Here is a 72089-nt window from a genome sequence, read left to right as displayed (position 1 = left end):
GCCTTATCTGTGTGGAGTTTGTATGTTCTCCCCGTGTTTTTGCGTGGGTTTCCTCCGGGTGCTTTGGTTTCCTCCCACACTCCAAAGACATACTAGTAGGTTAATTGGCTCCTATTAAAATTGACCCTAGTCTCTCTCTCTCTCTCTCTCTCTCTCTCTGTCTGTGTGTGCAGGTTAGCGAATTTAGACTGTAAGCTCCAATGGGACACGGACTGATGTGAATGAGTTCTCTGTACAGCGCTGCGGAATCAGTGGCGCTATATAAATAAATGGTGATGATGATGAAAGTCCTGGTTTCTTTTTGCTTCCCTACTTGGTGCTGATATCAGTGTTGCTAGCTGTAGCAAATGGAGCATGCCCAGATTTCGGTCACTCAAATTGTCCAAGGAAAATCCATCTGCCACAACTTTTTTGGGGGAAATGGTTAAGTACTACTACTAGCCTCATTTATATCTTAAAATAACAATGAGAGTGATGGGACAGCCTCTGTACATGGGGACGGCATTACATGTGTCAATTTTGTATAATGTCAGAAAATGTCTTTTATGCTGCAGTTTCACACTATTACAGTGAGTTTAATAGACCAAGCTTGGTTTAATTATGTATGTCTGTGTCTAATTGCCTTGTAATGTCTTATTGTGAGCTAGGGGTCCTGCAAGATTTGTATAATCCATTTACAAGACACAAGACACAACCAAAGTTGAGTATATTGTTTTTTAGGTGCACAATTTAGACGGTGGCAGTCATTATTACATATTACATATATTACATTACTTTTACTAACCTACAAGGCCATCAACAAAGCTGCACCAACATACATCTCCTCTCTTGTCTCAAAATATCTCCCAACTCGGCAACTCCGTTCTGCACAAGATCTGCGTCTCTCATCCACTCTCATTACATCCTCCCATTCCCGGCTACAGGAATTTTTTCGGGCTGCACCCACTCTATGGAATTCTCTCCCTCGCACAATAAGACTCTCCTCTGCTCTACAAACTTTCAAGCGTTCTCTGAAAACCCACCTCTTCAGACAAGCTTTTAATATTCCTCAACCACCCTCTTAACCACACTACAAAACCCTATTACCACCCGTTACACAATTTCACACAAGACAACAACCCTCTGACCAACATTGTTGTGTGACACGCCGAGTGTACTATCCGAATGGGCTAAAGTGCTACACTATGAAATGACGTCATTTAACATAGACAGACTGAAAATGCAGGTTTTAAAGCGGCAATACTCGGATTCCACATCTTTATGCCATTATACATAGCGTGGGGTCCGGCTATTGCCGCTTTAAAACCGACATTTTCAGTCTGTGTATGTTAAATTATGTAATTTCGTAGTGTAGTTCGTATGCCCATTTGGATATTACACTGGGTGCTCATTTAAACCTTCGTAAAAAGTGCTTTTCGATTACACAGTAAGTAGTCTCTTTATTATTATCGCCCTTCTACCAATCCTTATTGTCCCTTCATTTAAAAGTATGTTGCCTTCCCCATAGCCGTTAACCCCTACCCCACCCAATTTAGAAATACAAGTTAAAATCGCAACATGTCTTATGTAAAGTACAATCGATTTTGACTGTATTTTACAAGCAAGGTAAAGCTATGTAGAAACATGATTCAGCACTCGTCCCCCAACATGCCAGGTCCTTGTTCGAAAAAGCAAAGGAACAGAGACTGTATCACTGCATGGGAAATGTGTTTGTCACATAGTTTTACTATAAAGTACCATAGAAAGATGATGCTCACCTCAGCTACATCAGGAATCCATAGGAATTCCCCATCTGTTGTAAATGTTGTATTCTCCATATGATAATCTTTGCTGGAAGGAACCATGACAAACACATTTCTGAGATAAAAATATATCACAAAACTCTGTCATATAGTGTAATCAGTGCAGAAGATTGATCATCATCCCAATTCAAAGTCATTTTATACATTAGTACAGAGTGTGTCATAGATCTTGTGATTCCGTGGAGATTTCAAGGATGTTTGTGTAATTATTATAGAACTTAAAATAATTTGTCTCCAGAGGTTTAATATTTATAGAATCTTGTGTTCATTCTAGAAGTTATAGGGTTTATTTTACTGTAGAGTTTTACATATATCATGTATTCTTAGTGCCTAAAGTGGAATATACTGTATATAGACCTCAAGAAAAAAGGAAGTAAAATTAAGTTTGGATATTGAAATTGTAAAGACACGGGTATTAATTGAAATTGAAATCTGTGATGTCTTTGAGAAAAAAAACAGAGCTTACAAATACTTTTCACAACAACCCCATGGGGTAAATGTACCAAACAGCGAGTTTTCCGGCGGGTTTGAAAAGTGGAGATGTTGCCTATAGCAACCAATCAGAATCTAGCTATTATTTTGTAGAATGTACTAAATAAATGATAGCTAGAATCTGATTGGATTTTCAAACCCGTCGGAAAACTCTCAGCTTGATACATTTACCCAAAGACGGATTTAGACCTCATGGGGCCCTAGGCAAGATACTGATCTGGGGCCCCCTCCCTGAAAAAATCCATAGCACTATAGTTTTTAGCATAACATATACCCCTATTTAGGTGCTGGCTGGCAGACTTTAGTCCAGGGGAACAAGCACATAGCACTGGCCCATAAGTAGCGGCCCATTTTTAAAGGTTGGTCACACCCCTGGCCCTGGGAGTGCCCTCTGGGGACCGCTGGGCCCTAGGCAATTGCCTAGGTTGCCTAGTGGTAAATCCGGCACTGCATTTACCCACATGACTTATAATTGAGGTTACAGCTTTGTTTGTGGTGCAGAGGAGCTGCCTACTAAAAAGGATGTCTATGACATACACAACTGTGTAGAAAGATCTATACAGGAAAGAGGAAAATTAAAAACAAATGGTTTTAAGATTAGAGAAAAGTGCACAGTGGGACTGATGCAGAGTTAATGACAAAACGGGTGTAAATGATGCCGCATTTGTGCAAACTCACCCTTATTGTACTCAGCCAAGATTTAAATGCCCCTTTCCTCCCAGACCCCTCCTCTCCTGGAGCAAGCAGATGTAAGGTCTAGAATAGTGTAAGTCTATTAAGTTTCTGGGCATGCACAGAATGATTCACGCAAGATCAGCTACGCAAACTGGGGTATGTCCAAATGTACATCAGCCCCACAGTATAGGCCTGATCCATTAACCAACGTTAGGCCATTTGCATGTTCTACCTTGCGTAAAAACGGCCTGTGCATGCATGAAAGCGAGAATTAATCCAGTGAACACAACCTCATGCAATTGATGTTCACATGCAAATGACACTTCCCACTGCTTACTATTTGAAGGGTGAAACAGGGAGATGAAGCCGAGGACTAACGTAAGCAATGTATAGGACAGGTGTGCCATGGGAGAGCGCACACATAAGTGACCGATTCAAGCACTGGGCATCTCTCAGATATGTGTTTTTTAGTCGTATCACTTGCTCCAGCTACAGGGCAGGTGTAAGCGCGGATTGATAGTAATGATGGTCAGGGCCGTCTTTCCCATTGGGCACAATGGGCAGGTGCCTGGGGGCCCTGCAGCCCAGGGGGGCCCGTTGGAGGCAGCAAAAAAAAAAAAAACCTGGGGAAAAAAAGACAATACTTACCTTGCGGTCAGCTGGCAATCCGGCTCCCTTAATGGTTTCCTCCTCCGTCCGGCACTCGCAGTGCATGTTGGGCGTGACGTCATCACGCCCGCCTGACATCCATTGTGGAGCGCGACGGAGGAGGAGACCATGGAGGGAGCCAGATCGCCAGCTGACTGCAAGGTAAGGTCTTTTTTTTTTTCCAGGTTTTTTTTTTTTGCTGCCTCCGACGGGCTCCCCTATATATAATCTTTTTCTTTTTTTTTATATATAGGGGCCCCGTGGTGCACTGCTGTGCCCGGGGGCCCAAGATGTTCTTAAGAGGGCCCTGATGATGGTCGCATCTGCGTGCCAGAACATGTGTTTGCAATTAAGAGCAAATGCATATAAAAAACTTTTTATATACAGTAGGAATTAATGACATTCTAATAAATGGGTTTTTTTTTAAGTTTTCAATTTTTATTAAAATGAGACTTTATATTGCACTTATGCATTGTGCATATATCCTGCAGTGTGCTGTGTCTGCCTGCATACAGCATATGCCATATAGACAGAGGGTACTTATACTTATATTCAACTGGAAACAATTCTTCAGATCTGCTCATAGGGAAACAGAGGGGGGGTTTACTAGTGCCTGGAAACCCCCTCCAAGCCTGGGGCACTGTATAATTGAACTGGCTGGATCCTGCCCCCACTTCACATGGCTCTGATTGAAAAGAGAGAGCTGCATGCACCTAACAGTAGTGCACGCAGCATTGCCCATGTATATTATGGGGATAGGGAGAGTTGGAGAGCAGCCAAACACTCTCTAAAATGATAGCCCCGCTCCCATGAATGCTGGTCACGTCCACTGGTGACGTGGTGTGGAAACCCCCCTCTACAAATCTTGCGTTTGCCCCTGCTGCTTGTACATTTAAATAGGCGTACGGATGTGTGATTTCGCACGTTTAAAATAACTAACATAAATTGTGTTCACTTTGCGTTCCTTAATGATTCAGGCCTTATATGTAACCACACAAAATCATTACTAAATAGACATATAGTAAAGTCTAATTGCCTTATCTAGTCTGCCCATTGTATTATTAGTAATTAGCAAATGAAAAAAAGCACAGGTTGTGCTTAGCAATAATGAGTATGAGTATTTAATATTTCAATAAGCAATATTTTTTCATTTATTTTTCCTTATACTCATGTTCAGCACCTTCAAACTGTGTTTAAAGGTTTTTCTTACCATTATTTATTTTGGACTGAGTCACTAAGGAGCGTAGCTACAGGGAGTAATAAACTTCCCGCAAATAGGCTCTGCATACACCCGTCATCAACAAGGAACGCCCATCTCTGCTCTAATACACAGGACGCTGTAGGATATGTACCTGCCACCTCCTGCAGCAGCCTCCCCACTCCTTATATATATATATATTTTTTTAAATTTGTTTACTGAGGTTTTTTTAGGGATTTAAAAAATAAAAGAGAAGGAAGGAGGCGGTGTATGGGGTCCAGTCGGGACCAATGTTATTTTGATAATAAATTTATTTGTATATAAACATCATTTAATCATTATTCACAAATAAACATATATATAAATCATGAACAATATAGTAAAGAGGTGAAATGAGGTCCTTTGGGTGAAGGTTCTAAGAGGTGAGGAGTAAAAATAGGTGATTGAAGGAAATGAGAGGAAGGAGGACAGGAGCCTGTTAGTAGAGGATAGTGGTGGGATGGAAACAGGAAAGTGTATGAAGGAGTAAGGAGTATGGTTTATTCTATAGGTCTGTTGTGAAATAGTAGGTCCAGGCGTTCTAGTTGGAGGAGAACTAGAGGGGACGGTTATGAATAATACTGGTGATATGTCCCATTTTATGGGTTTGCCAGATTTTCGGAATGAGTGTTTGAATAGTGGGTGGGTCTGTCTTCTTCCAATTAAGGGCGAATAGGCATCTGGCCGCTACAAGATTGTGTCCAATCAACTTTTGTGTGTGTTTCGGAGTATCAGTTACTGTACGTGGGAGAAGGTAATAAGAAATATTGTCAGGGAGTCGGACTTGAATAATATTTTCAATCAGATTACGTACCTCTTTATAAAAATGTGCTATTTTGGAGAAAATCCACCATATGTTGGCCAGGGTGCCTTCCCCTTCCCATCCTCTTCAGCATGAGGTAGAAGCATTAGACTAGATGGCTCAGAGTCTTGTGGGTACCAGGTACCATCTGAATAGGAGTTTGCATGAGTTTTCTTTTAGTTGTGTGCAAATGTAGCTTTTAGCAACAGCTTCACGGACTCTGGTCCAATCCTTTGGGCCAAGAACCTCCCCCATGTCCTCCTCCATTCGAAGCTCATGTCTCTATTTAGTAGGTTGCTTACGCTTAATAAAGAGTGAATAGAACATTGAAATTAAGCCTCTGGAGGGGGACCTACCAAGACAAAATAATTCGAGCATGGAAGGGGGATGAGGAATTTTGCATTTTATTTTGTCGTGATAAAAATGGCAAACCTGTAGATATTGGTATCCCAAAGCGATCTCGGAGAGTAGAGAACTCTGGGAAAAGGGTAGAAGTCCATTCTTTAAACTTATTGGGGTCCAGTCCTGGGATGTTCCAAAGAGGGGTCATGCAAGATGGGTCAGCTATCAGGTCGAAAGTTCGAGTGCAAAGGTTCCAGATCGATAGCATGAAACGTAAAGTTGGAGGGAGTAGGTAAGACTGGGGTCGATGTTTAGGGTGGATTTAGAATAAAGAGTAGGGGGAGAGCATGTGGAGTAGATGACCCTCTATATCTACCCACAACTTGGTATGTGAGTGAGAGTGAGTTAATATCGCCTCCATCTCTTAAATGGCTGCATAGAACTTTTAGGCAGACTCTAGGTCTCTAGGATGCCCAAAGGAATTTAGTAATACTGCTTTGCAGATTTCTGAGAACCATGATGGAAAGGCTAATTGTGAGTGTTTGAAAAAGGTAGAGGAGTCTGGGGAGCAGGTTAATTTTTACTGCTGCCATTCTACCAATCAAAGAAATATTTTGGGAAGCCCATGAACATAACTCTTTTTTGAGGGTATCTATCAATGGGGGAAAGTTTGTTTGGTAAAGTCGGTCATAGTGTTTAGTATGCTAAATTCCAAGATATTTTAAGTTTTGGGTTTGAAGAAGGAGCAGAGAGATCTTGAGAGGAAAAGCCTCTATTTTTCAGTGTTAATTTTAAAATTTGAAAGTTTGTCATATTCAGTAGTCACTTCTAAAGCTAATGGAATCGTGTTTTGGGGGTTGGTCAGTGTAAGTATGATGTCATCAGCATAGAGAGACAATTTATAATCATTGGGTCCCGCCTTGATACTGCTATATTTGGATGATTGCGAAGGGTTCAGATAGTGGTTCAGATAGTGGTTCTATTGTAAATGCAAATAGGAGAGAGGATGGGGGCTCCCCTGTCTGGTGCCATTCTTTATATGAAGAGAGGGTGATATGCAACCATTTGTGAGGATAGACACCATGGGGTTATAATAAAGGGCTGTAGATACCTGTAAGGAAGGGTCCGATAAAACCCATTTCTGAATTGGTATGATGCATGAAGGGCCAGGCTATACAATCAAATGCCTTCTCGGCATCGAGTGCCATCAACAGAGTGGGGGCCAAAGTTTTCACTGCATGGAGTACATCTATTACCTTGCAGATGTTATCTCCTGTTTGGCGGTTAGGTATGAATCCAGCTTGGTCTGTGTGTACCAAGGTCAGTATGACCAATGCTAGTCTATTCGCTAGTAATTTTGCGAAGATCTTGAGGTCTACATTAAGGAGTGAGATGGATCGGTAATTGGAGCATAGAAGATGAGTGTCACTCACCGGACCGTGAGTGCCTCTTCCCGGACATTTAGGAACCGTGGCCGTCCACCATCCTGAGGGTCTGCGCATGCGCAGCCCTTTTCTATACTTCAGTGTATACCCCTTTAACTTAATTGGCAGATCAGGCAACCTCCCTATATTAAGCACCTGTGGTCACTACCACGTTGCCTGATCTTGGAGTCTCATTCCTCATGAGTCTCTGAAGGTGTTCCTGTATTACTTGTGTATTCAGTGCTGCTGATTCCTGTGGTTTCCAAACCACTTCTACTACTGTGGTTCCATACCACTTCTACCATCAACTTTATCATCATGACTGTTTGCTGATTCCTATCCGCTGCCTCCGTGCACTACAGTCTTCTACACCACTTCAACGTTATTTTATATCTATGTGACTGTTTGCTCATTGCTATCCGCTGCCTCCGTGCACTCCAGCTTTTACCTCACTCACCTGCTTCTCATCAAGTCTGTTTGCTGATTGCTATCCGCTGCCTCTGTGCACTACAGTCTCCTGCTTGCAACTCGCCTGTGTTCAACATCGTGACTGCCAGCTGACTACTATCCGCTGCCTCTGTGCACTACAGTCTCCTGCTTGCAACTCGCCTGTGTTCAACATCGTGACTGCCAGCTGACTACTATCCGCTGCCTCTGTGCACTACAGTCTCCTGCTTGCAACTCGCCTGTGTTCAACATCGTGACTGCCAGCTGATTACTATCCGCTGCCTCCGTGCACTACACTCTCATCTCATCTTTGCTGTGACTTCCTCGAGACTGCCGCTTTTCATTACCATCTGCTACACTTCGTGATCTACAGCTCCGGCCCTGCGCTGCACTCCTGTTTCCCATCGCTGTTGGTTCCTGTGGTTGCTACTGGTTACCTCCGTGTGCCGCTGAGTCCTGCCGCTGTGGTCAGCGCTATCGTCCATCTCCTGCTGATCCACTCTCCACGCCTTCACGTGTTCCACTGGCCTCTACCCTCCTGTCAGCATTGGATTTGTATCTCTTCTACTACCCTCTGCTGGATCATCTCCATTCTCCTGGGTTTCCTATGAGTCCAGTTCCACGTGTTGCTGACTCCTGTGGATTCGTGTCCCTGTCGGTCTACTCACCTGTGCGCTGCACCTGCTAGACCGCTGCTTCTCCTATCCAGGGACTTCCTATCCAGTCGGCCTCCAGCCGCTCAGGTACCGCTGCAATCCCATCTGACTGCTACTGCTGAACCACGGTATGCATACTTCTCATTGACTGTGCTGTGTATTGCATATCTTGCTGGACTGTGTTTGGTTCTCTCTGGAGTCTGCTATCCGCTGAGTCTATTGCCATCATTGACTGTGTTATCATTGTGCTGGACTACTTCAAGAGACTTTCTAGATTGCAGACCTGATCAGTCATTTACATATATATATACCTATATTGTGCATATTACTGTGGATCGTGTATAAGGTGCCTGTGTATATCCTGTGTTGCAGTCTTCCCCCGTGCACCTCCTCACATATATATGCAGTGGTACAACTTGCTGATGTCAGACCACTGATCCCTGTTTCCGGTATCACCTGTTCCATTATCCTCTCACAGAGCAGTGGTACAACTTGCTACCGCAGACCACTGACTACCTGGATACCTCCACTTGGATTCCATTCCTTCACTCAGACAGCGGTACAACTTGCTACCCGCAGACCGCTGACTCTCATCACCTCCTTGTTTCTGTTGGACATTCCACCTCACTATAGCAGTGGTACAACTTGCTATCGCAGACCACTGACTACCTTCACGTGTCCTTGTCCATACAGTTCCTTGTGTATCATTACCTCATTATTACCAGTGTTGCTAGTCATAGACTTTCCTGAGCATCTCATCGGCCATCATTTCATGTTCCGTGATCACCCAGCTACCAGAGTACCCTATTACCATCTACATTGCTCTGGTAAGCCTACCATCTGGTGATCCCTGGGTAAAGACTCCTAGTGCCCGTGACAGTAAGATCAGGCCATGACAGACCCAGATGTGGAACCTACCGCCAAAGAGATGCTGCAATATCTGGTTACCCGTATGGAACAACAAGATGTTCGTCAACAACAGTTGCTGCAATGTTATCAGACTTTAGTCGCCCAAGTAACTTCTGTGCCTAAGGTAGCAGCCACTGTTGATCCTTCCGTGTCGTCATCTTCTTCCCCTGTGCCATCCCAGGTGTCTACTGCTTCCACGCTACACCTGCCTACTCCGTCAAAATATGATGGAGACCCCAAAACCTGTAGGGGTTTTCTTACTCAATGCTCAGTTCATTTTGAGCTCCAACCTCAAAATTTTTCTACCCATCGTTCCAGAGTGGCCTATCTTATTTCATTGTTTTCAGGACAAGCCCTGGCTTGGGCTTCCCCTCTGTGGGAAAGAAACGATCCATTGTTACAGGATAGTGCCGAATTTATTTCCACGTTCCGAAGTGTATTCGATGAACCAGGTCGTGTTATTTCCGCTGCATCCAGCATTCTCCGTCTTCGCCAAGGATCTCGCACTGTGGCTCAGTACGTCATTCAATTTAGGATCTTAGCCTCTGAACTTCAGTGGAACACTGAAGCATTAATTGCCGCCTTCTGGCAGGGGCTTTCCGATAAAATTAAAAACGCACTGACTTCACAAGAACTACCCTCCTCTTTAGAAGATTTGATCTCTCTTTGCCATCGTGTAGACCTGAGGTTTCGTGAAAGAGAACCTGAGAAATCAACTTCGGTTAAAACACCTCTTCTCTCAAATCCTCAATTTCACCCAGCTTCATCTCCGGTGATACCCATGGAGATAGGTCGCTCCAAATTAACTTTAGAGGAGAGGGACCGAAGAATAAAGAATAGACTTTGTATCTATTGTGCCGATTCTACGCATATGCTCAATTCTTGTCCCAGGAGATGCCGGGCTCTAACCAATACTGGGGAGATAAGGTTAGGGTTCCTGCAGTCCTCTCCATCGTCTATGAAATCTAAAGTCTGCGCTTTGGATGTGACTATTTCCTTTGCTACCAAAACCTTTGAGTCACAGGCATTGATTGATTCCGGAGCAGCAGGAAATTTTATTTCCAAATCATTAGTAAACCAATGGTCTCTACCAGTGATTACCTTAAAAACACCCATTACTGTGACGGCTATAGATGGATCACGTCTCATCAACGGTCTCATCACCCAGAGTACGTCTCCAGTAACCCTTCAGATTGGTGCCCTGCATCATGAAGAAATATCGTTTTTGATCCTTCCTGTTACGACAAGTCCGATTGTCTTAGGCCTTCCATGGCTTCAGTGTCACTCTCCCCAGATTGACTGGCGCACTCCTCGAGTTACATCTTGGGGAACTGAATGTCATCATCGTTGTCTCTCCCAAGTGGTTTCATTCAAAAGACAGCATTCGTCTATTCCACCAGGTCCTCCTCCACAAGATCCTTCATCTACGGATCTGTGTGATAAAGTTCAGTCTGAACGCCTTCCTCCTCATCGGGCGTTCATGACGTCATCGGACGTTGAAGATGGATCTCAGGAGTCATCTTCAAAAAGTCAAGTGCTGGTGGTTCACGGTCACCATCCGTCTTTTCCGGAATTTCCTGCCCTCCCGCCCACCCAAGTTCCTGCGGTGGAAACTGTTTGTCAGACCTTTAAAAATATCTGGTCTCAGGTTAGAACCTGTTTAAAGAAGACATCTGTCAAATATAAATCTTTCGCTGATAAGAAGAGGCGGGCTATTCCACCACTAAAAATTGGAGATCGTGTCTGGTTATCCACAAAAAATATTCGTTTGAAGGTTCCATCCATGAAATTCGCCCCTCGTTTTATTGGTCCATATAGGATCATTCAAGTTATCAATCCAGTATGTGTGAAACTCCTTCTTCCTAAGAGTCTTCGGATTTCTAATGCCTTCCATGTATCTTTGCTCAAACCTCTTATTATCAACCGTTTTTCAACTCCTCCCTCAGCTCCGCAGCCAGTTCAAGTCCATCAGGAGGAGGATTTTGAGATTACCGAGGTACTAGATGCAAAAATTTCGCGAGGAGTCCTCCACTTCCTCGTTCATTGGAAGGGCTTTGGTCCTGAGGAGCGCTCTTGGATCAAAGCTGAAGATCTTAATGCTCCTGCCCTTTTGAAGAAGTTTTACTCCAAAAATCCGGACAAGCCCGGTTCCAGGCGTTCTGTGCCCACCTTTAAAAGGGGGGGTACTGTCACTCACCGGACCGTGAGTGCCTCTTCCCGGACATTTAGGAACCGTGGCCGTCCACCATCCTGAGGGTCTGCGCATGCGCAGCCCTTTTCTATACTTCAGTGTATACCCCTTTAACTTAATTGGCAGATCAGGCAACCTCCCTATATTAAGCACCTGTGGTCACTACCACGTTGCCTGATCTTGGAGTCTCATTCCTCATGAGTCTCTGAAGGTGTTCCTGTATTACTTGTGTATTCAGTGCTGCTGATTCCTGTGGTTTCCAAACCACTTCTACTACTGTGGTTCCATACCACTTCTACCATCAACTTTATCATCATGACTGTTTGCTGATTCCTATCCGCTGCCTCCGTGCACTACAGTCTTCTACACCACTTCAACGTTATTTTATATCTATGTGACTGTTTGCTCATTGCTATCCGCTGCCTCCGTGCACTCCAGCTTTTACCTCACTCACCTGCTTCTCATCAAGTCTGTTTGCTGATTGCTATCCGCTGCCTCTGTGCACTACAGTCTCCTGCTTGCAACTCGCCTGTGTTCAACATCGTGACTGCCAGCTGACTACTATCCGCTGCCTCTGTGCACTACAGTCTCCTGCTTGCAACTCGCCTGTGTTTAACATCGTGACTGCCAGCTGACTACTATCCGCTGCCTCTGTGCACTACAGTCTCCTGCTTGCAACTCGCCTGTGTTCAACATCGTGACTGCCAGCTGATTACTATCCGCTGCCTCCGTGCACTACACTCTCATCTCATCTTTGCTGTGACTTCCTCGAGACTGCCGCTTTTCATTACCATCTGCTACACTTCGTGATCTACAGCTCCGGCCCTGCGCTGCACTCCTGTTTCCCATCGCTGTTGGTTCCTGTGGTTGCTACTGGTTACCTCCGTGTGCCGCTGAGTCCTGCCGCTGTGGTCAGCGCTATCGTCCATCTCCTGCTGATCCACTCTCCACGCCTTCACGTGTTCCACTGGCCTCTACCCTCCTGTCAGCATTGGATTTGTATCTCTTCTACTACCCTCTGCTGGATCATCTCCATTCTCCTGGGTTTCCTATGAGTCCAGTTCCACGTGTTGCTGACTCCTGTGGATTCGTGTCCCTGTCGGTCTACTCACCTGTGCGCTGCACCTGCTAGACCGCTGCTTCTCCTATCCAGGGACTTCCTATCCAGTCGGCCTCCAGCCGCTCAGGTACCGCTGCAATCCCATCTGACTGCTACTGCTGAACCACGGTATGCATACTTCTCATTGACTGTGCTGTGTATTGCATATCTTGCTGGACTGTGTTTGGTTCTCTCTGGAGTCTGCTATCCGCTGAGTCTATTGCCATCATTGACTGTGTTATCATTGTGCTGGACTACTTCAAGAGACTTTCTAGATTGCAGACCTGATCAGTCATTTACATATATATATACCTATATTGTGCATATTACTGTGGATCGTGTATAAGGTGCCTGTGTATATCCTGTGTTGCAGTCTTCCCCCGTGCACCTCCTCACATATATATGCAGTGGTACAACTTGCTGATGTCAGACCACTGATCCCTGTTTCCGGTATCACCTGTTCCATTATCCTCTCACAGAGCAGTGGTACAACTTGCTACCGCAGACCACTGACTACCTGGATACCTCCACTTGGATTCCATTCCTTCACTCAGACAGCGGTACAACTTGCTACCCGCAGACCGCTGACTCTCATCACCTCCTTGTTTCTGTTGGACATTCCACCTCACTATAGCAGTGGTACAACTTGCTATCGCAGACCACTGACTACCTTCACGTGTCCTTGTCCATACAGTTCCTTGTGTATCATTACCTCATTATTACCAGTGTTGCTAGTCATAGACTTTCCTGAGCATCTCATCGGCCATCATTTCATGTTCCGTGATCACCCAGCTACCAGAGTACCCTATTACCATCTACATTGCTCTGGTAAGCCTACCATCTGGTGATCCCTGGGTAAAGACTCCTAGTGCCCGTGACAATGAGTTTGCGCACATCTTTCTGTGCATTGGAATTTGGCATCGTGGGAGGGGAACGTTCAAGGTTAGGGTCCAGGACCGCATTAAAATCTCCACCAATTATGATTCTACTTTTAGCAACTTTGGAGAGTTTTATGAAAAAAACTTGCAAAGAAGGCACTCTGTCCTGAATTGGGGGCATAAACAGAAGCTATTGTGAGTTGTTCTTGGTGGATTGTTCCAATTACTGTAATAAATCTCCCTTGATCATCAGGTGGTTTCTGGAGTAAATGGATTGTGTTGTGTAGTAAGATAGCTGTACCCTTCTTCTGACAATTGGAGGGTGAGTAGAAGGTTTGTGGGAAATGTTTGCCAGCTAGGTTGGTATGGGTATGCATGAAATGACTTTCCTGTAAAATAAACTATGTGAGCTTTGAGACGTTTAAAGATTTGTATCATTATGGTACTTTTTGGGGATAATTAACACCATTGACATTCAATGACATAATCTTAAGTGACATATTTTGAGGGCGTGGTCTGGGCAGCTGATGGTTCTTGGTCAAAAATAAGAGTATTATGTTCCAGTGGCATGAGGAGTGGGGATGAGGGACCTAAGGGGGAGAAGCATTAGCAAAGGAGCCGGGGGAGCAAGGGCAGAACAAGGATTGGCAACCGATAAACGGAGACCAGTTATATGGTACATCTTTTATGTCAAGATGTCTGCGGGTCTGGGTTAGGGAGTAAAGACATAGCTGGGGAGTTTTAGTGATTGGTGTGTATGTGAGAGGACGGGACCTGGGAGGGCTTAACGCAGTCTTAGGTAAATTTACATAGCTAGATTTAATTAAAACAAAAAAATCTCAGGGGGGACTATAGGATCAGTTGGACTACTAATAAGAGCAAACCTAGGAGATAAATTTGAGGCATACTTTGAGGATTTGTGGGGGAACCATTTGTCTATGAAACTGAGTTAGGGGCAAATCTTATAACAATATATATAAAACAGTATATAAGGTTACAGTATATATATTAGTATGTATAACAATATAACCTATGACGCTATAAGTAGCAACAAACAATATTGAAATGAAGTGTAAATCACATTTGAGTTCTATTTATAGAAAGCCTGTAATCCAACTGTCAATAGGACAGGGAGGAGGGACAGGGGTAGCTATATGAGTGGTGGGTCTTCAGCAAGTGGTTTAGGAGGTAATGGGGACATCTATCTTAATGTTGTCTCTTCGTCTCCCCAGTATCTATGAGGAGTGTGTAATCTCTCCATTTCAATTAGTGAGTTATGTAATAGAAACTGGGAGAGGGGTTGGGTCATAACAATAATACTATATTTAATTATTTTAAATACAACAATATCACATTTTATATGATATCATATTATACTTTACACATTTACTATATATAATAATAATAATAATACTATATTTATAAAGGCGAAATTTATAACAATATATATATATATATATATATATATATAATAGTATATATGATAACACTATATATATTAATATATGTAACAATATAACGTTGACATCACAAGTAGCAATAAACAACATTGTAATGAAGTGTTAATCACCTTTGAGCTATATTTATAAGGGAAGAAAACCTATAATGACTACTGCAACCTCCTTCTCTCTGGCCTACCTGATTCTCACCTTGACCCTCTTAAGTCTATCCTTAATGCTGCTGCCCGCCTCATTTTTCTCTCCCGCCGCCCTGTTTCTGCTGTCTGCCTCCAACAGTCATTACATTGGCTCGCCATGGCCTACAGAATTAAATTTAAACTCCTCACCCTCACCTTTAAAGCTTGTAATCAATCCTCCCCTCTCTGCATCTCCAATCTCATCTCTATCTACACTCCTAGCCGCCCTCTCCGCTCTGTCTTTGACCGCCGTCGTACTACTTCACTGATCACCTCTTCCTACTCCCGTTTCCCAGGACTTTGCCCGAACTGCTCCCCAGCTGTGGAACGATTTTCCACATTCCATCAGGTTAGCGTCTACTCTTTAAGGCTTCAAGACTCATTTCTTTATTCAAGTCTATCAGTCCTCCACCTAACTCCCTTATCCCGGCTTTCTCCCCCAGTTAGTACCACCCTATATGTGTCTCCCTCTCTCCTTTAGGATGTAAGCTCTCAGGAGCAGGGCCCTCTTTCTGTGTGTGCTCTTTCTACTATTCCATCACCCTCTGTACCTCTTGGCCTGCTTCCCTAGTACTGTTTTCTTAAGCTTCAGCCTACTTCTCACTGATTTCTACCATCACTTTCACTCATTGTCCCAGAAATAATTTGATTTGCATTACCATGTTACGTGTGTATGTGTGTATATATTTATATATTTTTGTTCTTCATATTTTGTTCTTTATGTATCATGTTGTGTCATGGGTTACTGTTTTCTGTATATGTCATATTCGGCGCTGCGGACCCTTTGTGGAGCCTTATAAATTAAAGATAATAATAATGATAATATAATCCAGCTGTTTAAGAGGACAGGGAGGTGGGATAGAGGAAGTTGTGGGGAGTAGAAGGTTCTTCAAGAAGTGGTTTAGGTGATTGTAGGGATATCTATCTCAATGTTATCTTATGTCTTATAGCTAGTTTTGGTATTTGTAAGAAAGAGTGAAAGAAGGGAGAGGGAGGAACTAGGAGAGAAAAATATTTAGTCACTTGAAGCAGCCAGTCGTAGAAAAGTTTTACAGAAAATTATGCTATGGACCATTCTGCTTGAGGGGGTTTCCCAGATAAGGAGGTCGTATTGATTGTCGTCTGGGGAGGATTGAGGGGGATCCATATTTTTTTAAGAGCATTCAGTCCTTCTTCTGGTGTATTGATTCTGTAGGTGATGCCTTCATCAGTCACGGATAAGTGGAATGGAAATCCCCAGCGATAGCATTTTTTATGATTTCTTAGTGCTCTCTTTTGAAGAGTGGAGGGAGCGATGTCTTGGTAGATTTGTAGGTTATTTCCTGAGTAGGGGACTACCGGGTTATTGCGAACTAAGGTTAGGAATTGTTCCTTTATCTTAAAGTATTGGAATTGTACTACTACATCTCTTGTTGGTTGACCCGGAGGGGGTTTTGTTCTTAAACGCGGTGAGCTCTGTCTAATTGAATGTTCTGCAGTGGGGAGTTAGGTAGATATTCTAGATAGGCTGGGAGAGAGTCTGTGTCTACTGTCTCAGGGATGTTTCTGAGTCGTATATTGTTGCATCTAGAACGATTTTCTACATCCTCAAGCTGTTCTTTCATCTATTCCAGTTCAGAGTGAATATCTGCAAGATATCTGTGCACAGATTCCTGGTAAGTACAGATATCATCTACTTTGTGTTCCTGATCGTCTGTACATGTACCTATTGAGGTTATTTCTGACATGAGATTCTGCATCACGGCTCTCATTTCAGATTGATTTGTGGTTTGGATCAGTTTTATAGGTTCGGGAGTGGAGCAAAGCACTCCGGTAGGGGCTGGTTTAATTGTTTCTTAGTCAGATATGTGAGCCGATTTCTTCGATGAAGGCGCATTGGTCCGTTCTCCACGTTTCACAAACATCGCAGGGATATGTGGAGTTGTAGATTTTTTGGTTTTGTAAGACATGGGTGTAATAGAATGAATTCTGTTATGTACTATTGTAAAGGAGAGAGAGTAGCGGTGAATAGGGGTTTACCCTGATACAGTGTATATTAAAAAGATTTGATGTTGCGTCTAGTCCCGAGCCTGTGCAAAGATTACATGGTGATATTTATGGTAAGGGAAACTGGACTTAAATATTAAAATTAAAAAATGTAAATTCTTTTTTTAACAATTCTACAGAGCTGCCGGGTAATGCCGCCAGACCAGGTGCAGCATTTAAACTAGACCCTTTGCTAGTGCAGGAGATACAGCTGAAATCAGCACACAGACCCTGAATGTATATATGGGTCTAGTTATATGGTGCAACATAATATATACAGCACCATAGCATAAATGACAAACAAATTTGGTAGAACAGCAACTTCAAACAAAAGATATTAAGTGAGAGGACCTCAGTCCTGACTTGGCGTACAGAGGCACACAAATACTAACAATTGAAAGTACTGATTGTAATTAAATGTGCTATTAGTTCAGTTATGAAATTTGCGACAGTCACAATAATTTGTAATGTAGGATTTTATTTTTGGTTTCAAGACAGATGATGACTGTTAGGTATTTCATAGGTATTTCATGGCAAGATAGAGGCCGGAATATGAAGAAAACATCCAGAGTAACTGATGTTCAGCTACAGAGGAAACACAGCTTGCAACTGATTAATAAGCACAAAAAGTCGCTGGTCATGGTAGTCTCAAACAGTGGAAGTAAAAAAGATCTTCACAGACACTGCCAGTTTATAGTACGTCAAACAGAATAATAACAGTTCTGATAGTAGAAAAAAGTACTCACAGGTGCATACTTGGAAAAGGAGGATATCCAATATTCCTGATCACATGAAGGCAAAAGCCTAAGTGCAATTGGAACAAGCCAAGTGTAGTATCAGCAGCCAGACTCAGGGGTGGATTGACAATAGACCTTACAAGTGGCAATGACCAACCTTAACATTATGAGACTGCTTGGGGCAGGGCGGGCTAGTCCAGCCCCAAAATGCAAAAATTTGGGCTGACATCTGGGTAGGCTGGACCGCGCATTGTCTGTTGCTTTACAGAGACAGCGCACAGCCATTTAGACAGGCAGTCCTGCCTGTTGGAGAGTCTTGTGTATCCTACATCCAGCCTCCTCCCCTTCCTCCCAGTGCTTCCTTTATTGGTTAGGACTTTGCACTGCATAGTCCCAGCTCAAGCAAGATAGCAGAATGCAGCATTCAATGTAAGTAGATTTTCCTCTCCTTCCCTGTCCCTGTGTGTGTTCCTCTGCCCCCCTCTTTGTGTGTGTGCCCGTGTTTCACCTTTGTGTGTGTGCCACTCTGCCCCATTTGCTGTGTGCACCACTGTCCCCTCCTTCGCGTATGGGCCCTTTTGTCCTCTCCTCCTTTGTGTATTTACACCTCTATCTCCAATTTTGTATATGTTTCAACTGCTCGCCATCTATCCCCTTCTTTGTGTGTGTGCCCCTCTCCCCTATTTGGTGTGTGCACCTCTGTCCCCTCCTTTGCATGTGGGCACTTTTGTCCTTTCCTCCTTTGTGTGTGTACACCTCTATCTCCAATTTTGCATATGTATCAATTGCTCACCATCTGTCTCTCCATCTCCCCATGTGTGTTTCTCTCTACCAAGTCTCCCTAATTGCTGTCTGTCTCCAAATTATGGGTGCCTGTCCCTTTATTGGTGTGTATGCCCCCCTTTGTCCCCCCATCCGTGTCCCTGCCGTTTCTCCCATCTGCCCCCATTACACATTTGTACCACAACTTTTCCCCCTTGTCTTCCACTTCTTAATTAGGGAGATAGGTGTGCAATGACTCATGCTCACCACAGCAGGAGAGGTAATGAAACATCAGCTGTCAGTGATTCATGCTCACCAAAGTTATCGAGGCTGTCCCAACACTCTAACAATGACAGAGTTTAATGCAGCATAGAAGGAATGGAGTTCCAGAGGTAAGGAGCAGTCACAGAGAAAGTTTTAAGGTGTTATATTGTAGTGAGTGTGGATGATGCAGCAATGTGGATATTTTGAGTAAAATGATGGAAACATCTCTTTAACCCTTTGCAGCTGAGGCTTCTTTCACCACTGTACTGAGCCTATTTTGGCACTTTTTGAGCTAGTCCCATTCCAACATAAATATCAAGAATTTGTTTAGGACATGCCCACACAAGTTATATCTTGTTTTATTTTTACAGAAGACTTGAAAATTCCAGAAAATACCAGTAGTCTGCTTATACATATATACCCAAAATGGACCAAAAAGTGTTTAACTAAAAATGTAAGAAAGTGATTTAAAGGCAAATGTATGTATTTTTTTCTAATCACCACCAAAAAATATTTTACGGGTCTTGATTTAGCATCAATCCACCTTTCCAAATCAGCAAAAAAAAAAGCAGGATTCTACACATAGGTTTTCATAATAAAATCTGCACTTGAAAATGATAATGCATTTTGAATAGTCTTGAATGAAATGCATAAAATATGTAGGAATAATGGGCCAGATTCATTAAGGAAAGTTAGGCAATGAATTGAGTGATTTTTATTAAGTTTTCTGGACAAAACCATTTTGCAATGCAAGGGTGCAAATTAGTTTATTATTTTACACATGAGGAAAATACTGGCTATTTTTTCATGTAGCACACAAATACTTGATAGCTTATTTGTATACTGAAATTTAAAGTTGGTCTAGGAAAAAAAACAGTATTTTCTTTATGTGTGAAATAATAAACTTATATGCACCCTTTGCATTGTAACATGGTTTTGTCCAGGAGAAAATTTAAGTAAAAAAAATGAGTACTTTCCTTAATGAATCAGGCCCAATATGGCTAGTCCATGTTTCAAAATAGACAACCTAAGCATCAAATAAGGACACCCCTGTGTTTATTAAAGCCAGGATTTAGGAGATCTGCGCATTATAACACTCCCCCCACATAGCTGGACTTATAAAAACTTTCTGTAGAGTGGCGTGTTATTGTCTGATAATCACTAGACAATAGCTATTAAGGGGCACATTACTTGAAAGAAGGGACTATCCTCCTTTAAATGACGGGTCCCCATAGTTTCTTGGAACCAGGATCAGCAGGATAAAACACCTTCCTCATCCTGGCATACTTTTTTTCTATTGTATTATAATCTGGTGATCAAATGTGATAATCAAACAATGAATAATAAGGGGTTACACCATTTGAGAGAATTTCCCCCAAGGATGGGGGAAATTCTCTACCCGGCCTGGACATCTAAATGTTTTCTGGAGTGTAGGGGTTACTGTCTATCAAGACGCATAGTTTTAAAGAGGGGATTCCCAGTCTGTTCTGAGCCTTCCACTGGATAGATTTGAACGAAAACTTCACAGACTGGTAACATTGGATCCCAGAAGACATGCTAAAGGGGTTGAGGTCCTGGTCAGTGCTCCCGTTGGTGAACAGTGGCCAGAACTTTGACCCAGGGATTCTGTTCTGGGCCTTCCAGTGGATAGATTTGATTTGTTTGTGTGTCCGGTTATGCATTCGGATACCCCTGAACCGATTGAGATGAAACCAATGCGAGCTGGTCCAGTTGAATCCTAGCCAGGTTTTAGGGGGGTTAGAGTCCCGGATGGAGCTCCCATTGGTTTACACTGGCCAGATCTTTGACCCAGGGAGCCTGTCCTTTCTTTTCCAATGGATGGATTTGGATGATATTTAATAAAAAAAAACAAAAATGACACTGGAAATCCATCTGATGGGTGTGTTGAATGGGCTGCTAAGCTGCTATTTTTTTTTTTAAAATGTTGACAGTTACATCCAACCCACTGATAACTTCATAACTTGAGATTTAAACCCAGGTAATGCCAGGTACTTCAGCTAGAGTATATATATATATATATATATATATATATATATATATATATATATATATATATACATAAAGTGAGAGTGAGAGAGGGAGAGTAATATTCAGCTTATATCTTTTACACAAGGCTCGAAAAAGTACAGGTATACATATAATGAAATATAAGTGAATAATTGCACATTCCTAGACATGTACTAGGTTTTTATTAGAATGGACTAGACTGCTATTGTTATTTGCTTTACTGTATAAGCAAAACATATTTAAAATGTAGATGCAAAATGTTTCAGTGTTACTGTTTACTTTGTACTTAGAGTACTACTGCCATCTACTGTCTAAAGTTACCATTCTATGTCTAAAGTCAGTAGTGAAACATGGTTGTATGATATTTGAGAAAGTATCTAAAGACTACAGGCTTGGGAGTTCACTGAAATATCTCTTGTGGGTGAATATATATTATGCCCCAATCTATTTGATTTGAATAGTACGTTGAAATTGTTACATATTCCAATCATGGATAGAATCTGAACTGGGATTCTTATGATGACTCAAGATGTTTCTGTGCTAACCTTATTAATGAAAAATAAGTAAATCATTTTTCTATACATTTTTCATACCAGTTAGTATTTTTTTCTTTGTGCTAGTAATTCATGAGTTGAATCTTTAAATATCAATTGGCACTGCATGCTTACCCCACTATTTTTTTCACCCACACAGAACAATAAGTATAATGTATACAGCTCCTCTTCTTTGGAATATTCTTCCCTGCTCCATTAATCTGTATTTCAGTTTCTCAACCTTTACGTTGTCGCTGAAAAAACATTCAAAGAAGCTACAATTACTCAAATCGTTTTTTTCTGTAAAAAGGCAGGTTAATATATTAAATATATTAAATGAGAACATTTGCCCTTATATTCAATGGTGATTTCTTGTCTGATAGATTAATAAGAAAACTCTATAGTGGTGATATGATCATAGTATAGAACTATGTCTTGTTGACAGTGAATACAGTAAAGTACAGAAAAGATTTTGAAGTAAACCTGCTGTCCTCTGGAACAAATATAAAAATAGATAGTAGTTTATTTAAACACAAACCAGTAATTTATGTTATGATTCAAAATGGCTCTTTTAGTTGTTCAGTACCAAAATAAATTTTAAAATGGCATTTAATAAAACAATTGAAAAGCAACTTGAATTATAGATATTAGCAGACCTTTGGTTCCATTTTGCCTGTATAATTTCTATTTATTCCATGAAGTATTTGTTGCTTCTTCTAAAAGTATATATTATTTTAAAAAGATGTTACTATATTATTGTTCATGGGAAAGAAAAACATATTTAATAAAGAAACATTTCAGCAATTGTAATACTCTAAATGAAGTGCTACTCATGAAGCAAGCATTTATTTATTGCAGATATACTACAAAATACTATAATTATTTTAAAAATGTATATTTAATTTTCATTTTGTTTGAGATAATACAGAGGAGAGGGCATTTTCTCTATAGGCCAATTATCCCAGCACACTTGAGGCTGTCTTGTCATTCTCCTGGGACTTAGTTGTAGTTCACAGCTGATTATAACAGTGTATAAAAGTTATAAAGTTGATAATATACTGCACATGTCTCAGATGTTTGCAGAAAATAATCCGGACTCTATCAACGTCATAGCTTTAAGGTACAAACATAAGCTATATAATTTTGACATTGTAATTTAATCCAATTGCAGGGAAAATCAACATGGAACCAATCATTTCGGAGCAAGGTGATCTAGTGGGTTTCTGGTGTTAATTATTTGTATATTTTATAAATGTCCTTTAATTTAAAAAAGACTAACATGTCACAAAATTCTACAATAATTTTTTTATATCTGTTTTTATATATATATATATATTTGTATTATGTAATGTAAATGAACAAAAACAGTTGTGTCCCAAAAAATATGATAATATATAAAGTAATACAATTAATTAATTTGAAAACCCATAGATGTGTAGTAATGTATGATATTATTATGCATGGTGAGCTTTATAGCTGTATCTGTTATTGTTTATTTATTTGTTTATGTTAATTTATAATAGATTGTCTGTAATGTATGGTTGATGGTTTAGGTTAACATTCTGGCTGATGTTATGATATGTAAAATATTATCATTTTGTCACACATTATTTTTATTAAAAGTGTCAGTTTGTAATATGTGTCTGATCTGGACCTTAATAATGTGAATAGTGCTGTAGTTTGTGCCTTTTTATTAAGACATATCGAAACATATACAGAATACAAACTTGCTGTACAAATGGTAATTCTAGCGTTGTTTTAAGGCATCATCATTATCATCATCATCATTTAATTATATAGCGCCAGCAAATTCCGTAGCGCTTTACAATTGGGAACAAACATTAATAAGACAATACTGGGTAATACATACAGACAGAGAGGTAAGAGAACCCTGCTCGCAAGCTTATAATCTATAGGACAATGGGAGTTTGAAACATAAGGGCATATGCTACATCATATTGCACACTGGACCAGCTAGAACGCAAAGGTAAAAGTACTGAGTGGGCTGTGTGTGTGGCATGGTGGTCAGAGGGTTGTTGTCTTGTGTTAGCTGTGTAGAGGGTGGTAATAGGGGAGATTAAGATGGTGGTTGAGGAATATCATAAGCTTGTCTGAAGAGGTGGGTTTTCAGAGAACGCTTGAAGGTTTGTAGACCAGAGGAAAGTCTTACTGTGCGAGGGAGGGAATTCCATAGAGTGGGTGCAGCCCGAAAAAAGTCCTGTAACCGGGAATGGGAGGATGTAATGAGTGTGGATGAGAGACGCAGATCTTGTGCAGAACAGAGTTGGCGAGTTGGGAGATATTTTGAGACAAGAGATCAGTTTGACCTCTGCCTAATTAAGAAAAATAAATTTATTATATTATGAAAATTATTATTGTTATATTGTTTCTGTTAAATATTAAACAGTGACATAGTGCTTCTTCTTTCTTCAGGCTATGTACCTCAGCAATGCGACCATGGTTACTCAGATACTCCTGCTGGGATTTCAAAGTCAGCATAGCATTAATCTACTCATTTTTTTTCTGCTTCTTGTGGTTTACTGTGTGACAGTCTGTGGCAACTTTCTGATTATCTTCCTGGTTTCCTACAGCAATAACCTTCACTCTCCCATGTACTTCTTCCTCACACAGCTCTCTGCATCGGACATTGTGCTGACCACTAACATTTCACCTAACATGCTGTATGTTATTATAGAAGAAGGAGCTGTTATGTCTTTTGCAGGTTGCATTACTCAGTTTTATTTTTTTGGCGTCTCAGAATGTGCAGAGTGTCTTCTTCTGACTGTCATGTCTTACGACAGATATTTAGCCATCTGCAACCCCCTGCGCTATGCCTCCATAATGGACAATTTGCTTTGCATAAAATTGATAATCATGTATTGGCTAATAAGTTTTACTGCAATATTGATCCCCACAATAACAATATGTAAGATGGACTTCTGTGGGCCAAATGTTATTAACCATTACTTCTGTGATCTTGCTCCTCTCTTAGAGCTCATTTGCTCTGATACTTCTGTAGTTACAATTGAAGTGACGTTATTGTTTATCCCAATGCTGATTATACCATTTATAATTATTATGGTTTCCTATGTATATATTGTATATACCATCCTAAAGATCCAGTCCAATACAGGGAGACAAAAAGCCTTCTCCACATGCAGCTCCCACCTATTGGTGGTGGCTATATACTATGGGACATTATTCTGTATGTACATGCTTCCAACCAAAGGGCAATCCTTGATTGTAAGTAACGTCCTTTCTCTTTTCTATACAGTAGTAACTTCCCTGCTTAACCCAATTATATACACACTAAGAAATAAAGATATTCAGCAAGCTATGGGGAAAGTCATAAGCAAATTTTAGTAATGTAATATAATATAGCAGGAAAGAATCCTGCACATGGATGTGCTTGGGGATGATTGCAACAATTGCATTTTAGTCCACTCATCATGTTACAGGTTTACCAGTATTGTTCTTTCCTCTCGATCTGTAATCGCAGAGGAATATTTACAACCACCTGATTAGTTCAATAATTCAGAGACTTTTACCAAAGCACATTTTTCATCTCTCAAAGCTTTTATTTCGTAACTTCGTTTGCTTAACCTTGTTTTCTACAATTTGTATAAATAAAAAATAAAAAGTGATATGAAGCAGAATACCCATATTGTAATTACATATTTTACTAAAATCTAATATATTTTAAAATAAAAAATATTTTAGATATGTAAGACTCATAATGGATTAAGATAACAAGCTGAAAGCTTAGCAAAAAAGCATTCACTTAATACACATGAAAATATTACATGAAGCTACTTATCATATTCGCATTATATTAGACTTTTTTAAAAACAAACAAACATTAGAACATGTGGTCATCCTAAAGTGACGTTCACCAGATAAAGTTATTCAATATTTACCATATCTCCTAAAGCATATGGCTTGCATGGAAGGAAACTCTAAGTTATTTGTCCAGTTGTGAATAATGTATTATTTATTCATTCTACTATATGTTATTGTTTCTATGGTAATGATAATGGGAGGCACCAACGAGGGTGGTTGCTGCTATCAGAACTCCCATCCCTGAACCCATAAATCTTCATTCAGCCACTTGACTTAAAGTTTGGCACCACAACCCATCTACTGGTGCCCAGGATGATCCCCCATTGATTCTGAGCTATCCTTAACCCAAAATGAGGCTTCAAGAAATGGGACCTACCAGCAGACTCCTCATTGCAGTCAATAACTCAACATAGACCTGTGGCTTTTCTCCACATTGTAGCTGATGAGTCACGTTGGCCAAAAAGTCCTTCCTCCACATCGGATGTGTGTCACACCTCTTCTCCTGAGCCATAACACCAGACCAAGAATGCAGCCTGAATTGCCTGTGCAGCATGACATGCCAGATTACTCATGACCATATCCACGCTGCTGTCTTCATCATGGTTTGCACCACAGCCCATCTTACAGAGTACCTTACGACCAGACCACTAATCCTTCATAAACTGACCTGGTGAAGCTTATGAGCTGTCTGTGAAGTGGTCATACTTCCCTTTCCCAGGTGACCCACAGCTCTCGACCACCCTCAATCTAATAATTTCTTGGCTGGATCTGCTGACTCTCTGGGCCTACTATGATTCTTGGGTCTTCTACCACCATGACTGGTTATGCAGTGACCCACAACCAGCTCAGCACTGTCCTCATTTCACACTGTGACCAAGCTCCACCTCTCTGTGCAACCTCCCTTTGAAACATCTGCCACCACACCAGCATGACTATATGTTTAGTACCTTAACAATCTGCTCGACCACTACATACCTCTACCTGACTCACAGCTCCCATTGTCACACCACACTACGCCATTACTCAGACCATACTCCAAGCTTGACTGTCTTTCACATGGTCCATACCCCAAACATAACCCCCTCTAGAATGTAAATTCTAATGGGCAGTGTCCTCTCTACCTCATGTTTGTCCACCTTCCATTCACCATTTATCCACCATCTCCATTGTCTTGCTGTTACACATATTCTAAGGTTTGATTTGAATTGTAACAGTTTGTTTTTATGAATTTATATTTTTGTGTGTTTTAATAAAATGTGTGTATTAATTAAGTAAATTCTGTCATTATTTAACTTCTGCCATCAAGGAATCTATAATGTGCCTCTAAGGTAATCAAACCTTAACAGTATTATAGGATTATCTCTTGGTGTTTCTCATTTGAAAGTTATTTTTTATATATAATTTGTGTAGTTCTACTCCATGTGGGGTATAAATAGTATACCTTTATAGAAGTTAGAGTTTTTGCACCTTAATCGTTGTGTTTTTCTTTTCTACTTGTAAATTAACCTTGCTTGGACAATCTGTCATCATAAGTGATATACTGTAGAGACACATTTATTTTCTTTCTCTCCTCCTGCACTTAAAGCCGTGTAGAAACATATTTCTGAAAACCTGAAGACCCATCTAAATCTCCAGTTGGGGCTAGTCTGTTCTTTGTCCATCAAAATAGAGGGAGGAATCCAGCCCTCTATTGATTTCCATGGCTTAATCAGATAGCTATGAAATACCAGAGCCCTTTACCTTTAATCTTAGAGATATATAATTAGTTAAAGCAAGTCATTATATAATTCAAAATTAAGCTTAGAGGGACGTGTGGCTTGGTCCGGATAAATGAGGGGGGCAAGTGGAAAATGGCATTTAACATGCATACGGAGCTGCTCAGGACTGTCCATGCAGTTTTCCAGGACCTTATTAATGATGTCTTCAAGGACTTATTAAATAAGTTCATAGTCATTTATCTGGATGACCATTTGTGTCAGGTACTCCAGCGGCTCAGATTGAATCATCTGTTCGTCAAGCTGGAGAAATTTAAGTTTGAGGATCCTGAGGTAACCTTTTTAAGTCATATTATGCCGGCTGGTTGGTTCTTACTGGATCAATCTAAACTGAAAGCCATCCAAGAATGGGTACAACCCAGCAACCTAAAAGCCTTATAGTGGTTCCTTGGGTTTGCAAACTATGATCGTAAATGTGTACAAGGATTCTTCTCAATTGTAGCTCCACTAACAACCAAAAAAAGTGGCCAGTACCAAACAACTGACTTCCGTAAGCCATGAATGCATTTATCAGATTCAAAAAGGCATTCTGCACCTCTCCAGTACTCATCCATTCAAATTTAAAAAAACCTTTCTTTGTTGAAGTTGATGCATCAGATTTCAGGGCTGGTGAAGTAGTTTCTCGGCAAAATTCTATAGATGACAAGATGCACTGTGCCTTCTTTTCATGAAAGTTTATGGTGGCAGAAAGTCATTATTACGTGGGTATCGAGAGCTATTGGAAATTAAATGGACTTTAGAGGAGTGGTGCCATTGGTTGGAAGGAGCTAATCATGTGGTCGAGATTTTTACTAATTAGAAAAACCTTTGTCAACATAGAATCTGCTAAGAGGCTCGGTAAAAGGGCGTCTATTTCAGCTCCTCAAGAGGGAGCTATTTCCCTTAGGAGTGTGCTATTGCTCTCTGTTATCATGAGGGGCTAATGACGTGGCAAATATACTAATAATGCTAATATCATAATAGCCATTTAATAAACTACCTTCATTATCACACAGGGTTGATTCCAATTTAAACCCAGTTCTTAGAAAGATAATTCTATTTCAATGTCTGCTCTATTTACTTTGATTGCCATAGTTAAATAGAGGTAAGAATGAATATTATATCATATCATATCATATCAAGAAAGAATTTCCACAATGTCTCATTAAAGATAATATGTTTTCCTATTAACCATATATATTTTCAGTAGTGGCATTTGCACATATAATAATAGTGTAGAAAGCATAATACATTTTACATGAAATATAATGCATTGCCTGCTTCAGCTATTTTATACATGTGTAAATGTGCCTCTTATCTATATTACTAAGTAAATATGATAGTACTATATGTGTATATGTGTGTATATCAGTGTGTCTGTGTGTGTGTGTGTGTGTGTGTGTTCAATCAGATTGTAAGACAATGTGTGTGTGCGTGCAATCAGGATAGTGTGTGTGCAATCAGATTATAAGACAGTGCGTATGTGCAATCAGCAGATTGTAATACTATGTGTGTGAGTTCATATGTTAATTGCATGTTAATTGAGTCCAGACCATGTGTCTCTGGCCCTAAAACAAAGCCTAACTCACATGTAGCTCACACAACAGTCATTTTTTACAGCACTCAATACAAACATTTATTTTCTTTTCACTAAATCTATCAATCACTAGTCTGCATGCTAAAAACAGTATATACATTTAATCTGTGCAATCTGCTCACTTCCTGCAATATCTTATATACTGTTTAAACTTAATTTTTCTAAAGTCACTTCCTATACAATCTTCTCAATTATTATTTAAGCACTTCCGACCAAATGCTACCTATTCACTTCTAAATCAATCATTTTAAACTAACAAGTACTTGCAATCTCCATAACAATCTGCACTCAAAGACAATTCCATTCAACAATGCAGATATAAATGAAGTCTAAACACTGTACATTTCTACTTATGTAACACAGTCAATCAATACACAGTCACATAATTTTACTCAATCTAAATTTTTCAAGCCTTTTCCATTAAATACATCATCATATTGTCTTAAAAATCTATTCTACTCTCACAAACAGTGGAATCAGAGAATGTCCCACACATTGGAGATGGGAAGCAAATGTGATCTATTCATATATATCAGCCCTCCATGCTGTCCCAATGTAATTCCTATCATCCTATAGTTTTGCCATCAAAACACTAGCAATAAACAGTGTATAATATTACTCATATTTAAGTCTATTTCCTCATGTTCAAACAATTTACCACTGCCAGTTTGGGCCTTGTGAATACCACGCAAGGTCTCCAAATAAAGGTTGAATATGTTTCCCCTTTTGATTCCTGTTTGCAAGTGTGTGAGTGAACATGTGGTTCTCCCCATTCACCCCCTGAAGGTGGGCAGAATCTCAGTATAGGTTGCCTTGGTATCCTTTTAAGATGTTAATTCAGTGTAATGTAAACAGCTCCAATTTCGAAATCGGGTTACTGAAGGGGGAAGGTGTGCAGCTTTGCTGCCCACAAGAAATATCTGTGATATATTGCACACAAGCGTTTGCTATTGCCGCAAGTACACCAATGCGCACCGCACCGTGATAGCATCATATCTGGTGACACATTCGGGAGCGATTGCTCCTTCATAAGCTCAATCCAGATAGGCCCTTTGGTCATTGTTTTTTTCCAGATTTTCATTTATTTTTATGTACCGACCTCTAGTCAAAGACTCCCCATTACAAATTCTTTGCTAAGATCTAAGTAAACTCAAGAAGTCCACGGCCACAAAAATATCAAGCCACCCGGGAATTAGCAAAATATTTCAGTTGGTACCCCAATCTCTATAGTGGCCATAACTCCACAAAGATGTTCAAAGCTTTGTCCAGTCATTTCCAGTATGTGTACAAGTGAATTATCCATGAAAAGCATGCCTGCATGTGCTGGAATCACTTCTTATCCATAAAATCCCATGTTTTCATATCATAATGGATTTCATAGTTGATCTCCCATAGTCCAAGGGTTTCAATACCATATGGGTTGTGGTAGATAAGTTCAGTAATATGGCCCATTTTAGTCTTCTAGAAGGACTTCCTTCAGCCAAAAAATGGAGCTATATATTTCTCATGTCTTCAGACTTTATGGGGCTCCACTTAATATAGTGTTGTAAAGGGGTAAAGAGTTCATAGTAATCTTTTGTAAAGTCTTCTGTAAAGCCTTAGTGTCACGGAGCCTGAATTTGGAGTATACCTCGAACCCCCGCTCTAGATAGACTTACCCCCAGAGAGGTGATGAGTCTAGCGGTAGAGAGGTATTCACTAGGGATCCCAGCAAGGGAATTTGGACTTAGCTGCTATTTAGCCACAGGTCGCAGTCCTCTAAGGGGAATTAGAGCAGGGTGAGATGAAACTGTGGAGTGAAGTACAACTGTTGGAAGATAAATGCAGAGGTTCAGATGAATGGCAATGAACCAAAGCGTAGAAGTCTTTAGAAAGCGAATAGCTGAGATCAGGACTGAATATGATGCACGTGGTTCCTGCAACAGTACCGCAGGTCTTAATCGTGAAACAGGTAACACAGGATACCAACTGAGAACTTGTGAACTGCAGAGAACTGATGCAGAGAACTGGAAAGCGAATAGCTTTAGAACGGGACTGATGATGAGGCACGAGGTTCCTGCAATAATACCACAGTTCTTGATCGTGGAACAGGTAACACAGGACACCGATGTGCAGACAGGAACAGGAGAGACCAGCAAGTGAATGCAGGGAGTGAGAACCAAGAGAAACAGGAAGAGCAGTGACCAAAATGCAGGTTAGCTGGTGCAATGTGTGACTGTTACACTGACAGACAGTACACAAACTCACAGAACTATCTGGCGGAGGTCTTCACCTTTACAAAAGTGGAAGCTGCTCAAATCAATTTATAGGCCATAACAGGTGCTTGAAAGGGTGGGGTTATCCTGCAAGGAAACTACACACAACATTTTTTCCCCCAGCACCCTGCAATAGCCAGCAACAGATCTGCCATTTCTACTGTAGATAAAAATGCAAAAGTCTTTGTTGCACACATTTGCAAATGTATGTTTAAGCCATCCGCCACGCCAAGGCGCTTTTGCTAATAGGATGGTCCTACTCTAAACAATGAGAGTCCCATATATTTGGGCCATACATATGTGTTTTTAAATTGAGAGCCAACTTACCAAAGAGGTACCCCAGAAGCCTCCAAACAGCAATTCAGTGCCAGTACCCCCTCTCAGCTACTGACACCAACATGCCTCTCAGACAAATACAAAAGTGGAAGCTGCTCAAATCAATTTATAGGCCATAACAGGTGCTTGAAAGGGTGGGGTTATCCTGCAAGGAAACTACACACAACATTTTTTCCCCCAGCACCCTGCAATAGCCAGCAACAGATCTGCCATTTCTACTGTAGATAAAAATGCAAAAGTCTTTGTTGCACACATTTGCAAATGTATGTTTAAGCCATCCGCCATGCCAAGGCGCTTTTGCTAATAGGATGGTCCTACTCTAAACAATGAGAGTCCCATATATTTGGGCCATACATATGTGTTTTTAAATTGAGAGCCAACTTACCTTCACCTTTAGCAGCTGCCTTTCCCATAGAGCTTTATACGCTCACCGGTACTTAGATGCCCTCAGGACTTATCTCCAGATGTAGTGTGAGTTTGTGATACAAAATCGTAGCGGCAGGCCAGGAGGCAGCGTAGATGGCAGCGAATGGTCAAATGAAAGCCAAGGTCAGGGGTCACTTGCAAGCAGGAATAATTGGGAAACATGCCAAAGGATGGGTCACAAGCAATATAGCGGAGTCAAAGGCACAGGCAAAATGAATCACGGTCACAGGCAAAAAGGCAAATTCAAGGTACAGGCAGGGGTCATACACGGCAAAGACAATCCAAACAGATATACACCAACAGCACAGGAGCAGGTAGCAGGCAGTAAACTGGAAGCTATAACCGGCAGGGAGGCTAAGCCCTCCCTACCTTAAATACTAAATGTGACCAATCAGAGCCTAGCTCTGAAATCATCCTCAGCCTATGCCTAATTAAATAATCTCATAATTAGCCCACAGGCTAGTTCATTAGTTGCGCATGTGCCCGGCTGTTCTCCGTTGCGGGGACGCGGCGCTATCTCCTTCAACGTCCCGACCGTTTCCAAGGCAATGGCCGGGATGAACCCCGAAAGTGACGTCGGGTGAGAGAGTCGCAGAGGTTGGGCACCGCCGCGACTCGTAACAGTGACACTTAGGAACTGAGCTTTCATTTTCATCCGCATACCATCCACAGTCAAATGGCCAGACTGAATGGATTAATCAAGTATTCAAACAGAACCTCCATTGCTACATCTCCCAATTTCATAACAAGCGGACTTATTACATCCCATGGGCAGAGCTTGTCTACAATAATTGCACCCATTCAGTATCTCAGTTGTCTCACAATTTTTGCACTACTGGCTTTCATCCTCTAGTCTTCTCATTTTCTTCTGTTTCAATATCTGTGGCAGATGATTTAGGGAAAACTGTCTCCAGGTTGAAGAAATTTAGATATGAAGTTCAAGAAACTTTATCTAAAGCCAAAAGCCAGAAGAAGACAGCAGCAGACTGTCATTGTATGGGGTTCTAATTAAAAGTGGGAGACAGAGTTTGACTAGCCACTAAAAATCTTTGACACTGACAGCTATCCAGAAAATTCAGTACTAGATAAATTGGTCTTTATATCATATATAATGACATCTATCCAGTAGCATACAAACTGGACTTACCTCTGTTCATGAGAATCCCAGAGTCTTTCATATATCATTGCTGAAACTTGAATTCCGGTCAAGAACCTTGTGTAGGAAACCTACTACTAAACCTCCTCCTGTTAGTATTGATGGGCATACTGAATTCCAATGAGAAAATATTTTAGTTTCCTGCCGGGTCAGAAACCAGCTCTAATAACTTGTCCATTGGAAAGGTTACACACACAAGAAAGGTCGTGGGTGCTGTTAAAAAATCTTAATGCCGAGAGGTTAAGGAAGTCGTTCCACAAGAAAAGTCCCCCTTAAGCCATTATGTTGAGGGTTTGGTGACCTTTCCTAAAAGGGGAGGTAAATGTTATGCTTTTGCCGCTCTGTCTTAGAATCCATTTTAGATTCTGCTGTATGTCAGAGTTGTTTTGTCTCTGTGTGCTGGAGGTTGCTATACAACCATACTTACCTTGATTTCTGAGCTGCTAACATGCATTTCACATTGCAGTTGATTTATCAGCTCTTGCAAGACTCAATACTGCTCACTAACTAGCAGCTGATCAGCCAACACTCTCTGCTCACATGATTTCTACCCAGCAGCTGATTGGACAGAACCAACATAAATGCACTCATTGCAATTATTGCTTTGCTGGTGTTGGGTTTATCTATGCTATTTCCTTTATCTTTGTTCTATATAGATTGGTATATCTTCTACACATGGACTTATTGTGTTTGACCTTGGCTACATTTAAATGACCTTGCTGTCGGACCTCTGCCTGTCCTTGAATCTGCCTATTTATTTATTTTGTGTACCTCTTCTACCTTCTGACCTAGTCTGCCAATTGAATATTCTCTTTTGTGTCCTGTCAGTTTTACTTTTTCTACGTGTGGCTTTCATGTTTGAGAGTTTCCCTGACTCTACCTAATTCATAGCTGATAACAACTATACACTATTGGGATCAAGTCCAGGGGGCATTCGAGTGAACAGTGTGGTTCTGGGATAGGTACTAAAGGTGAAAAACATCCCACGCAATAGGTTCTGTATAGGGGTTATCTGATTGTTGGGTTCATAACATTTGTTTCTTTTACGTTCAGCAATTTATAAGAGATTTTATTTTAGTTCTGTAAACTGTTAACTAAACTTTTCAGTAGGTGTATTAGTGTACATAATGTTTATTTATAGTAATAATTTAGGTATCAATTGTTAATTTAAGCACAAATAACTTTACACATCTGTTAAAAAATATAGATGCTGCAGATTGACCCTTTTTATGTTCCTGATATATTTTATATTTTAGTTTACACAAATAAAAATGTTTAATTTTGGTGAATTGACCTCTCTTTCAGGAGATATTCATTACTTTCTTCCAGGACTTGTTTGTAGTATATTCTCCTTTGAAATAAACATTATTTTAACATTTTTGTAAACATATATTAAAAATAATGTTGCACTTTTTGTTTCTCTATTAAATACAGAAGTAGAAATCTTTACTAGAGCACTTAGCAACACACATTTAGTGTTGCAATCTAATACATGTGTTTTGATTGGAATTACGACACAATTAAAGACTCTTCATCATTTGTCATGATTGATAATAATGATGATAATTATTTCATCATCGCCATAATTATCAACATTGACTAAAATTGAACTATGCCAACGTGCATGCCTCACATATCCCAAATAACTAAAAGCTTACTGGATGTTTATTGTTTAATTCATTTGTTTGCTCTTCTTTATTTCATTCAAAATATCCATCATTTGGTTAATTTCACATGAACACTTCAAAACATCAAGTCAATGTTAGAGTTTTAGCTACTTAGTTGCCAAAAATATTTCTTATTCAAAATGTTTACTTTTAATGTCTCTCTCACGATAGATATATATAGATATATATATATATATATATATATATATATATATTTATATATTAGATTAAGTACTCTGCAGTGCTCGGTTTAAATCTTCAAGTTATTAAGTTATCAATGAGTTGGATGTAACTGTCAACATTTTAGAAATCATTAGCACCTTAGAAGCTCTTTAAACACACCCATGAGGTGGCTGCCCAGTTTCGTTTTTCATTTATATTAAATGTCATCCAAATTCATCCACTGGAAAGCCCAGAAAAGGCTCCCTGGGTCAAAATTCTGGACACCGTACACCAACGGGACCTCAACCCCCTAATATGTCTTCTGGGATCCAATGTTACCAGTCTGTGAAGTTTTTGTCTAAATCCATCCAGTGGAAAGTTCAGAACAGGCTCCCTGGGTCAAAGTTCAGATGACAATCTGTTACAAAAACTAAGGGATGTCATTGCAATATGGCTTATTCCGCTTGGACTCTCCTCAGGATATGTCATTTCTGATAACGCCACCAATATTGTGAGAGCATTACAGCTGGGTGAATTCCATCACATTCCCTGTTTTGCTCACACAATAAACTTGGTGGTGCAGAGCTTTTTAAAAAAAATGACAGGGACGTGCAGGAGATGCTGTCTGAGGCCCGTAAAATATCTGGACTTTTCCGGCATTTGGCAAAAGCATGTCGGAGATTGCAACAGCTACAAGAGCAATTTAATTTTCCCTGCCACCAACTGAAGCAAGAGGTGTTGACAAGGTGAAATTCCACCCTGTATATGCTTCTGCGGATGGAGGAACAGCGAAAAGCCATCCACGCTTACTTCACAAGCCATGACATTGGAAAAGGAGGGGGGATGTATTTTACTCAAGCGCAGTGGAGAATACTTTCCGTGTTGTGCAAGGTGCTGAAACCACTCAAAGTAGTCACCTGTGAAGTGAGTTCAGATAATGCTAGCTTGAGTCAAGTGATTACCTTAATTATACTTTTGGAAACGCAGCTTGATAAACTGAAGGAGGAGATTAAATAAAGCAATTATGCTAAGTATGTCGGACTTGTAGATAAAGTACTTTATTCACTTTGCCAGGATCCAAAAGTAAAATATCTGGACTTTTCCGGCATTTGGCAAAAGCATGTCGGAGATTGCAACAGCTACAAGAGCAATTTAATTTTCCCTGCCACCAACTGAAGCAAGAGGTGTTGACAAGGTGAAATTCCACCCTGTATATGCTTCTGCGGATGGAGGAACAGCGAAAAGCCATCCACGCTTACTTCACAAGCCATGACATTGGAAAAGGAGGGGGGATGTATTTTACTCAAGTGCAGTGGAGAATACTTTCCGTGTTGTGCAAGGTGCTGAAACCACTCAAAGTAGTCACCTGTGAAGTGAAGTGAGTTCAGATAATGCTAGCTTGAGTCAAGTGATTACCTTAATTATACTTTTGGAAACGCAGCTTGATAAACTGAAGGAGGAGATTAAATAAAGCAATTATGCTAAGTATGTCGGACTTGTAGATAAAGTACTTTATTCACTTTGCCAGGATCCAAAAGTTATCAAAATCTTGAAATCGGATCACTACATTTTGGCGACTGTGCTTGATCCTCGCTTTATGAGCTATGTCTACTCTTTGTTTCCAACTGACCCAGATCTGAAGGAATGCAAGGAGCTCCTGGTGAGCAAGATGACAGCTGTTACGTCGCAGGACGGCATCTTCTCCTTCAGTTTCTCACTAAACTCCTGCTAGGAAAAAACTTAGCTTTCCCAAGAGACCCAGGAATGTTGCAGATGACTCAGTACAACATTTTGACATCTGGTCTGGTCTAAAAGAATTGACCAAAAACGTGACACCTCTGCCGTAACTACACCTGAATCTACTATCAACATCCAAAGGATGGTGGAGGATTATTTTTACAACAGCAGAGAAATAGACACATCAGATAGTCCCTTTACATACTGGGAGGGAAAAAAGGGAATTTGGAGACCCATGTACCAACTCACTTACACCACTTTTCCTGTGTGCCAATGTTACCTACATGTGCTATATACTGTTGTGTGCTTTGCAAAAATTTTAAACACCCATTGATGATGCAGATGACTCAGCACAACATTTTGACATCTGGGGGTAAATGTATCAAGGTCCGATTTTGCAAATCCAGTGATTTTCTAGGGAGAGTTGAAACTCGCAGATGTATAAAGCTGAGATTCCATGCAAAATCGTCAGAGTTGTGCTTCTGTCAAAATCGCTACTTGCAAAATCGCTAGAGATCAAACTCCCGACTGTTTGCCACTGCAGCTATACAAGTCTCAAATGTATGAAGCTGCGATTAAGCAAACTCAGGAGAGTTTGCTTTCAAACACACCAGATAAAACACACTGCTTACTAGCAGCGTGTTGTATAAACACATCACTGTTACACTGCCTGTCATACAGCTGCCGGAGCTCTGGCAGCTGTAAAAACTGTAAAGAATAGAGAAAAGTATAAAAAAAAAAAAAAAAGCGTGGGGTCCCACCTCTATTCATGCTTAATCCTAGTGCTGCCTGACTACTGCTGGTTCCGTGAAAATCTGGGAAAAAATTTGCGTGGGGTCCCCCCGATTTTCATGGAACCAGCACTAGGCAAACCAGCCAGGGTTGGAGGCGCTATATCAGGGGACACAGGTGGCAGGGGTCCCCCTGCCATAATAACTAACCAATCCCAGACTGTTCAGCGCTGGGCTGGATTCCCTAGGGAGTGGGATCTGCTGAAAAAAACGAGCAGGCCCCCCTTCCCCTAGGGACACCCAGCCCAGTGCTGATAGCACTAGGGCTCTTCCTACACCCCTGGGCGGTGGGTGTAGGGTAATAACGGCGCATAAATGATTTAAAAAAAAACAGGCGCCATTTTGTTTTGTGGAACTACAAGTCCCGGCCAGCCAGGTTGCCCAAAATATTGTAGGCATGCTGCTAGTTGTATAACTACAAGCACCAGCATACCCATGGCAGCCAGGGCATGTTGGCACTTGGAGAACCACAAGTGCCAACATGCCCTGACACCCACGGCTGGCTGGGACCTGTAGTTCCACAAAATAAAATGTTTACAAAACCACCCCACCCTCATTAAAACCACTAGGATTTATTAAAAATAATAAACCCACAATAAACACAGTAAACACCCTCATTTACACCATATATTTTTATTAAAAATAAATTCCCTCATCTCACCAATGAACTTTTCTCCTTTTGTCAGCAGCTTTCGATCCAAAAATGGCTGTAAACCAAGTCCAAAATAAAATTGTATCCAAAGTCTGGCTTGCCCCTGTCCCAAAGTAATTTGTACTTCCAAAAGTCCATGCTTGTAATTGTCCAAAATAAATTTGTATTTCCAAATGTTCTTACAAGCTAGTCAAAGCTAGTTTTGCCACAGCTAATAGCGAAACGCGCGTCGGTGGTCGCCGCGATCGCTGCTCTGGCACTTTCAATTCTCATTAAATTTAAGTCCTCTGTTTGAATAATTAAGGAAGGAAAAATCTAACTATGTGTTGTGTCGCTCTGCCGTGAACATTGCTAGGGCATATTAGCGCTGGTTAAGTTATAGGGATGCATACTGGCTCATAAAAGATTTCAAGTCAGCAAATTATCAGCCTCTCAAGTGGGTTAATCCTATCAACGGTCCCGAGGGTGGAGATTTTGAGATACAAAACAGTCTACATTCATGATATTAGAATGTGGATATGAGACTCAGCGTTACTAGATTAAGAGCACCTGAACTAAGGGGGATAATCTTTATAATAATATAATAGGGCAGAAATTTATATTCTAAGACTGCAGATTTCAGTGGACAATTTTAGGAATTTAATAAGCCCCAGCAAATTGCTATTATTAACGACCAGCAGTGTAAATGTATTTGTGTAAATGGTATCAAAGAGGATGATATATCAATTTGTTGAAAGGGTATGACAAGTACATATACCTGTTATTAAGGGCATATAGCCATGGTATATTAGATCAGTGTAATAAACAATGCAGAGCAGTGTCGCGGCCAGACAAATAATCATTGTCTTTTTTAACAGCATTTACATCTATTTCAGTGTTTGTTCTAATTGCAACTTTCAATATTTCGCTAATAGATTTTTTTAACAATATATAGAATAAACATTTATTTAACAGAATTTATTACATTTGAATACAATATACTTTTTTCCTTTCCATTTCGAGTGCCCCATATGGTCATTCTTCTCTTTCTCTTTCAGTTTTGGTTTTCCTCAGTTGTGTCTTACTGGTCCAAGTTTATAACCCACTCTATGATTCATCCAAATGCCTGGTCGAACCACCAATTTTGAAAGCGTCCTTTAACATATTTAAGATAAAAAGTAGTAGACCCTTTTGGAAGTTGAACGGGTTGCTTTTGAAAACTCCTCAGTTCCAAGATTTAATAAAAGATAAAATCCATGACTATTTTGAGATGAACTCATGTGAGAACAGCAGCATAAAGCAGGTATTATCAAATACGCCTCTCAACGGGATACACGTGTCAAAAATCTGACCACACAGCTTAAAATGATAGAACAAGAACATAAAAGCATCTTCTCAAAAAAATCCTTAAACAGCTGAACATACAGTTCTCTGTCTTATCCAGAAACTGTATGAGAAAAGTAACAAAGTCGATACCCTACTAGTGAACAGGTTGAAAGATTAAAAGGCTTCCCAAGCAGTAAATGCCATAAAGAGCAAAAAAGAAAATTTAACATACAACCCTTTCCAAGCTAATAACATTTTTAAACAATTCTATGAAAAACTATACAACAGATAAGCCCAGAGACATAAAACACAAGAATTAGATACCAAGCGTTACCTTAAATCATGTCAACTTCCTAAATAAACAAATTAAAAAATAAAATAAAAAAGTCTTCACTTTGCTCAGTTAGGGCCTGATTCATAAAGACACATAGATGTTGATACATGCCGTAAAATTGCTCTGCGCATGCTGAGAAACAAACCATATACCAAAGAGTGCAGCAACATTCAATTCATCTTCTTGCACAAAGGATCCTTACTATGATTTCTTGGGTGGAATGGGAGTATGCACGTAGTCAATGTACAGTACGGGGAGCTCATGCAGTAGCGCCCAATTCAAGCTCTGGTCAGCTCTGGTCATCTCAAATGTACTTGTTTTTCAGTCATATCACTTGCACCAGGTACAGATCTGTTCTAAGTGAAAATTTTTAGTTATACAAGCTAGAACATGTGTTTGCAACTGTACATAAAATGCATTTTATATACAGTAGACATTAATAACATCCTGATAAATTAATTTTATCGGGGGAAAAACAACATTTTGTTTATTATTTTTATGTTTTGTAATTAATGACTACTGTATATTAATAACAGGTGACATTCATAAAATAGTTTTTCTTTCTATGTGTTTTTTTGTGACTTTAAATTCCACATAACTATTGGATGTATCCTGCAGTGTATTGTCTTTTGATGAATATGGGTCTAGGCATACCCTGTTCTAACAGATGTATCTTTTATCTTTACATTGTTGAATACGGACGTGCATGTGCCAAGTTCAGCTCTTTAATTATATACTCTATCTGCAAAAATTCCATCCAGACTCCACCAGATCAAGAATAATTGTGATTTCCAAACCAGGAAAAGACCACACCCTTTGCTCCAATTTAAGACCCATATCCCTTCTGAACACAGATCTTAAGCATTTTGCCAAGGTACTGACAAACACATTTAATAGAGTGCTGACCTTTCTGATTGACCCAGATGAAATAAGGTTAATTCCAAATAAACAAGGCTACAGATAACATAAGACATATAATCAACTTGATTCATAATATTAATAACACTTAGCTTCCATCAGTTATCCCAGCACTAGATGCTGAAAATGTGTTTCAGCTCATCTCATGGCCATTCATGGTCTCAACACTTAATAGTTTTTGGGGTATATTTACTAAACTGCGGGTTTGAAAAAGTGGAGATATTGCCTATAGCAACCAACCAGATTCTAGCTTTCATTTATTTAGTGCACTCTACAAAATGACAGCTAGAACCTGATTAGTTGCTATAGGCAACATCTCCACTTTTTCAAACTCGCCGTTTAGTAAATCTAGCCCTTTGGCTTTTAAGGTAATCTTGTCAAAGCAATCCAACCCTGTTATTTTAACCCCTCTTTGGTTCTCATGACATATGACTTAGTCATATCAGTTCAGGTTGAGAAATGGGGCAAGACAGGGGTGTACGCTCTCACCAATAATTTTTGCCCTTTTCATTGAACCCATAGTGGCAAAGATTAGAGAAAACCGTGGTATTGGAAAGTGGAAAACCAACAATATAAAATATTTCTTTTCACAGATGATGTCCTTGTCACATTATCAAATCCTCTTATATCACTCCGCAATCTACAATTAGAACTTAACCATTATGGCTCACTATACGGATACAAAAAACATTATTCAAAATCAGTGGCCCAAGTACACCAGTATTTAAGAATCTCCATAACAATGCAATATTCCAGCCTTTACTAAACATATTTTAGCCACTTAAACATTAGCAGAATTTGAATATAAGAAAAACTTTATTTCTTTTTTGGATTTCTTTTTTTCTTTCAACACAGATAAAATTAATGTCCTGCTTAAACCATTAGTATTTGTATTTGTTCCAAATCCTTGTCTGTCCTGTTGTCATTATTAGCCTCATTGCAAAATTATTACTAGGGCAACCAAACGAATCATATAATCTTCTGGCATTCCAAATCTAGGTATAAGAAGTGGGTTGAATTTGTAAACTTCTTTCTCCGGGAGGTTGACATCAGCACACTCCCATGGTTGCCGAGAATCAACAGACCAGCCTTGACTTACTCAATACTTTCCATTCAATTTACACTTGTGGTAAGGGACAAGAATGATAGCAAATTTACATTAGTACTGTACCCATCAACATAATCCCCAATCTGGAGACATCAACTGTTTCCTGCAGGTTTTGACTATACCATGGTCTCCTTTTGGATAAACAAATATGATGACCATTTTGCTCACATACAGACCTCACTGGAAATAGTTAATTTCCCCCCATTTTACAGTTTCCACTACTTTCAATTTGAACGTATCCACATACTCAGTCATATATCACTTCATCTTAGCCCTTGACCCATCCCTGTGCGATCCCCATGAAGCTGCTTTGGAGAGACACATTGGTCACTCTGTGGACAACAAGGGATAGACTGACATCAGAAGAAGAAGATGCACAGCTAAAGCATCCATTAGTCTAATCAAACCTCCTACAAAGTGCATTAGCAATGGTACTCAGTGCCAGAAAAATTCCACCTCATTTAACCCCTCTCCACCAACCTATTCTGGAGACATTGTGGGGAAATTGGCATCTTTTTCCATATATGGTGGAAATACTCGGTAATAAAACAATTCAGGCACAACACTACAAATCTGATCAATCAAGTCACTGAGGTAAGAATACCAAGCGACCCGGAAATCATTTCATTACAGAGCCCAATAAAAAACTTAAGCAAAACATTGGATATGCTGATAATACATATTTGTACTCTGCTAAAACTCTTATATCAAAATACTAGAAGAAAAATATGTTCCTTCATTATTGCCTACATGGAATATATAACAAGCCTACGGCTAAATTTCATTATACTTAGAACCCATGGTACCAGTTCACAGGTATTCATTTTCCGAGACAACCTGATTCCCTCAACCTTACTCGCCATATGCAAGCAGATGAACCCTACCTCCATCATTTTTATTACCCTCCACCCAATCCCTTTTTAACCCCCCCTACCTTCCTTTTCTTTCACACAATATTAAAGCAGCACTTTTAGTTTTGGCACTTTTCTAGTCCTTTCTAATTAAATTATAGAAGGTGCTGCTCTAGGTTATCGTTAAGTTAGTATATTATATAAGAAAGAAAAATTACTGGTGCCAAAGGTAATGAAGCAAGGAAAGAAGGGCTGATGCAACCTCATTCTGTTTATTTAGATAGCAATGTCAAGACTGGCAAACATTGGTCAATATGCGTTCAAAGTAAGCTCTTTACTGGTTCTGGTTCCTCACAAAGATAAATTACAATCTTCTTTCAGAAACCGCTTTCAAAGTTGAATCAACAATGAAAATGGACAAGAAACAGACACATCTAGATGAAGCTAGTTTTCAGTAGGTACATGATAAGTATAAAAAGAATTCCCTACCCACTAACTGCATCTGAGATGAACAATTCCCCCTTATCTTGCCCCGCAAAAAAACCAAAACAAAAGGATAGTGTAATTTATCATAGGCTAAGTGATATTGATAAAGCAATACTAGACAGTGCCATGGCTGATCATTCTCCTTCACGTACAAACAAGTGTCCCTCCCTAATCTTTCCCTACTCCAATCTCTACTGCCCAGATGAGACTGATCTTTATCTCTAGCCATTCTACATCCGCTGCACCTCTTCCTATACATCGACTCCCTATAACCTCTGGAATACAACTTAAGCTGCTCAATTTCATCCCTCCCTCATACATCTCTGACCTCATGCCCTTTTAGATCTGCCTCTGATCAACCTTTCATCTCCTCTCTGATTACTACTTCTAATTTCCACCTCTATGACTTCTCCCATGCTGCTCATCTCTAATGAAACTCCCTGGTCTACTTGACCAGACTCTAGCCCAGTCTTCAGCCTGTCAAGCACTGTCTCAAAACCCACCTCTTTACTACAGCCTATTCTACCTCCAAGTGATACTACTCTTTCTGGGAACTAACAGCTACCATCCCATCCATTTAGGTCCTATTGCCTCAGCGTCAAAATCTAAATCTGGATTAAAAGCTCTCATGAACAGATCCTTCTTTACTCTCGGTCTCATGTCTGAACCTTTGCTGTCAATATCATATGTAATTCTGTTTTTATGTGTGATTTATTTTTCAGTGCTTTTGATGCTTTTGCAGGACTGACACTGTTAAAAATTATGTAAATACATAAATAAATTTTTCAAATGGGCAACATGTATCCGCTCATAAAATCCACAACCAACAGTAAGTTGACAACCATGAAGCCCACCTGCTATAGTAAAAACCATTCCCAGGCTGGTGACTGGGAAATTCCCATACCTTGACCTCAGAGAATTGGAAAGATGAAATATGATCATAACGCTGGTTATAAGTCATTTGCAGCGCAGCTCATAACTCAGCATAACATTATATTATTATTATTATTATTATCATTTATTTGTTAGGTGCCACAAGGTATCTGCAGCGCCGCACACAGTACTAACAGTAGACTATACAGGGTGAAATCAAACAGAACAATGAACAAAAAGTACCAATACTTCAGAAGCTCCGGCCAGTCATATGCAGTAAAGACGGAGCGGAAGAACAGGTATGGAGACAGGAGGGGAGGGGGCCCTGCTCATACGAGCTTACATCCTAAGGGAGGGTAAAGAGACCAGGCACAAGAGGAGCCAGTTGAGGCAAGAGGAGAGAAGGGAGGACGAGCAAAAGGGAGCAGATGGGGGTTAAGTGGATGGTTGGTAGGCTTTGAGGAAGAGGTGAGTTTTGAGTGCACGTTTGAAGGAGCACAGAGTAGGAGAGAGACGGATGGAACGAGGGAGGTCATTTCAGAGAAGGGGGGCTACACGGGAAAAGTCTTAAATTCTGGAGTGGGAAGAGGTGATAAGAGTGGAGGAGAGGCGGCGGTCGTTGGCCGAGCGCAGGGAGCGGGCAGGAGTGTGAATGGAGAGGAGGTTAGAGATATAAGGGGCAGTAGAGTTGGAGAGAGCCTTGTAAGTGGTGGTGAGGAGTTTGAAAAGGATTCTGTAGGGGAAGGGGAGCCAGTGTAAGGCAAGGCAGAGAGGGGAGATATTGGGATGTGTCCTATGTGGGTTTGTTATTTTCTGTACCCATTGGAATGTCTGCCTGAGATCCAGCACATGCCAGGGCTCCAATCTGGAACTAGGTTAGGAAATTGCCTGATTAATGAGGGATGTGCGGGTGTCTTTATTTAGAATACAATTTCTTTCTATGATGTCTGTGGATATTTTTTTTAGTTTCAAGGTATGCTATAGATTCCAGATGGCCCTTGGTTCCAGGGCTTGCTGAAAATTGTAGTTCTATGAGTGCCAGCAGGCACTGGCAGCCATGAGTATGCTGCCACTTGTAGTAGTACAAATGCCAACATACAATCTAACGCTGTCAGGGCATACAGGGATCAGCAGGGAAAAATCATTTATTTTCACTTTAATTGTACTTATTAACCCATACCCACAACCCAGAGGGCCTGGTACTGGTTTTTTTCTAGGTGGAGGTCATCATCATCTATTTATTTATTTATATAGCGCCACTAATTCCTTAGCACTGTACAGAGAACTCATTCACATCAGTCCCTGCCCCATTGGAGCATACAATCTAAATCCCATAACATACACACACACAGACAGAGACCAAGAGAGACTAAGGGCAATTTAATAGCAGCCAATTAACCTACCAGTATGTTTTTGGAGTGTGGGAGGAAACTGGAGCACCCGGAGGAAACCCACTCAAGGGGAGAACATACAAACTCCACACAGATAAGGCCATGATCGGGAATCAAACTCATGACCCCAGCGCTGTGAGACAGAAGTCCACAATATTTTCTGGGTGGGCCTGATCCCCTTAGGGAATTCAACCCTGCTCTGACCAGTCAGAAAGATGTGTTTATAAGACAATGTTCTGCACACAATTGGAAATAATTCAATAATGGATCCACATTTATTTACTCATATATAACAACATTTGATAACTTTAAAAGTTTTATAAATAATTATTGCTGTTATGTTAGCAAAGCAGATTGTTAGGGTCCCAAGTTCTATTAAAATGACCAAAATGTTATTATTGCACGAAATGTACTTCTTTGTTACAATATATTAAAGTTAATTAACATTATATCTTCTCAGGTGTATTGATAAATCTATTTTCCTTTGTTGAACTTACTGACTTCCCCAGTGAATTGTCCATAGAGACACTAATAATCCCTGGAGTTATCTATATCTATATATAAAGGATATCGTATCAGTAAAAACATGAACACTATATTTACATGGAATTCCACTCACTTTTACAGATGATAATATTTGGATCTAACCAGCACTATTTATTAGTGCATCTGTCTTCTATAAAAAAACATGGAAATCGTCATTCACAGTTTTGCTAATCCACAATTCCACTGAATAATATTAGAACATATTTCTATTTTCTCCTGTAACAGACAAACAGAATCTATGTGAAAAGAACATGGATTTTAATCAGAGTCTATTTGATCATGTAAGTACTATTTGTTCTGACAGGGTTAATTCATGCACACATGTATAACTGCATAAGGAGTAATAACCACAGCTTCTAGCTGCATATATACAGTAGCATCAGCCTAATTCTTGTGCATATGTTTTCAATGGTTATAATTTATATCTCACATATATTGTTGACAAATTCATTGCATTGCAAACAATTGAGTGTAGTTTCACATAATATATATATAGTGATCGCAGTGGACATCTAGAAATGGCAGTATGGAGATTTAGAAGCGGGGGTATGAAAAATGTAATGGAATGTAAGTCAATGGCATTTGATAGTGTTACAATGAAGGCATATATATATGTATATACAGAGAGAGAGGAATATGAGACAGAAAGATAGATAGATAGATAGATAGATAGATAGATAGATAGATAGATAGATAGATAGATAGATAGATAGATCAATAGATATGAGACAGAACGATAGATAGATAGATATGAGATAGATATGAGATAGATAGATAGATAGATAGATAGATAGATAGATAGATAGATATGAGACAGATAGATAGATAGATAGATATGAGACAGAAAGAAAGATAGATAGATAGATAGATAGATAGATAGATATGAGACAGAAAGATAGATAGATAGATAGATAGATATGAGACAGAAAGATAGATAGATAGATAAATAGATAGATAGATAGATAGATAGATAGATAGATAGATAGATAGATAGATAGATATGAGACAGATAGATAGATAGATAGATAGATAGATAGATAGATAGATAGATAGATATGAGACAGAAAGATAGACAGATAGATAGATAGATAGATAGATAGATATGAGACAGAAAGATAGATAGATAGATAGATAGATAGATAGATAGATAGATAGATAGATCGATAGATATGAGTCAGAAAGATAGATAGATAGATATGAGACAGATAGCTAGATAGATAGCTAGATAGATAGATAGATAGATAGATAGATCGATAGATATGAGACAGAAAGATAGATAGATAGATAGATAGATAGATAGATAGATAGATAGATAGATAGATAGATCGATAGATATGAGACAGAAAGATAGATAGATAGACAGATAGATAGATAGATAGATAGATAGATAGATAGATAGATAGGAGAAAGAAAGATAGATAGATAGATAGATAGATAGATAGATAGATAGATAGATAGATAGGAGAAAGAAAGATAGATAGATATGAGACAGAAAGATAGATATATAGATAGATAGATAGATAGATAGATAGATAGATAGATAGATATGAGACAGAAAGATAGATAGATAGATAGATAGATAGGAGAAAGAAAGATAGATAGATAGATAGATAGATAGATAGATAGATAGATAGATAGGAGAAAGAAAGATAGATAGATAGATAGATAGATAGATAGATAGATAGATAGATATTCACTACGAGTATATCAAAACATTGCTGCTGTCTGGATTAAAATGTTCCTGTTTGCGGCTCTGAGTGCCATCTGATTCTTTTGTTTTTTGTTTTTTTGTAATAGGTTAAAATAAATATTTTTTTCCTTTTGTACTTTTGCTTTATTGGGTTTAGTCTCTGACTTTCCTGACCCACAATGTATTCTCAGCCCTGTGCTCTACATCTCTACCGCCCAATCAGTAATATTAATACCACTGTTATAAATTTAGTTAAAGCATGTTAAACAGTTTTCCACTTGTTTTTATGCCTATTGTATTATAGTTATTGACCACAAGGTAACGAACCAGCTGAAATGTAGGCAGGTGTAAGGATACCCAGTAAAGTATTTATGAGATTTAATTTTGGTCTGCAGCTCGCTAAACCCCCTCCTTATGTACCTTAATGACTCAAACCCGGGTACCAGTGGTTTGGTAGGACTAAGTTTGTTTACTGTTACTAGTCCAAAGAGTTCAAAGCAAAGTAAATATATATATCAATGCACTAAGTAGCAAGTAATATTTCAACACATTCAGAACATTTGAGCTTCGCCGAAGAGAAAATTAAGAAACTCTACCATGGTCAGTTTTCATCTCTTCATCTGGAAACCCAGTGTCCTGGGATTATGTCTTTCAGCTACAGCAAGAAATGAACTGCTTCAGATCTGAAATCTCATCCCTGCTAGAGCTCCTACTTGTGTGTGCTTAATTCTCAAGAATTCTCTATCATATCATCTAACAGCCACCTCGATGATCAGATTCTGCTCCCCTCACCCTGCACTCAGACACATTCCTTTTTGGTTCTGTGAATTTTTCCCATACTCCCCTCCAGCGGGCATATACATTCAGGTCCATGACAACCATGATATTTTTGATTACCACTCTTGGCTGAGGTTTGGGTGAGATAGAGATTTGAATTGGGTCGGTTGTCACACTCAAGCTGTGCTGACTGCATGGTATCTGGCTTGGAACCTCCAGGAACTAAGGTTTTATAATCAAAGACACAATGGGCCATCTCCCTTTATTAGGGTGTTTTCTATAATTTAATGCCTGTTTTAAACAATTCCATATTTTCAAGCTGTGACTTTTCAGTTCCCTGAAAGTCACTATGATTGAGGAGACAGTGACACTAATATAGCAATTAAAAATTTAATTATATGAAGTATTCCTTAAGCAAACCCTTAGCCTTTGTGAAGACATAATGATGCTAGTTGTGCCAAACCTAGTTTTATGGATGTTCAGTAATATATTTGGTTAAAGATGGTTAGTGTGATTTGGAGGATACCACATTCTGTAGGTTACTCCACTGAACAATTCCAATATCATCATCATCATTTATTTATATAGCGTCACCAATTCCACAGCGTTGTACAGAGAACTCACTCGCATCAGTCCCTGGCTCTTTGGGGCTTACAGTCTAAATTCCCTAACACACACACAGACACACAGACTAAGGTCAATTTGTTAGCAGCCAATTAATCTACCAGTATGTTTTTGGAGTGTGGGAGGAAACCAGAGCACCCGGAGGAAACCCACGCAAACACGGGGAGAACATACAAACTCCACACAGATAAGGCCATGGTCAGGAATTGAACTCATGACCCCAGTGCTGTAAGGCAGAAGTGCTTATAACTAAGCCACCGTGCATTCTCCAAAACAGTTTTTTCATTTGCAAAAAGCAACACACTGATGAAATTTAAATGTTCTGCGGTTTTCAAAATTCTATAATTTTTGTTTCTGATAAAGAATAGAAGGAAATTTAATATCTGTAATCAATACAGGGGAATCTTGAGTTTTAAAATAAGTTTTTTGATATAAAACATGTCAAGATAGCAAAATAAGAATCACTATGCTTTGTAACTTTGTATGTCTTTTATGTCCAGATTATCCACAAGAGTAATTTCTCTACTATAATTCTATTGGGATTCCAGTATATGGACAATTTTAAAGTTCCATTCTTCACTCTGCTCCTTGTGATTTACTGTGTGACACTAGGTGGAAACTTCCTGATTATCACATTGGTGTCTTATAGCAAGAACCTCCAGTCTCCCATGTACTTCTTCCTCACACAACTCTCCATATCTGACATCATGCTGACCACAGATATTGTCCCCAACATGCTCCACGTTGTCCTAAATGATGGGGCCACCATATCTCTAACTGGCTGCATCACTCAGTTCTATTTCTTTGGTTCATCAGAAGCATCAGAAAGTTTTCTTCTGACAGTGATGTCTTATGACAGATATCTGGCCATATGTAAACCATTGCACTATACCTATGTAATGAACAGTACGTCTTGTCTTAAAATAATTGTTATATCTTGGCTGTTGAGCTTCTTTGCGTCCTTACTTTTAACATTCATCCTTAGTCAACTACCATTCTGTGGGCCAAATATTATTGACCATTTCTTCTGTGACTTTACTCCTATAGTTGAACTTTCATGTTCAGACACTTCTCTAGTCCAAATGGTATCTACATTTCTGTGTATTCCTTCGATTATCTGCCCAATATTTTTAATAATTGTCTCCTACACTTACATTGTCTTGTCGATATCAAAGATTTCATCAACAACAGGGAGATGGAGATCATTTTCTACCTGCAGCTCCCACCTGACTGTTGTGTCCATATTTTATGGGACACTAATAGCTACATATGTGCTTCCACATAAAGGGCGGTTATTGATCATGAATAAAATACTATCTATGTTGTACAGTGTGTTTACTCCTTTTTTTAACCCCTTCATATACAGCTTGAGGAACAAAGACATCAAGGAAGCTTTGTTAAAAGTGATGATTAAGTACAGTGGTTATTATTTAACTAAATCTAAAATGCAAATCAGATAATTATTTTTCTATGGTGTTTTTCAAGATTATCTCGTAAGTGTGCAGACTGAAGGGGTGCGATGATTGTTGCTCTAACTGATTCATTTTAATTCAATTAAATGCACATGATTGCATCCTGTTTTGGAGGATGATTTATGGTTATGTCTGACACTTTGCTGTTAGTTACTTTGACAAAGAGTCCAGAGGCGGAGTCGAAATGCGTCAGGATAACACGGCAGCTCCTGTCACAGTTCAGTCTCGGAACACGGAGGACATTGCCCAGCTGATTATGCCCGGGAATTAACATCTACTGCTGGTTTCAATCTGCTATCCGGTATGAGTAAATTTGACTATCTGGTGATAGGATTCGATTCAATTTTATGTTCAATGCTTTTTAATCTTATTTGTTTTAATAATGAACCATGAGATAATACACTAGATATCTTTTTCACTTTCTTTCTTGCGACTGGATTATGAGTGATACATGGACAGAGAGTCTTATTGTGGAAGTGATTTACACTCATGAATAATCATGTAAGTGTATTGGAGGATTATTATCCATACCGTTTGATATCTCCTCACACGTGTGATGGTGCATTGCTGTTAAATCAACAACACAGCTTTCTTTAATGGTGTCTCTGGGTATTTAGTAGTCTCCTATTTGTGATTTATTCACTAACTAGATATCTGTATGTCTTTTTGTCTCCAATTCGTTTTCCTTCATGCTTTCTGACATACTATTGGGATATTGTGAGAAACTATTTTGATATATACATAAGAACTACAGGAGGAATCCTCAAAAACAATTTTATGTTGGACATTGCCTAATCACTCATGACTATATGAACCATAAGGAAGTGACTCTGAAGTGGACTTTGTACATGTTTTTTCATCGAATTTTGAATATGTGATGATTACATGTTTATCTTATTGCCAGCGCCCTTCTATACATCATTTTATATATGTATTGTTGGTGGCATTGTTTTGTGTATTGAGGCAGACAGGCAATAGGGAGCGCTACTTTTGGGAGACTCATCTTTTTATATATGATTTATGGTTATGTCTGATACTTTGGTGTCATTTAACACACATATAGGGGTAGATTTATCAAGCTGCATTTTTGAAAAAGTAAAGCTGTTGTCCATAGCAACCAATTAGACTCATTTATTTAGTACATTACTTCAAATGGACAACTATCATCTGATTGGTTGCTATGGGCAATATCTCCACTTTTTCAAACCTGCAGCTTGATAAATTTATCCCATAGTGTTCAAAAGTGTATGTATCATCGAGTGGCTGACTGCATTCCACTCATAAGGATTATTTACTTTATCACAATGAACATAAGTTTTCCTCTGTTTTTGTGATATCATGTTTATTTGTATAATGTCGTTATAGGTTACATTATTTTTTGTATTTTTACATGTCACACTGGATTCAAAACGGAGGATCACAGATCCACAGAAGATAAGTACTTGCATCTACTATCAATTTTTCAATTATTGAATCGTAAGAGTTTTTTATGTTTTTTCTTTCTTTCTTTGAACTTTTAATTGCATTTTGTGGACTATAATACAAATTATCTATTCGTTTTGTTTTAAGATATTGATCAATTATTTCTTGTATGATATTAAACATACAATTATTAGTACTATTGGAGTGAGTATTTTGTACATCATAAGCTCCAATTTTTCTTCTATTGAATGCTTTTAATATACAATTAGTTTAGTGAAAGAAGCTAGTAAAAACTGTTATGAGTTCAGGGTTCCGTCCATCAACCAAACATGATGGCTTAGTGCTAACTGAAGTGTGTGTTATACTTTGCTTCTTTGTGTCTTTGTGAAGTATAGCTTCATAAAATATATTTTTCAAATTTGAATACAGTTTCAGTTTCCAGCATGCTTACCTTAATTTAATCTTTATTCCTCAAATGTGTAATAAGATTCTCTTTATGGGCATATTGAGGGTTATTTACGAAATATAAAATGTTCACACCTAGGGCCTGAGTCATTATGGCACGCATAATGAGTGATTTGAGCTTCCATTTAAAACTGCATGTAAATCGGCTCTGCATACTCCCGAAGACAACAAGAAACAGATCTATAGACACATGTCTGCAGAGGGTAAATGTATCAAGCTGAGAGTTTTCCTGCGGGTTTGAAAAGTGGAGATGTTGCCTATAGCAACCAATCAGATTCTAGCTGTCATTTTGTAGAATGTACTAAATAAATGATAGCTAGAATCTAATTGGTTTTTCAAACCCGCCGGAAAACTCTCAGCTTGATACATTTACCCTCTGGAGTTGACTAGGGGTGTAGGTTTAAACTGCTCTACTAGACCAGACACTGTAGGATAAATATAATACCTATGAGGAATTTAAAATCTCAAAAGAATGCACGGAAAGAAACAAGTATTAAACAGTTAATGTTAGATGTCAATAATATAGTAATTTGTGATTGTAAATGGAAATTAATATTTTTTTCAAAAATAAATTTCCCTTGGAAAAAACATTTCTTAGACTGTCCTTAATGTCTTCTGTACATTAAATACATTTTTACAGTTGTTCCTGATTGCAAATGCATGTTTAAGCATACATACCATCACTCTAGTATTCAGTACTAAAACCAGCCCCCCAGTTGGAGCAAGAGATACAGCAGAAAACCAGCGTACTTCTGTGTGTGCTTGAGTTTGACTTGGACGTGACTGCATTGGAATGCCCTTACTATATATTTACTATGTCAATCTGACCATTTCTCACCCAATTCATTCCCCTAATTCCTAGGCGGTAGTAAGTGTTGTTTGTGCTCGAAGCTGACTTGGACATGGTTGCATTCTGTTGCATATCGTCTGGTTCTGAGCATGTGCAGCGAGATTTTTTGCGAATGATACGCAGAAAACCAGCAGATATTAATGACTCAGGCCCCTGGAGGGCATTTCATTGTCCACAAATGCACCTAGTTATCATACATTGGGGAATGCCCACCTATTTTGAGAGGTTATTGCTCCTGGAAAATCACTCTGCATGTTATTGTGGGGTATTGTGGATTAAGATGGAAATGTGTATGGGGAAAACAGCAAGAAATCACACTATTATAACTTTAGGATAACTCCTTATATTCATTAATATTTACTCCAAAAATACTATTTGGTCATGCTGCATCTACATCTTAAATACATGCTGGGACTGACTGTCATTATTATTACAGGTGTCACTATCATGCTGTTTAATGTTTATAATGGTAGAAATGGACCAGCAAATGACTTTTCTATATTAATTGGATCAGGAAGGTACAAACAGTGACCTATTTAAGATATTCCGAAACACAATTACTGCCAGCATGAAACGTCAAGACCTTTTCACAGGAAGAAACTCATCTGCAGCCCCCCAATAATCAGATGGGAACCAATTAATGTACTTACTCTACCCCTTAAATCTCTTTTTAACTTTTATTTTATTTTAGCAAAATCATGTTTTTGCATTTGGGTGCAATAGGACTTGTATGAACAAACACCAGACATGAACAAATCTTTGAAAATTAAATTTGTGACTGATTTACTGAATTTGAGCATTATAAGACTAATGTAGAGTTGGACTATTGTATTAGAGTAAAATACCCATTTCCATACTGTGAATGTGGACAAAAAATGCGTAAGTATAAATCCCTAGGCACACTCAGGCGCATCTCACACTTCACTACTCTCTGACACAACACACTAGGAAATATTGAAGTTTACCTGCTAGCAATTGATGCAACTGGACAACAGGGCACGTAGACTAACAAGCCTACGGTGTTCAACAGGGATCCCTAAAAAGAGGTTTGTTCTTCACTGCATGAAATGTTCAGGTCGTGGCCACCAAAACCAGTCACTAGCAAGGTAGCTGAAATCTCAATAGAGAGTAGTGGAATAGCTGGGTCAGAATTAGAATGGACAATAGAAGTTCCGACGAGTAATCAGAAGAGTAATCTGGGTGGCCGAGTTCAAACCAGTAGATCCAAACTGAACTGATACATGAGGCAGAAGAATTGCCAGGAACAGGCTGTGCCAGAATCAGAAGATCTAAACGGTACCAAGAGAATAGTCAGGAACAGGATATCCAACAGAACTTAGGAGCACAGAGGGACTAGAAGCACTAGGAACCATACCAGATCACTTGAGGAGTGATCTAATATTCTGACACTGGAGCAGTGCCAGAGTCTGCCTTGTATAGGCAGCCCAAGGTATCAGCAGTCAGTGAAGCCACCACAAATACATGAACCAAAGTTGTATCCTGTTGCCTAGTAACGGGACATATATGAGTAGAAATGCGGCCGGGGAAATCGGAAGGGACGCACTCTGCCCCGGCACAGGAGGGAGTGGGTACAACGCCTGACACTCTCTATGCTTAAACCATGAAATCTGCAATCTGAGTTCTAATTGACTTAAAGATAAGTGGGGGAGGGGTTATACAGGGAAATACAAAGTGCGTAATTTTCTATTGCCTTTTAAGTATAGGGGAACAAACACCTGGAAACTTACAACTGATATCGGGGTTCTGAAAAAATATATCCTTAAGTCAGTACAAGTAGTGGCATAAACACCAGGTATATTGACCATCATTAATGGTAAAAACCAAGAGTTCTCAACCATTGGTGTGGCTTTTTTCGAGAATGTCAATTATGATATGTAGTTAACTCCTTCAAGCAGTAATCATAGAGGTGCACTTAACCTCTTCCTGGAATTGAAATGGTTGTGTCATGTGTAGGACTTAAACTGAATCCACACAAGATAACTTGGCAAGGTCAGAGGTCACATTCCGAGGAATAAAGATTGCACATGGAACAAAGTGTATAAAGGCTGACCGCATGGAAGCAATGGTAAAATTATCCAAGCCTGAAACCCTGCAGGACTTATTTAAGTTCTTGAGGGTCATAAACTTCATAAAGGTAATCATAGAAGACTTTACTACTAAAGCAAAGCCTCATCTATGAATTGTTCAGAGGTGAGGATCCCTCATCCACCTGGATGGCAAACTTTCCATTCAAGTACATGTTGGTTCAGAGACAATATCAGCGGTCTTCCTGCAAAACGTGTGAACAATTATAAGACATCTAGAATATTTTTCAACACCAACTTCACAACATGAAAGGGGTTTTGATGAATGTATAAACAGTTGGCTGCCAAACAGTAAGCTATCAAAGTGGAACATGATATTGTATGGTTTAGATTGTTCACTGTACTAGGTGTATATAGTAATTATCTCCATATTTGAAATAATTATATCCCCAAATTTTATTTTCAACTGATTTAACAAAGATTCAATCGGAAGGTTAATTGTTCTTCTACTTGTACTTTATATTTCTTAATGCTTCAATACCAGCTTCATGTGGTATAATAGTATGTAATGAAGCCATGCCCATTGTAACTAGCCAGGTATCTGTCAGTAAGCCAATAAATTCATAGATTTTTTAAAAAAAATAAATCTTTGGTATCTTTATATAGTTTGGAAAATTTACCCCTTACACTTCTTTGTGATGTCACAGGGTCCCCAGCTGTTCCATGCTTCCTGTAGAGAGGGGAGAATGAATGCAACTCCAGCCCCCTTACCTGTATCCTGGACACTACCTGATCTTTACCAATAACCCACCTGGCTTCAATTTGAGAACAATGCATAACAGCATTACTGAATTAACACCCAACATGTTTTTACAATGTAACATGGAATGAAGAAGTCTCTTATCTAGGCATGGCTATAATGTCCACTTATCCACATGTAATTGGAGAATGCAGTTGTACTCTGTTCAGCTGGGGAACAAAGCAAGGGCTATAAAAAGTACATGCTATAATCCACATTTTGTGAGAAACGAGGGACAGGATGGTTACACTGTTATCAAACTCGTTTCATCACAGGTATATTTACTAAACTGTGGGTTTGAAAAAGTGGAGATGCTGCCTATAGCAAACAATCAGATTCTAGCTGCCATTTTGTAGAATGTACTAAATAAATGAGAACTAGAATGTGATTGGCCGGTCAAACCTGCAAAAGAAAGCTAATGGAACTGGAATGTTTTACCGAACTGAAACCGGAAAGCTGGACCGGACTGGAACCAGAATTCTGGACCGGACTTGGACCGGAATGCAGAAGACTGCTGGGAGCCAGGTTGGCGTCGGGAGAATCAGCGTTGCACTGGCTACAGGTAAGGGCTCCAGGAACTCCTTTTATACTAGTTGTTGTCACCTGATTGGAGACTACAGTCAGCTGGGCTGTAGCACCCTTCTGACTGGCTGAGATGGATCAAGTGACTAGATCTAAGATGGCAGTGCCCAGGAACTTGTTTTAGAGGGAATCCTGGAGTGGAGACTGCTATGCCCAGATTGGAAGCTGCAGTCAGCTGAGCTGAAGCAGTACATTGACTGGCTGAGGGACAGCAAGTAACTGAATCCAAGGTGGCACTGGTAGTAACATCTTATGAGTTTCTCCACATGCAGGCACATAAGATATTATTATTCTATAAAAGGATCATCATAACACACTGGTGAAATAGCAACTGGAAGAAGTCTGCAAATATTTAAACTGTGGTCTTGGCTAATCCGACTCTGAAATTCGGACTACTGTGTGTGAGTACAAGAAACTGCAAGGTAACAGGCATTAATATGTGGTAAGGGACCTGAGGCATGCTAACCACCGCCTCAGCCTACCAAGTCCTACTGTCAATTTCTTCCCCGGGAACCAAAATACTTGATTCTGAGTACCAGCAGTGCATTAGTCTCTATACAAGTGGAGACATAAGACTGACTGTACTATCCTATTTATTTGACTGTGTGTCCATATCATTTGAAGGCAGCAAATGCAAATTACATAGATGGAAGCTTCTTCCAACAATTGCACTGTAGGATGAGTTAATAGACTAACAGTAAATCCATATTGGGTCCTTATTAATTGCAATTTTGCTGGACTTTTTAATCTTAATCTTATCATATCTTATCTTATTATTTTATCTTAGTTATTTTTATTTATTGCCTACAGTCATACTACCGTCGACAAACCTCCCTGTTTTGTACGATGAACTCCTCAGCCTCACTCTTTTGGGCCGCTGACACCATTACTTCAGGATTTAATGGACCTTGAGTCATTGGTGTGCCCAGTTCAGCTGCCAGGGCTAACCTATCCTTCCAGGGTTTTATTAGATTCATAGGGTAAATAAAGTTTGGCCTTTCCTTTCCCCAGCTGATACACTTTACATTTAGCCACATTCACTTTTCCCCTGATCTCAAACGGGCCCTATATTTGGTGAAAAATGTGCTGTCTACTTTGGGCACCAGAATCACACCTCTGTCCTCCGGATAAAGATACGTATACGGGCGTTCCTATTTTACACCCTCTGGTTATCGTGTTAGGCCTGTACTATGTGCTCACTGACAATGGGTACTACAATGGGTACTACTCCAGCAATCTGGTCCTGCATCTGAGACACATGTTTAATAGCAATTTTATATAGAGTGGCTGTTAGGAACTCCCTAGCCAGCACAATAAAACTCGGAGTCTACTCCGAAAGCCTGGTGTTCGCTGGAGCCCTTAGTGGTGGGGACAGACTTGGCCGCAGGCTGACAGAGGGTCGAGAATCGTATACCGGCGAAGGAGAACCCAGGAGTGGAGTGATTGGCAGACAGCAGCATGGGGTTCAGGCAGAGTAAACCAAGGTCAGAGGTCACAAGCACAGGTCCGGAATCCAGGGACAAGCGAAAGGTCAGGGGCACTGGCGGAGGAGCAGAATCCGGTTTTCAGGCAAATGGTCAGGGTCAGAAGAGTAGGTTCAAGGTCCAGGAACAAGCGAGGGTCATACACGGGAGGTCAGTCACAGGTTTTAACACCAAACAGAGAGAGAATTAAGCAGGCGGCAGAACTGTGAACAGGACGCTATAACCGGCAGGGAGGCTAAGCCCTCCCTGCCTTATATACTGGAGCCAGCCAATCAGGGACTTCCCCTGCAAGATGCATAATGACCTAATTAGCCCGCAGGCTATAGTGTGCGCGCCCGGCTGTAGTGAGTGGCCGGGGCGTGTTAGCATTAATTCCGGCGTCCAGCTGTTGCCCTGGCAATGGTCAGAGCCGTTGAACCGAATGTGACTTCCCGGTCATCATAGTGACGGCCGGGATGCCGGAAGTCAGGGGCAGAAAGTCGCGGCAGTGCCGGTGGCCACCGCGGCTCATGACAGTACCCCCCCTTTAGGAGGGGTCAAGGAACCCCGACAACCAGGCTTTGTGGGAAAATTTTTAAAGAATTCCTTCTTGAGTCTCTCAGCGTGGAGATGTTTTTGTGGTATCCAACACTGCTCCTCTGGGCCGTAGCCCTTCCAGTGCACTAAGAACTGGACCTGCCCTTGAACCTTCCTTGAGTCCAGAATTTTTTAAATGATGAACTCGCGGTCTCCATTTATAAACAGGGGCCGAGGTCTGCTAGAGGAAGAGTGGTTGTATTTGCTGGGAGCAATAGCTTTTTTCGGAAGAGAACAATGGAAAATACAGGGAATTTTTAAAGATGGTGGTAGTTTGAGTCGGAATGCCACTGGATTCACTTTCTTTTCAATCATAAACGGCCCGATGAATCGGGGACCAAATTTCTTGCAAGGTTGCCTCAATTTGATGTTCCGTGTGGACAACCACACACGATCTCCTGCTTTCAATACACATGGACCACGATGGCGATCAGCGAAGGCTTTAGACCTACGAGAAGCTTGACACAAAGCGGAATGTACCTTCTTCCAAACGGATTTTAACCTGGCAGTGAAGGCAGGTATTCCAGGATCACCAAGGAGAAGAGCAGAAGAGAAGGAGTTAGATTTTGGGTGGAACCCGAGATTACAGAAGAATGGGGAAGTGTGTGTTGCAGAATGGCAGGAATTATTGTAAGCAAATTCCGCCCAGGGAAAAAGAGAGGACCAATTATCGTGGAATTTGGAAACATATATGCGGAGGTACTGTTCCAGCGACTAATTGGTTCTTTCCGTCTGCCCATTCGACTGAGGGTGGTAAGCGGAGGGCAGACTGATACTAATTCCTATGGAATTACAAAAAGACCTCCAAAATTGCGCAATAAACTGTGAACCTCGATCTGAAACGATGTTTTCTGGGAGACCGTGGAGACGGAAGGTATGGGTAATAAATAAGGTAGCCAAACTTCTGGCATCTGGCAATTTGAGTAAGGGTATGAAGTGTGCCATCTTGCTGAACCAATCAACAACTACCCAAATGGTGTTATGACCCGAGGACAGAGAGAGGTCGACAACAAAATCCATAGAAATATGGGTCCATGGCCTGTTTGGAATTGGCAAGGGTAGAAGTTGACCCGGAGGACGGATTCTGGAAGACTTGTTCCTGGCACATTCTGGGCAAGCGCGGATATAGTTTTCTGCATCAGACGACAAGGTGGGCCACCAAAGCCAGCGGGAAAGTATTTCTATTGTTCTCCGGATACCGGGATAACCTGCTGAGCGGTTGTTATGGCATTCGCTGAGGACCGACTTTCTCAGATGAACTGGGACAAAAAAAATTTCAGCGGGTGTCTGAGCTGGAACAATTTTCTGAAAGCGGCGGAGTGTGACCCCGAGATCCTGAGTTAAACCAACATGAATGGAGGTCGAGGAAATTATAGGTTGCGGGTCCGGAGACTGAGGATGGGATGCCATAAAACTTTGAGAGAGAGAATCAGCTTTGGTATTCTTTGATCCCGGTCCATAAGTGATGAGGAAGTTGAACCGGGTAAAAAACAAAGCCCAGCGGGCCTGTCGAGGATTAAGAGTTTTGGCGGTCTGGATGTACTGAAGGTTTTTGTGGTCTGTGAGGATGGTAATAACATGAGCTGCTCCTTCTAGCAAATGCAGCCACTCTTCGAGGGCCCACTTGATGGCCAGTAACTCCCTATTCCCAACGTCGTAGTTCATTTATGCTGATGAGAACTTCCTGGATAGAAATGCACACGAGTGTAATTTTTTACTTTGAGGATCTCTTTGAGAGAGAATAGCGCCCCCTCCTACATCCGAGGCATCTACTTCTACAATAAACGAAAGCTGCGTATCTGAATGCCTGAGGACGGGTGCAGATGTGAAGGCAGCTTTAAGAGCAGAAAAGCTTGCCAACGCCTCCGAAGACCAACTAGCTGGGTCTGCGCCCTTCCGGGTGAGGGCAGTAATAGGATCCACCAAGGAAGAAAAGGAATGTATAAACCTCCGGTAATAGTTGGCGAAGCCAAGAAACCTTTGGATCGCCTTGAGGTTAGTAGGAAGGACCCAGTCTTGAATTGCTTGGACTTTATTAGGGTCCATGGGGAAGCCAGCCGAGGAAATGATGTAACCTAAGAAAGCCATCCTAGGGACTTCGAACTCGCACTTCTCCAATTTTGCGTAGAGGTGGTGTTGACGTAACCTCTCCAAGACTTCTCGGATGTGTTGGCGGTGCTGGGACAAGGACTGAGAATAAATTAAAATGTCATCTAGATAAACCACCACGGTTCTACCCAAAAACTGTTGTAAGGCGTCATTGATTAGATCTTGGAAGACTGCAGGGGCTTTACACAATCCAAATGGCATTACCAGATATTCATAATGCCCAGAGAGGGTATTGAAGGCCGTCTTCCATTCATCTCCCTGTCTGATGCGGATGAGATTGTAAGTGCCCCGTATGTCAATCTTAGAAAAGATGGTGGCAGACTTGAGCTGGTTGAACAGAACCGAAATCAAGGGCAGCGGATAAGTATTTTTAATTGTGATCTTATTCAACCCGCGATAATCGATGCAGGGTCTCAGACTGCCATCTTTCTTAGCCACAAAAAAGTACCCAGCGCCTACAGGAGATTTGGAGGGGCGGATGAACCCTTTCTTCAGTTTCTCCTCCACGTACTGTTCCATGGCTTGAGTTTCAGGAGCAGACAAAGAATACAGACGCCCCTTGGGCAGTTTTGAACCTGGCACAAGTTCGATAGCACAGTCATAGTCTCGGTGAGGTGGAAGAGAGTCAGCCTTCTGTTTAGAGAATACATCACTGAAGTCCTGGTAGGGTGCAGGCAACAATTCTGGACTAGGCTGCAGGATTCTGAGAGGCAGGGTCAAGCAAGACGTAGAGCACTCTGGACTCCAACGGATAATTTCCCCTCTTTTCCAGTCAATAAGGGGATTATGGCTGCGAAGCCAAGGATACCCCAGAATCAACGGAGCAGAGGGACAGGTAATTAGGTAAAATGAGAGTTCCTCCGTATGGATGGCTCCCACAGACAACCAAACCATTGGAGTCCTTGCGAGAATTCTACCCCCAGGCAAGGGGTTACCATCCAACCCACAGGTGGCAATGCTTGATCCTAACTTGATATCTGGAATGTCAAGCGTCTGAGCCAAGTGTATGTCCAGGAAGTTACCTGCCGCTATCAAGAAAGACTTTCATATCCATGGATTTCTCACGGAAAGCTAGACATCCAGGCACTAACAAGGAATTTTCTGAAGAGATCATTTGAAGACCTAAGCGCACCTCTTCGCCTGCACTTAGGATTTGGAGTTTCCCAGCTTATTGGGACAAGAACGTACTAAGTGACCTGGTTGGCCACAATACATACAAAGGCCTAATGAGCGTCTCCTGGAGCTTTCCTCTGGAGACAGGCGGTAAGCACCCAACTGCATGGGCTCAGAGGAATCCGGCAGAGTAGCACAGGAACTGGGTGGTGAACCAACCGGTATGGATGATTCCCATTCAGTCTTTCTCTCTCTGATCCGACGATCAATTTTAATGACGAGTTGCATCAAATCCTCCAGCGAGTCAGGTACCGGATACTAGACTAAGGAGTCCTTAATTTGCTCGGTAAGACTTAAGCGAAATTGACTTCCAGTGCCGGATCATTTCAGTTACTATCGGTGGACCATCGCCGGAATTCCACACAATATTCTTCAGCGGAACGACGTCCTTGCCTTAATGCTCGGAGATGAGACTCAGCTGAGGCCACCCTGTCTGGGTCATCGTACAGTAACCCCAGAGCCTGGAAAAAGGCATCCACGGTCTGCAAGGCTGGACTCGTTGAAAGAAGGGAGCAGGCCCAAGACTGAGGGTCGCCCTGCAATAGAGAGATAACGATCCCTACCCTTTGCTGTTCAGAACCGGAGGAACATGGTCTCAGGCGGAAGTACAACCTGCAACTCTCTTTGAAGTTGCGGAAAGCTGACCTGCTTCCAGAGAATCGGTCAGGCAAGTTCATTTTGGGCTCTGGTGTGTCACCAGCGGGGGCTTGCTGAAGCTTCAGGGTTCTGGAAGCCTCTTCTTGAGCTGCCAAATGCTGGGATAAGCCCTGTACGACTTGAGAAATTGCCTGGATCTGGTTCGCCAGAATCTAGGCTGGAGACAGATTCGATTCGCCGTTGTCCATGGCAGTATAACACCAATCTTCTTTTTTTTTAGGCCGGTTATAATGTTAGGAACTACCTAGCCAGCACAATAAAACTCGGAATCTACTCTTAAAGCCTGGTGTTCGCTGGAGCCCCTAGTGGTAGGGACAGACTTGGCCGCAGGCTGACAGAGGGTCGAGAATCGTATACCGGCTAAGGAGAACACAGGAGTGGAGTGATTGGCGGACAGCAGCGTGGGTTTCAGGCAGAGTAAACCAAGGTCAGAGGTCACAAGCACAGGTTCGGAATCCAGGGACAAGCGACAGGTCAGGGGCACTGGCGGTGGAGCAGAATTAGTTTTTCAGGCAAATGGTCAGGGTCAGAAGAGTAGGTTCAAGGTCCAGGAACAAGCGATGACTTTCAGGCAGCAGAACTGTGAACAGGACGCTATAACCGGCAGGGAGGCTAAGCCCTCCCTGCCTTATATACTGGAGCCAGCCAATCAGGGACTTCCCCTGCAAGATGCATAATGACCTAATTAGCCTGCAGGCTATAGTGCACGCGCCCGGCTGTAGTGAGTGGCCGGGGCTCGATAGAATTAATTCCGGTGTCCGGCCGTTGCACCGGAGCCGTGGCACCAGATGTGACGTCCCGGTCATCATAGCGACGGCCGGGACGCCGGAAATCAGGGGCAGAGAGTCGCGGCGGTGCCCGCAGCCGCCGCGGCTCATAACAGTGGCTTGCCCTTCCCACATTTCTTTTGCCACATCCAACAATCCTTTAGGGTGTCTCCCATATAATAGATCAAATGGGAAGAACCCTGTAGGAGACTGAGGAACTTTTGTAATGGCCAGTAACAAATATGGCAACAAATAGTCCAAGTTTTTTCCATGTCTGTATGCAACTTTTTTGAGCATGGTTTTTAAGGTTTCATTAAATCTTTCCACCAAAACATGATTCCGAGGATGACAAACTGAAGTCCTGAGTTGAGTGACTTTAAACAATTTACATACTTATTTCATGATTCTAGACATGAAATGGGTGCCTTGGTCAGTCAGAATTTTGTTAGGTATTCATAACCAGATGAAAACATGTACCAATTTTCTGACTATCATCATCATCATCATCATCATCACCATTTATTTATATAGCGCCACTGATTCTGCAGAGAACTCATTCACATCAGTCCCTGCCCCATTGGAGCTTACAGTCTAAATTCCATAATATAGAGACACACTCACAGACAGAGAGGGAGACAGACAGATAGAGAGGGTAAGACTAGGGTCAATTTTTTTTTTATAGCAGCCAATTAACCTACCAGTTTGTTTTTGGAGTGTGGGAGGAAACCAGAGCACCCGGAGGAAACCCACGCGAACACAGGGAGAACATACAGACTCCACACAGATGAGGCCATGGTCGTGAATTGAACTCATGACCCCAGTGCTGTGAGGCAGAAGTACTAACTACTAGGCCACTGTGCTGCCCCAGGACTTCTATAATAGGGATGGGCACTAGTGGGCTCGAAATGGGTTCTGGAAGCATGATACTGGTACTCGAGACAGGAAGAACAATAATTGGATACCTCTTCATTCATTCCTGGCCAAAAGAACCGCTGTAAGATCCTTTCATTGTTTTTTGTGTCCCTACTGTGTCCTACTGTGATGTGGCCATGAGCTAGGTCTAACACGGTTCTCCTATATAAGCGGGGAACTACCAGTTGTTCTATCACATTCTCACCCCTATTTGCCACTTGGTACAGAAGCTCAGTATGAATGGCCATGTGCGGGTACACTAGCCTGTCATCAGGTTCTACTGGCTTCCCGTCATTGACTTTCATATGTTCTCTAGCTTTCATTATAGTGGGGTCTCTTAACTGATCTGATGCAAACAGTTATTTCCTCACCTCGAGATCAGGCATCCTTTCAGCTCTGTCTATAGCTTCACTTGTACCCTTAGGAGGTGCTTCAGTTTTGTCCTCTTTACACATTAGTTACCCAGCCATACTAGCAAATGGAAACGGATCCATGAGTTTACAGGACACACCCACTGCCGGCGGATCATTATTGTTGATCATATGGGATTCCCATAACTTCCAAAAATGGGGAAGATCTCTCCTTAACATAACATCATGCACCAAGGAAGGCACCAACCCGACCTTAACAGTAGATGAACCACAAGAGGTCTCAATATTCACTTCAACAGCAATATAATGCTGGGTGTCACCATGTATACAAGTTACCCCAACAGTTGTTTTCTGACATTTTGAGGAGTTTACCAAGTCTGCTTTTACAAGGGTAATTACACTTCCTGAGTCTAACAATGCCTCAATCTGGTTGCCCTTTATTTGAACAACACATATTTGCTTTTCTGGCTCTGCCAGAGGTAAAACAGTACAGGCTAACCTGGCAAAGTGTGACACTCTGCGACATTAAAAGCAGCATCACATGACAAGGGTTCTATTCGGACAATTAGCCACAACATGTCCTGGCATAAAACATTTAAAACATTTAAGCACATATTTGTCAAGTCTTTTAAGTGTAGGAACAGTCTCCAGGCCCAGTACCAACAGTCTCTTCCCTTTTAAGGCCTCTTTTTCTCCAGAATAGATTGGAGATCCCGATTACTGAAATAAAAAAATATATAGATATAACGCTTGTGTGAAAAAACCTCCCTCAGCTAGGACAGTGGTTACTCTTCATTGGATATAAAATACATCCAAAATAAGGCTGCTTTAAAACAGCACAACACCATAAAACATTCACAGTCCAGATATAAGCCACACTTCACAACAATGGACATTGAGACAAATGGTAATTCAATTAGCTAAGACAAGCAAAATGGTTTCCGCTGTCCTGCTATTTTCACACAATATAGCACCAGTATTTATATTTATAATACATACAATATGGCATGTAGTAGCAAGGTCACAATATACCTAATAACATGAAATAACAATACACATAATACACAGATGCTCCGATGAATATACGTAGACTGGGCCAAGGATTATTAAGTGCAGCTTGCATATTGTGACGTCATGCACCCACCCCCCAGAACTCACACCACAGACTGAAGCCTGCTCAACCTACTGGTTGATCAGGCCCTGGTAATGCGACTTGAAATTTACTACTAACAGTGTCATTCCACATCCCTATGCATTATCTACAATGCACTGATTGCTCCTGACATAAATATGGTTTATATGCAGAACCGGATTAACAATCGGGCTAAAGGGGCTACAGCCCAGGGGCCTCGGGTAGCTGGGGGGCCCACCGGCATTCATCAGATCGGGGGCGTCCCCGCCCCGGCTCCAACTGTCACCTGTTCAAGGAGAATGACAGGCAGCTAACAGCAAATGTTATGCTGTTAGCTGCCTGCTGTCACTGTAATACTTACGCGCTGCGCAGTAATCTCCTTACTGAGGAGATCTCGTGAGAGTGAGGCTATGAGTCATAGTCTCACTCTCATGAGATCTCCTCAGTAAGGAGATTACAGCGTGCCTCAGAAGCACTACAGGGAGTGGAGCAACGGAATGAGGTAAGCTCATGGGGTGGGGCCTCATGGGGGGGCTCACAGTACCCTTAGCCCAGGGGCCTCCCTTCCCTTAATCCGGCCCTGTGTATATGCTAGTGTTGAATGTATGCAACTTTTCCTATGAACATTCAGGAACTGATTCATTAGGTAAAGCCATGCTTGCCAACTCTCCTGGAATGTCCGGGAGACTCCCGAAATTCGGGTCGGTCTCACGGACTCCCGGGAGACCGTGAGTCCGTGAGACCGACCCGCATCCCGCAATTGCTGGGCAAAAATGACACGATTTGCGGTGAATCGCGTTGTTTTGGCCCCGCCCCTGCGACGAATTGGCATATTTGTCATGGGGGAGGGGCCAAAATTACGCGATTCACCGCACCCCGCCCCCTCCCGCCCTCTAGACACACCCCTCTCCTGGATACAACTTGCCAAAACTAGGCAAGTATGGCTAAAGCAATCTTTAAAAAAAACACAGACAACTTGCACGCATGTCCACAAGTATTCTAGTACAAGAGGATCTCAAGAAATGCTTCCATTTCATATGACATATAGAACATAGAGAGCACACTGCAGGATATGCACAGTGTATATGTGCAATGTAAAGTCACAGCCGAGAAGGATAGTTGGCAATATAAACAAGATATGAGTCCTGTTCCACAGGTACAGAGTATCTCTGGACCAAGGATTCTGATAATTCCAGGAAATATTAAAAAATGATAAAATATTTTACTGTCCAAACAAAGATCATAGACTTCATTGTATTTTTTATCAATAGCTAGAAACATTTTGTTAATAATTATTGACTGTTATTTTAGCAAAGCAGATTGTCAGGGTCCCCATTTCTACTGTAATGTCCAAATATTATGATTGTATGATATTTAGTTTTAGCTTACAATATGTTAAAGTTAATAAAAATTATATCTTCTCAAGAGTATTGATAAATGTATTTTTCCGTGTTAAACTTAACAGCTTCCCCAGTGAATTTTCCATTGAGACACTAATAATCTCTGGAGCTATCCCTGTCTACAAAATCAATTCATGTTAGTAAAAAATGAATACTATATATATATAAATATATATATATATATATATATATATATAAATATATGAAATACCAAATATCATGCTCTCACCCACATAAGATGATTCAATAAGGATAGAGCATTATCGCATAGTCTCCGTCCATTTTATAAAGAATACTGTGCAAATCGTCAATCAACGTTTTATTAGATCACAATTCTATTGGACTGTTATCATAACATACTGTTTATTTTCTTCAGTATATCAAGCTCTAACAGGCAACCAGAATTCATATGAAAAGAGTATGGATTTTAATGAGAGTCTAGTGGATCATGTAAGTACTATGGGCCTGATTCATTACGTCAAGCAAAGCAAAAAATAAGAGTAAATTTGCACCTTGGTAAAACCATGTTTGGGTAGAGATTTATAGTTGGGATAGGGAATGCACTAGATCAACATTAAAAACAAAGCTATCAAGAATTTGTGTGCAACCTATAAAAACAGTCAGTATTTTACGTACATGCAAATGTATGTATATATGATTATACATACATATATATATATATATATATATATATATATATATATATATATATATATACCACAAGTTGCTGCTCTCTTAATTAAAATTTGCTGGTGTCTCCATTCTTCTAAAAAATATATATATATCTATATATCTACTGTATATACCACAAGTTGCTGCTGTCTCCATTAAAATTTCCTGTTTGCAATCCTGAGTGCCCTTTGGTCTTTCTTCAAAAATCTCACATATGCTTCGGCATCTACATAATTACTTTGCCGTCTTAGATCTACCTCTGACCTGCACCTTGTCTGGTCTCTGGTACCACTCACTCCAGCCTGCAAGACTTCTCCCGTGCTGCTCCCCACTTATGGAATTCCCTACCACACTCAAACAGACTTTCCCACAGCCGTCAAATCTTTAGAGACTCTTGAAAACCCATCTCTTTTTTAGAGGTGACCTTATCCCTGATAACACTATCCACACTAATGCACCCCCACAACTGTCTCAATCTCCACTCTGAACCACATTTGCTCCTCTTGTTTCAGCTGTACCCTCTTCTACTTACAATGTAAGCTCTCTAGTGAGCAGGGTCCTCCATAACATTTGTTTTCATGTCTATGTTTATTTTGTCTACCATGAATGTCTCTGATTTATGTATGTACTGTTTTTCATACTGTATGGTGCTGCAGAGCACTGTGGCACCTTACAAATCTATGATGAAAATAATAATAATAATAATAATAATAATAATAATAATAATGAATTTTGTCTACAACAAGAAATTGACTGCTTCAAATCTGAAAATGCTTCCCTACCAGATCATCAGTCCTAAGCTCCTTCTTGCTTGTGTTAAATTCTGAGAACCACCTCAATGCTTAGATTCTGCTCTCCGCCACCCCACACACAGATACATTCATCTTTGGTTCTCTATATTGTTCCCGTACTCCCCCCCTGCAGGTATAGAAAATCAGGGGCCATGAGAACCATGACATTATTGGTTGCTACTTTTGGTTGAGGGCTGGGTAGGATAGAGACTTATGTTGGGTCCCTTCATGCATGCCCACTGTTCTGACTCCATGGTATCTGGCTTAGGACCTCCAGGAGCTAAGGTTTAATAATCAAGAACACAATGGGCCATCTCCCTTCATTAGGCATCTTCTGTTACTTAATGCCTCTTTTAACCCCCTCCATGATTTCAGGCTGTGGTTATTCAAGTTCAGTGGAAGTCAATAAAATTGAAGAGAATCATGGTTACAGTGATTCTAATGTAGCAACTAAAGAATAAATTACATGCGCCATTGCAATAAGGTTTTCCTTAAGCAAAACCTGTGCTAAATTTTCAGCTGGTCCTATCCTCAGTTGTAGCCCTTGTGAAGAGAGAATAATGCTAGCCAAGCTAAATCTAGTTCTATGGATGCCCAGTACTCTTATTTTGTTACAGCTGGTTTATGTGACTTGGGAAGGAGGTCCTGCATTCTATAAGTTACTCATCCAAGCAATTCCAATATATAAAATATTCTCCATTACATTTTTCTTTTGTAAAAATCAACACACTGATGAAATGTAAATCACATGGGACTTGGGCGGCCAAATGGAATATGAGGTTTAACACAGATAAATGTAAGGTTATGCATTCAGGGATCAAAAACAAGAACGCAATCTATAAATTAAATGGAATTAATTTAGGAGAATCTATATTGGAAAAGGATTTGGGAGTGCTCGTAGACAGTAGACTTAGCAATAGTGCTCAATGTCAAGCAGCAGCTGCAAGGGCAAACAAAGTATTGGCATGCATAAAAAGGGGCATAGATGCAAGGGAAGACAGTGTAATTTTGCCACTGTATAAATCGTTGGTAAGACCTCATCTTGAATATGCAGTACAGTTCTGGGCATCACTCTATAAAAAAGATAATTTGGAACTAGAAAGGGTTCAGAGAAAGCCGACAAAATTGATAAAGGGTATGGAGTCATTAAGTTATGAGGAAAGGTTAGCCAGTTTAGGCATGTTTACTTTATAAAAGAGCCGTCTAAGGGGAGATATGATTACTATGTACAAATACATTAGGGGTCAATACAGAGAGCTTTCATGGGAACTTTTTACCCCAAGGACCATACACAGGACACGTGGTCATCCCCTAAGGTTAGAGGAGAGGAAATTTCACAACCAGCAAAGGAAGGGGTTCTTTACAGTAAGGGCAGTCAAGATATGGAATTCATTGCCAGGGAAGGTTGTGATGGCAGATTCAATAGATATGTTTAAGAAAGGGTTAGACAAATTTTTAGCGGAAAGGTATATCCAGGGATACGGCCGTTAATTTAAAATAAAGGATAGTAGTGGATATAGGGTAAAAATTGGATTGCAATATTGAGTCTGGGGGGATTTTCAAAATTGAAACAGATTGGCGGTTGCTTACTCTGGATTAATTTCAAATATAAGTGCAGGATCGCAGGAGATCCAAAATAGGTTGAACTTGATGGACTGGTGTCTTTTTTCAACCTCATCAACTATGTTACTATGTTACATGCGGTTTTCAAACTTTCTGCAATTTTTGTTACTCGTACCGAATATAAGGCATTGAAATAATTGCAATCAAATGCATGGAATTCTTGCGTTTTACAATATGTTTCTTTATATCAAACAAACCTATAGGACATGATAGCAAAATAATGAACAGTATGTGTTTTATCTCTGTATGTCTCGTTCATGTCCAGATTATGCACAAGAGTAATTTATCCACTATAATCCTATTGGGTTTCCAGTATATGGGCAATTTTAAGGTTCCATTCTTCACTCTGCTCCTTGTGATTTACTGTGTGACATTAGGTGGAAACTTCCTGATCATCACACTGGTGTCCTACAGCAAGAACCTCCAGTCTCCCATGTACTTCTTCCTCACACAACTCTCCATATCTGACATCATGCTGACCATAGATATTGTCCCCAACATGCTTCACACTGTCCTAAATGATGGGGCCACCATATCTCTAACTGGCTGCATCACTCAGTTCTATTTTTTTGTTACATCAGAAGCATCAGAAAGTTTTCTTCTGACAGTGATGTCTTATGACAGATATCTGGCCATATGTAAACCATTGCACTATATCTACGTAATGAACAGTACAATTTGTCTTAAAATAATTGTTATATCATGGCTGTTGAGCTTCTTCGCATCTTTAATTTTAACTTTCATCCTTAGTCAACTACCATTCTGTGGGCCAAATATTATTGACCATTTCTTCTGTGATTTTACTCCTATAGTAGAACTTTCCTGTTCAGACACTTCTCTAGTCCAAATGGTATCTACATTTCTGTGTATTCCTTCTATTATCATCCCAATATTTTTAATAATGTTCTCCTACACTTACATTGTCTTGTCCATATCAAAGATTTCATCAACAACAGGGAGATGGAGATCATTTTCTACCTGCAGCTCCCACCTGACTGTTGTGTCCATATTTTATGGGACACTAATAGCTACATATGTGCTTCCACATAAAGGGCGGTTATTGATCATGAATAAATTACTATCCATGCTGTACAGTGTGTTCACTCCTTTTTTTAACCCCTTCATATACAGCTTGAGGAACAAAGACATCAAGGAAGCTTTGTTAAAAGTGATGTATAAGTACAGTGGTCATTATTTAACCAAATCTAAAATGCAAATCAGATAATTATTTTTCTATGGTATTTTTCAAGATTATCTCGTAAGTGTGCAGCCTGAAGGGGTGCGATGATTGTTGCTCCAACTGATTCATTTTAATTCAATTAACTGCAAATGATTGCATCCTGTTTTGGAGGATGATTTTTGCTTATGTCTGACACTTTAGTGTCATTTAACACACATTTAGGTGTAAATTTATCAAGCTGCAGGTTTGAAAAAGTGGAGATGTCACCTACAGCAACCAATCAGATTCTAGTTAACATTTATTTAGTACATTCTATAAAATGACAGCTAGAATCTGTTTGGTTGCTATAGACAACATCTCCACTTTTTTGAAACCCCCAGCTGATAAGTTACCCCTTAGTGTTTAAAAGTGGAAGTATCATCAAGTTGCTGACTGCATTCCATTCATAAGAATTATTTACTTTATCACATTGAACATATATTTTCTGTTTTTTCTGATATTATGTTTATTTGTATAATGCCGTTATAGGTTGCACTTTGATTTGTTTCCATTTTTTGTATTTTTACATGTCACACTGGATTCAACAGGGAGGATCACAAAGTCACAGAGAATAATTACTATCAGTTTTTCACTTATTAAATCATAAGAGTTTTTATGTTTTTTTCTTTCTAGGAACTTTTGATTGTATATTGTGAACTATAATACACAATATTTTTTTTTTCATTTTATGATATTGGACATTTA

General features: G+C 40.4%; 4 protein-coding genes across 4 annotated transcripts in view; 3 read left to right on the top strand and 1 right to left on the bottom strand.

Moving 5' to 3' along the window:
* The window catches only part of LOC142150434 (olfactory receptor 10A7-like), a 5136-nt gene extending 3292 nt beyond the window's left edge, over positions 1–1844 (bottom strand). Inside the window, exon 1 of the mRNA XM_075205626.1 lies at positions 1758–1844. Within this exon, the coding sequence (XP_075061727.1) occupies positions 1758–1844 (87 nt within the window). The remainder of the gene's footprint in view (positions 1–1757) is intronic.
* A 22179-nt stretch (positions 1845–24023) lies between these two features.
* LOC142149684 (olfactory receptor 11L1-like) lies at positions 24024–24950 on the top strand. Its single transcript, XM_075204997.1, has one exon. The coding sequence runs from the start codon at positions 24024–24026 to the stop codon at positions 24948–24950; it is 927 nt and encodes a 308-aa protein (XP_075061098.1).
* Positions 24951–30617: 5667 nt separating this feature from the next.
* On the top strand, positions 30618–56871 carry LOC142150433 (olfactory receptor 6N1-like). Its single transcript, XM_075205625.1, has 4 exons — positions 30618–30729; positions 38998–39242; positions 49364–50266; positions 56827–56871. Exons 1-4 carry the CDS (start codon positions 30618–30620, stop codon positions 56869–56871), a joined length of 1305 nt encoding a protein of 434 aa, XP_075061726.1.
* Positions 56872–70433: 13562 nt separating this feature from the next.
* Positions 70434–71390, top strand: LOC142150432 (olfactory receptor 11L1-like). The gene has a single exon (XM_075205624.1). It carries the CDS (start codon positions 70434–70436, stop codon positions 71388–71390), a length of 957 nt encoding a protein of 318 aa, XP_075061725.1.
* The last annotated feature ends 699 nt before the right edge of the window (positions 71391–72089 follow it).

Source organism: Mixophyes fleayi, chromosome 4 (genome assembly GCF_038048845.1).
Source record: "Mixophyes fleayi isolate aMixFle1 chromosome 4, aMixFle1.hap1, whole genome shotgun sequence".
NCBI lineage: Eukaryota > Metazoa > Chordata > Amphibia > Anura > Limnodynastidae > Mixophyes > Mixophyes fleayi.
This window is presented reverse-complemented; position numbering and strand designations above follow the sequence as displayed.

Bases quoted from the DNA above. Each gene is read 5' to 3' on its own strand.
- LOC142149684 (XM_075204997.1), top strand. From the start codon at position 24,024: ATGTACCTCAGCAATGCGACCATGGTTACTCAGATACTCCTGCTGGGA.
- LOC142150433 (XM_075205625.1), top strand. From the start codon at position 30,618: ATGGCAATGAACCAAAGCGTAGAAGTCTTTAGAAAGCGAATAGCTGAG. The intron at 30,730-38,997 runs GTAACACAGGAT...TTTCTCTTTCAG, and splicing joins AGGTCTTAATCGTGAAACAG to TTTTGGTTTTCCTCAGTTGT. The intron at 39,243-49,363 runs GTATTATCAAAT...TTTTATGTCCAG, and splicing joins AGAACAGCAGCATAAAGCAG to ATTATCCACAAGAGTAATTT.
- LOC142150432 (XM_075205624.1), top strand. From the start codon at position 70,434: ATGCACAAGAGTAATTTATCCACTATAATCCTATTGGGTTTCCAGTAT.